At 39.4% G+C, this 72,089-nt stretch overlaps 2 protein-coding genes across 2 annotated transcripts; one reads left to right on the top strand and one right to left on the bottom strand.

Annotated features, from left to right (window-relative positions):
- The first annotated feature begins 27,901 nt into the window (after window positions 1-27,901).
- Window positions 27,902-39,397, top strand: LOC133824159 (uncharacterized). Its single transcript, XM_062257034.1, has 14 exons — window positions 27,902-28,197; window positions 28,815-29,345; window positions 29,426-30,646; window positions 30,736-31,063; window positions 31,311-31,566; window positions 31,657-31,873; window positions 32,043-32,404; window positions 32,526-33,041; window positions 33,252-34,434; window positions 34,648-34,995; window positions 35,237-35,450; window positions 35,734-38,363; window positions 38,457-38,605; window positions 38,717-39,397. Exons 1-14 carry the CDS (start codon window positions 28,057-28,059, stop codon window positions 39,063-39,065), a joined length of 8,445 nt encoding a protein of 2,814 aa, XP_062113018.1. The 5' UTR covers window positions 27,902-28,056; the 3' UTR covers window positions 39,066-39,397.
- Window positions 39,398-40,483: 1,086 nt separating this feature from the next.
- Window positions 40,484-41,826, bottom strand: LOC133824160 (protein SLOW GREEN 1, chloroplastic). The gene has a single exon (XM_062257035.1). The coding sequence runs from the start codon at window positions 41,696-41,698 to the stop codon at window positions 40,736-40,738; it is 963 nt and encodes a 320-aa protein (XP_062113019.1). The 5' UTR covers window positions 41,699-41,826; the 3' UTR covers window positions 40,484-40,735.
- Window positions 41,827-72,089: the final 30,263 nt, after the last annotated feature.

The raw sequence follows: 72,089 nt of genomic DNA, 5'->3' as shown, positions 1-72,089 counted from the left end.
GCCAATCCAGAGCGCAACCAGTCAACCAGAGGAGGATTCATTGTTCAGCCAAGGAGCAAGCATCAACCTGAAGAAATCCTGGCGGAAAGAACGGTCACCACTGGCCGCAAAAAGCATAAAGAATATCTGGTAAAATGGAAGGGGCTCGCTGATGACGAAATCAGCTGGGAGAGGGCGGAAGACTTGAAGAAGCTCACACAGAAGATTGAAGATCTACAAGCTACTTCGTCGAGGGCGCCGAAAGATTAAGTGGGGGAGAGTGTGGCGTGCTGCCCTTTGGCATACCCACATGGGGCCATTTTGTTAATGAGCATGCCTTGGTGCTTGATCATTAGTCAAGTCTTGCACCAAGCAACCTCATGGGATAGGGTAGTGGCAGTTTTGTAATATTGCATATGTCTCCCAGACAAAAATCATATATGTTCCTGGGAAGACTTTATTTCCCTAGAAGGCTCCTTAGGGGGAGGTGACCTGGTGACTTAGGGAAGCACCATGGCCATCAGCAGATAGGGGCCAAAGCTGTGTACTCCCTTGCCCTATCAAGGCTATATATTATTGAAATAACATTTATCCATACTTTCCCCTGTGTGCTTCCTTGTTACTTATGTGTTGCTTGTTTGTTAGCTTCATTGGGCCACTGCGTGCCATTTGCCTTGTTGTGTGCTTTTTGTTGTGTGGACGTTCCTAGGAATGATTTGTTGTGTGCATGCTCATACTTCGTTATTGCCCGTTGCATGTCCGAGATGTGTATGTGGCTAACCGCTGAGTTTGTTTGCATGTAGGTGTGTGTTGTAGGCTGACTTGCTAGCTTGAAAAGTCTGCAAGTGCCGCACGTTCCGTCTAGTTGGAGTACCCAAATAGCCGGCCCGTGACACCTAGGACCCCATTGTTGAGCAAGTTGCGTCGGGGGCAGCAGCCGGCCCCTTCGGCCAAGGTAACCCATATCCCTTTAGGGATTTAGATAGGGATGTTGCTGACCTTAGGCTAGTCAGGTTTAACCCAAACCAACTCATACACCGTCACCCTAATGACCCGGACCGTAACATAATCTTGCTCTAGTGTGTGGACCATTTAGTGCTGCATCATGACATGGGTCATCCTAGGGGGACCGTAGTAGTAGACAATACCCTGTCCTTTAGGTCGGCCTTCTTCGAAGAGTATGGAACCAACCTTAGGTCTTGGCCTTCCCTTCTCTAAGGTGTTGTTGCTCCTGGACTTAGGAAATATGTAGAGGAGTCCAGTCCTGAGGTAGAACCTAACCCAGAATTTCCCCTAATCCAAGAAGTGGTTGACTTAGGATCTCCCTCCCCTATAGTAGTTCAGAGGCTGGAGGTTGTGGAAATAGACTCCTCCTCTAGCTCGGAGGGTAGGATTTTTTGTTACTTTGTACATATTTTCTTTGTAAACTGATGAATGAATATGCATACTTAACACATTTCCCATTCTTTTTCAGGTGAGGAGATGGCACAGCGAGGGGAACCTGACATCCGCTTGATGTTCCAGGAAGGGAGATCCAGCGAGGGTCCCCTTGTGAAGAAACTTCGGCCCACATAAAAAAAACGCCTCCCCCAGCCACAACTACCTACAAATCCCCGGCCAAGGGGAAAGGCTCGGGCTCGGGAACTCCGCCCGCCGCAGCCCCGGAGAAGAGGGGTCCGGCTGCACCCCCTCCTCACTTTCCCCTAGCCCCTGCTCAGGACCCGGTAGCGCCAGTTGGTCCCTCAGCTTCGATAGTCCTCGCCACCACTGTTCGCATCCACGTCAACACCCAGGACCTGGAGCAAATTCCAGACACTTTTCGGGGGACTGTCTACGAGATGGCGAACCACATGGTGGAGCACTTTTATAAGGCCAAGCCCAACGACCTGAGGGCGATCAAGAAGAGGAGCCTGGAGAACGTTATGGAATCGGCCCTGGGAATGAACCTCACAGTAAGCATTTTTCCTAACCTGACTTTTATTATTTTTCCTTGGTATGTGCCTAACTGTTTCCTTGCTTTTTGCAGGTGGCCTTGGCTCACCATCGCAGCATATCTCGGGCCAGGGCCAGGAATGATGAACTCAAGGCCGAGCTCCAAACTGCTCAGGCCACCCTGACTGCGGCCCAAGCTGCTCTCGCCACCTCTCAACAAAGTGAAAAAAGTGCCAAGGTTGCTTTGGCGACGGCCCAAGCAGGCAAACAGGCGGCAAAGGCTACCTTAACCACAACTCAAGAGGGCGAGCAGGCAGCAAAGGTTGCCTCGGCTGCCCTTCAGGTCGAGCTCGAGGGGGCCAAGGCCAAACAGCTGGAGGTCGAGGCGGCTATTCAGGAGGAAAAGAAGGCATCGACATCCTCCATGGAGAGAATGTTGTACCACTGCTGGGCCTTCCATCAGGATGGAAACTTCTCCTTCATGGCCTCCGAAGTGTGGGGGCACTACCTCGAGAAGTTCAAGGCTCGACTTCAATAAGAGCTGCAGTTTGAGACCGGGGAGGCCTCTGTCACTGGCGAACAAGAGGTCGAGGAGGTGACGTCCTCAGAGCGGCCTGGAGGGTCTTAGATTTTATTTTCCTTCATTTATGTTATATATTTTTTTTTTTGTAAACGTTAAGCACGAGGTTATTCTCCTCGAGACAATTTATCTATAATTCCAGTATCTAAGTTTTATTTATTCCTTGATTTCTTTCTCATGCCTCATGGCGTGCACATTTAAAGCCTTAGGAAATGACCCTTAGGTAGATAGATACTTATGGCCGTAACCAAAAATGACAATTTATATCCTACCTATTAAGTATCAGGCCTTGGACCCGGTTGTATCCGGGATTTTTAATTAAAAACCTAGTTCGCGTTAGTTTTATCGACACCTCGCTTTTTCTTTAGAAAAAACATTGGTTAATCAATTTTACCAACTTCTAAGTTTCGGAACCTAGTCGTGTCCAGGATATTTAATTAAAAACTTAGATCACGTTAGTTTTATTGACACCTCGCATTTTTTAGAAAAACACGGGTTAATCAATTTTACCAACTTCTAAGTTTTGGAACCTGGTCGTGTCCAGGATATTTAATTAAAAACTTAGTTCGCGTTAGTTTTATTGACACCTCACATTTTTTAGAAAAACACTGGTTAATCAATTTACCAACTTCTAAGTTTCGGAACCTGGTCGTGTCCAGGATATTTAATTAAAAACTTAGTTCGCGTTAGTTTTATTGACACCTCGCGTTTTTTAGAAAAACACCGGTTAATCAATTTTACCAACTTCTAAGTTTTGGAACCTGGTACTCGGGTTATCTGTCCCCCAAGTAATCAGGAAGTGGACTTTCTGGGTTACTTTGGATCAACGTTACCATGCGAACTAACACGCAGATGAAACCATACAAAGATACAAATATAACAAAATTTTTTGTTTATATTTCTAAAATTAAATGGCTTTTATATTCGAGCCTTACATAGACATGTGGTTTGATCATTGATAGTACTTTTTCAAATGCATAGCATTCCAGGTCCGTGGCACCATTTCTCCACTAAGTCGGGCCAATTTAAAAGTACCCTCATGTATGATTTCCACTATCTGATAGGGCCTTTCCCAGCTCGGACCTAAGGCACCATCTTTGGGGTCCTTGCCCGCTAAAAATACCCTTCGGAGTACCAGGTCTCCTAAACCAAAGACACGCTTCTTGACCTTTGAATTAAAATAACGAGTGATTTTTTGTTGATAATGCGTGAGTCGTAGTTATGAATTTTCTCGCTTTTCATCAATCAGGTCGAGGGACGCACTGAGTAGTTCGTCATTTTTCTCTGGGCTAAAGGTCTAGAGCCTATGTGTGGTTATCTTTGTTTTGATAGGGACAGCGACCTCACTTCCGAAAGTTAAGGAGAAAGGGGTGTGCCCCGTGGAAGTTCGGTGGGAGGTCCGGTATGCCCACAGAACCTGCGGGAGCTGTTCGGGCCATATTCCCTTGGCCTCGTCCAACCTCTTCTTAAGGCTTGCTTTGAGGGTTTTATTCACAGCCTCGACCTGCCTGTTGGTCTGTGGGTAGGCCATCGAGGAGAAGCTTTTGATTATGCCGTGTCTTTCACAAAATTCAGTGAAGAGATCGTTATCGAACTATTTCCCATTGTCTGATACAATCTTTCTTGGCAATCCGAACCGGCAAAAAATATTCTTGACCACGAAGTCGATGACTCTTTTTGCGGTGATTGTCACCAGGGGCTCCTCTTCCGCCCACTTCGTAAAATAATTGATGGCCACTACTGCATAGCGAACTCCTCCCTTCCCCAGGGGCAGGGCTCCAATTAAATCGATTCCCCATACCGCGAATGGCCAGGGGGATGATATCATTTTTAGCTCGACTGGCGGAGCTCAGGTGACGGTGGCAAACCACTGGCACTTATTACACTTTTGGACATAGGATATGGAGTCCTTTGATAACGTGGGCCAAAAGTATCCCTGCCTTAGTATTTTCAGGGCCAGGTTTTGCCCCCCAGCGTGATCCCCACAGAAGCCTTCGTGCACCTCCTGCAAAATAGTCTTGGCTTCCTCTGGCAGAACACACCGTAATAGAGATTAGGAATGGCCGCGTCGGTATAGTCTCCTATCTATGATTGTATACCTTGGAGCTTGATAGAGTATTCTTCTCGCGTCTTTCCGCTCGCCAGGCAATTTTCCTGTCGAAAGATATTCTATTATGGGGGTCATCCAAGTCGGTCTAGCATCGATCATCTCGACCTCCATCGCACTTCCCGCTACGCTCAGACTTTCCAAGAATTCTACTGGTACTATGCTCAGAGTCTCGGCTTCTTTGGAGGTAGCGAGTCTAGCCAGAGCGTCGACATTGGCGTTCTGCTCGTCAGGGATCTGCTCGACTAGGCTATATTCAAACTCGGATAGCTCCTTCTTGACCTTGGCCAGGTAAGCCGCCATTTGGGCCCCCCGTGCTTGGTATTCCCCAGACACTTGGTTTACCACGAGCTGGGAATCGCTGTAGCAGTGGACGACCCTGGCTTTCAACTCCTTCACCACTCTAAGCCCAGCCAATAGGGCTTCGTATTCGGCTTCGTTGTTGGACGTCGTGAACCTGAACCACAACGTGGAGTGGAAATGATGCCCTTCAGGGGATATTAAGTTGATCCCAGCTCTCGACCCGTTCTCATTAGATGACCCGTCTACAAAGATCCTCCATAATTCTTGCACTGGTTCTCTCAAGGGCTCTTCCTGGAATCCAGTGCATTCAGCCATGAAATTAGTCAGGGCTTGGCTTTTGATCGTAGTTTGGGGTATATACAGTATCTCGAACTGGCTGAGCTCGATCGCCCATTTCAATAGTCGTCCCGATGTCTCAAGTTTCTGCAGCACCTACCTTAAAGGCTGATCGGTCATGACGTGGATTGAATGGGATTGGAAATATGGCCTAAGCTTCCTGGAAGCCGTAATAAGGCAGAACGCCATCTTTTCCATTAGAGGATACCGATATTCTACTCTGATAAGTCTTTTTCTTATATAATATACTGGCTTTTGAACTCGGTCCTCCTCCCGGATCAACACGGCGCTGGCCGCATTCTCTGTCACGGCTAAATAGAGAAAAAGGGGGCTCTCCTACTATTGGTTTAGATAACACTGGTGGCTCGGCCAAATGTGTCTTCTGGTCGATGAAAGCCTGCTCGCACTCCTTAGTCCATTCGAACGTTTTGTTCCCCCGAAGCAGGTTGTAGAATGGCAAACATTTTTCGGTGGATTTAGAAATTAACCGATTGAGGGCCACCACCCTTCCTGTTAGACTCTGGACATCTTTATGTGACCTGGGCAAAGGCATCGCTAGCAGCGATCTGATTTTTTCAGGGTTCACCTCTATCCCCCTGGTGTTGACTATGAATCCCAGGAATTTTCCCGACGCCACTCCAAAAGTACATTACTGGGGGTTTAGCCTCATACTATACTTCCTTAGAATTCCACCTTAGAATTCCAAAACATTCCTTCAGATCGGAGACATGGTTATCGGTAGTCTTTGACTTGACCAGGATATCATCAACATACACTTCCATGTTTTTCCCGATCTGACCAGCGAACATTCTGTTGACCAACCTCTGGTAGGTCGCCCCAGCGTTTTTCAGCTCGAAGAGCATGACTTTATAGCAGTACACGTTGGTTGGAGTCATGAAGCTAGTATGCTCCTGGTCCACAAGGTTCATGGAGATCTGGTTATATCCAAAGTATGCATCCATGAAGGACATGAGCTCATGCCCTACGGTGGCGTCCACCAACTGGTCGATCCTTAGGAAGGGGAAGCAATCCTTGGGACAGGCTTTGTTTAGATCGGAGAAATCAATGCACGTCCACCATTTCCCATTTGGCTTTGGGACTAGGACAGGATTGGCGACCCAGACCAGATACTTAGCCTCACGGATAAAGCCGCACTTCAAAAGCCTAGCTACTTCTTCCTCTAGTGCTTCAGCTCGGGTCGTACCCAGACGCCTCTGCTTTTGGGATTTCGCAGGCATGCTTTTGTCCAAATTTAGTGTATGCATGATGACACTCGGGTTGATTCCTATCATGTCTTCATGGGACCAAGCGAAAACATCTAGATTTTCTTGTAAAAATGTTACCAGCTCTGCCTTTCTTTCGGCATCAAGATTTTTCCCGAGCTTAACGACCCTCAAAGCATCTTTGGGATCAATGTTTAATTCTTCGAGGTCTTCAATAGCCTGGAGCTCGGATCTATCTTCACCCATTCGGGGATCAATATCCTCACTCTGGGTGGTTCCCCTGCAACTGACTTGCTGAGGTTCTTCCATCCCAGGATTAGCTTTGAGTTCCTCGGATTCCTTCCATCGTCAGCTGCCCAGGTTGTGATTTTCCCTTCATGGAAATACTATTGCATTCCCTAGTAGCGAGCTGATCGCCTCGGACAGTACATATTCCCGTGGATGAAGGGAATTTTATCACGAGGTGGCAGACGGAAGTTATGGCTTCGAATGCCATCAGCGTGGGCCTTCCCAAGATTGCATTGTATGCAGTCGGACAATCCACGACCACAAACTCGAGCAACTTGGAAACAATCCAATCCACGATCACCAACTCGATCGTTCTGATAGCTGTCGAACCTTCTCCGGAATACCCATACAACATCATGGAGGTTTCCTTTAGTTCGGCCACAGAATATCCCATTTTCTCCAGTGTGGACCTAAATAAGAGGTTCACAGAACTCCCGTTATCGACCAAGGTCTGCCTAACTCTCTAATTGGTGAGATGGACGGTTATGACTAGAGGGTCGTTATGCGAGAACTGGACATGACTAGTGTCTTCTTCAATAAAACTAATCGGTTGTTTCTCCAATCGTTGCTGTTTAGACAAACGCTGCTCTGAGACGAACTCAACTCCATTGTGAGACCTCAGCTCATTGACATACCTTTTCTGGGCATTTCTGCTCGTGCCTGCCAGATGAGGACCTCCAGAGATGGTGGTTATTTATTCTCCTACTATCGGAGGAGGGGTGTCCTGACTCACCTAGGCTCCGGTCTGATTTGCGAGGGCTTCCGGAGATGATTGACTGTTTTTCCCAGCGAGCTGATTAGGAGTGATTCAAATTCTGGGCATAATGAAACAAGGGCCCGGCCCTGATAAACGTCTTGATATCATCCTTCAGATACCTACAGTCATCGGTGTTGTGACCAATGCCATTGTGGAATCGACAAAATTTTGAAGGGTCTCTCTTCACCCTTTGATGTTTTAAAGGCTCCGGCTTCTTCCACGGAAGGCGGGCAGAGTTCACCAAGAAGATGCGCTCTCTCGTATCCGTGAGGTAGGCGTAATTCGTGTAGATTGGTTTGAATTTCTCCATGGGCTTATTTTTCTTTGAACCATTCTGGCCGCCTTCGCCATTTCCCTTCCTCTTGCTTCCTCCCCCTTGGTTATTCTGGGTAATGGTTTGAGTCGTAGCTGCAACGTCCATTACCGCTCCAACAGGTTGGGCAGGGACTTGGCTGGTTCCTGAGACTGAAGCTCGTGCCTCTTGCAGGTTGATCCATCTCTGAGCCCTGTTTAGGAACTCATCCACTGTGTTGACGCCCTTTCTCTAGATTTCTTTCCACAGGTCGCCCCCAACAAGGATTCCTGTTCAGAACTAGAAAACTGACTTGTCACCCCCAAGGAACTAGTCTCTGTCTCTGACTGCTCTGAAACAAACACTTGAGTTGGAATCAAGCTGTCTATCCCCTTTAGCTCAAGTTCCCTTAGCCTTGGACAATCCTTCTTAAAATGCCCTACCATTCTACATATGAAACATGCCTTCACTCGGCATTCTCCCAGATGATGCCTCTTGCACCGAGCGCACTCTGGGTAAGGCTTCCAGCTCTTCTTCTTGCTTGCTCCAATAAGTGGAGGTACCACTATCTGGGCTCCATGCTCTCCAGCACTCTGCTGCCCAACTACTATACTCTCAACAGCAAGAGCCTTCTCTACCACCTGAGCATAGGTAGAGACTTCATGCACTGGGGCAACTCTAATGCCCTGAGCTATTTCAGAGTTCAACCCCTGAATAAACCTTTCCTTCCGAGCCACATCTGTGGGTACCATGTCTAAGGCAAACTTGGCCAACTCATCAAACTTAGTAACATACTCGATCACTAACGCATAACCCTGAGCAAGACTCAGAAACTCATTCACCTTGGCAGTCTTGGCTGCATCACAATAATACATCTCATTAAACAGCTGCCTAAATTCTTTCCAGTCCATCACCGCTGTGTCTCGTGTCTGGGATACTACCTCCCACCATGTCCGGGCATCATCCCGCAGTACACATGTAGCACAGGTCACTCTATTGTGACCTACCAGTCCCATACTATCAAGAATGGAGCTGATCATGCCCATCCATTGCTCAGCTCTCAATGGATCTAGGCCTCCCTCAAAGATTGGAGGATAAAACTTCAGGAATCTTCCACAGAGAAATTCCCATCTGTTCTCAACCCTAGGCTGAGCTGAAACTAATGCCACCCCTGGCATAGAAAAGGAAGGGGTACCACCCAACAAACTCCGTTGTTGCTTCAAATACCTAATCTCTTCTTCCTGCCTCTGCAATCTTAATTGAAAATCTGTAAGTGTCTGCTGAACATTCAGAGATGCAGACAAAGAACTGATACCCTGGCTGTAACTCCCAGCCCCTGTATAACTATCACCAGGCCTCATAATCTGCCTTGAATAAACCTACTGATTCAATCTGCAGTCAATAACTTGATCCATTAATCACAATAAGCATATCAAGGACTTTCTCCCACGGGATAAATCTTACCACACCACAAATCATAAACCACTTGCAGTGCTGCAAACATGCCCATGGCATTCATACATACTCATAATCCCTGCTCTTCCAAAACTCAAACCATGCTTCCAACCCCAGCATGCAAATAACACAATTGTATATATATTCACAGAGCAGGTAACCACATGATCACAGTCATATATACATATATATTCACGGAGCATATAATCATATAGTCAAGAGCCAGGCTCTATCAGAATCTCATGCTCCCTAATACAATATGCAGGTAAAGCATTCACATTTTTATTCAAACGGCTATGCACATAGCTACAGAAATAGTTACCATTCCTTGAGTGAAGCTATCTTCAGTGATGAGTGTACATGCCCAGCTTGTCTTCAGGAACCATAAACCTTGGCTCGCTCTGATACCAAGTTGTAACGCCCCAAACTCCAGGGACCGTTACGGTGTGCCTTGTAAACAGTGCTAAACTCGCTAATCGAGTCATTTGGCCAAAAGCGTGTAACTAAGTATGATTAGCGGTTTAGGGATTAAACGTTTTGGTTAGGGTGTAACGTCTCACTAGAACGTTTAACATATACATTGGGATCCCAAAAATATAATTTCAGAGTCTATTACAGAAAATATTTACAACAGGCCATTCTAAGCGACAAACAGGGTTCAACCCTAGTTCCACTTTAAACCTCGGCCGTGGCGGACGAGCAGCTGCATATGTACACATCATCACCTAAGCTCTCCAACTCAAGGATGGTCCAGCTTCCTCTTGCCTTTACCTGCACCACGTAGCACCCGTGAGCCAAAGCCCAGCAAGAAAACACAATAGAGCATGATATAATATCAACAACGATCATAATGATAACCATTCAGGACTATCAGTCCAAGAAAATAGGTGACAATAGCCAAAAGTCACAATAATGAGCATTGCTCCTTCTAGCCATGTGACGATAGGGTCACCAGGGCTTAACTGACAAGTGATCCTTTCATAAGTTTGATTAGGACAGGTGCATGGTGAATGGTCACCAACATAACCTTCCTCCCGACCCTAGAGTCGTGCTATGGACAGCGTCCCTTGGCCATGTGACAAACAATCACCGGGGTCATATACCTTGGCCATAAACATCTGGTCATAGACCAAGCAAGCGCTTATAGTTCTCATTGACCTTCTGGTCGGTCCAGCATTAATACCCCATATGAGTCATTCAATGCCTACCTCGATTAGATCTAATCTTTATTTAGCCCGGCGTTCACAACGCACTGCCACCTCTGACCCTTGGGTCGGTAAAACATGACCAGTGCTCAGCCCATGGTGAACTTAACTAATAAGTCACAGCTTCACAGACGGATCTGACACCATTGTCGATTCTGACTAATAAGTCAGCGCCATACACAGTTAAGTCATGCCACCAAACATATATCACATGTCCAATATCCATAAACAAGGTATTCAGCATGCTTACTTAACAAATATTAGTACAATTAGGACTATGCACTAACACAGAGGCTCAAGCTCTGAACGATATCACACCCAGTATACAAAGCATGTCCTAATCACATGTTTCTTATGCATCATATGCAATATATTCAACAATCCAACATGCACCAATAACAGCCATGCATGTCACGTTTAATAGTCAACCAACATGCATCAAGAATAGCCATGCATGTCATACATAATAATCAACCGACATGCATCATTAATAACCACACATGTCATACTCATTAATCAACCAACATGCATCATAATAACCATGCATGTCTCATATACACAGGGTGCAGTTTTCTTACCTCAAAGTCGAGCTAGAATGATTAAGAGAACGACCCTTGAGAACGATAAACTTTTAGGCCTTTAGCGGTCACCTAGTCACAACCAAATATAAGGTATCATCAATAAAAATGATCACTGAGGGTTCCCAAACCAAATCCCAGCCCCCGAGACATCAAATACTACTCAACCGGGTACTAGGTCCAACCCCGAGGCCTATGGTTTGAATCCCCAAGCTAAAAACCAAATTTTTAGCAAAATTGGCCTTAAGGGCCGCGGCCCTCCCCTGCTGCACCGTGGCGCGCCCTCAAACAGAGAGGGCTCTCCCTCTGCCAGACGCCAAGGGCCGCGGCGCCCAGCCCAGACCAGCAACCGACCATACACGAACCAGTTTTTTTCCCCTGTGTTCTTTCCTCTCAAACCAGTCCCTCAAACCTTCATAAAACCTCTTCTTAACATACAATTAAACCCCTTGACAACACCCATAACCTCCCCTCATCAAAACCCAATCTTATCATCCATCAAAACCCCTTTGAATCCAAACTTTTAGTAAGAGATCAAAGCTGAAAAAAAAACAAAGAAGAAAACAGAGTTTCACCTGAGTTCAAAGGCTAAAACTCACCTCTAACATAGCTTTGAATCCCCTTTGATGTTTGTTACAGGTTCCCTAGTTGCCACCTTTAATCCCCTAGCTCAACACCTCCATTTGAGCTCTCAAAATTCCAAAGAAAGGTGAGGGAGGAAGCTTGTACGGAATGGAAGGGAGGAAGAGAGGATAGGCTCTGTTTTAGTAGCAATCTACAGCCTTTATTTCATATATATCCCTAGGGTCAAAAGACCAAAATACCCCTAGGTCTTCTAAAGCTTCTAAAGCCACTTCAAGGGTAATTTTGGCACATTCCACTAATCCCGTTAATCATAATTAACGCTTCCCAGTTCCCGCTAATCTCAATATTCCCAAATACCAATAAATCATATCCCATTACCCTTTAATTCCCGGTAATGCTCTAATCATCAAATTCACCCCGAGACTCATCCCGAGCCTCGAACTTAAACCCGTTATGACTAGACCGAACACTTACATCTCATGATTGTCTCATGTCGAATAACTCGAACCAATCCACCTTATAATGTGGCTATATTAATTAATCACAATCATGCACCTAAAATATACAATTACGCCCACAGTGGCCAAATTACCAAAATACCCTCACAATAATAAATTCTCCCATATGCATGCATTCACCATCATATACTAATATAATTCACGTAAACATGCATATAATCATTAAATATCATAATAAATCAATTATGGCCCTCCTGGCCTCCTAATCAAGGTCCTAAACCTTATTAGGAAATTTGGGGCATTACATTATCGGCAATGGAGGATGCCTGATCGGTGAGGCAATCCTCGTCCCATCAGGCCGGACCAAGTTAGCATGCGATTGCCCTGCTCCACTGTTCCTGGTTCTTTGAGCTTGGAAATCTTATCGCGGTACAGGGAAGTTGGTTGGGACATGTCGTCTTTGCGAGTTTGTCCTTGACCGTCTTTGTGGGTGGCCATGGGCATTTGACGGTAACGTCGAACTCGGAGTCAAGGTTCTGACCGACCTGATGGCTCGTTGATGATCTCTAGGAAAACCACCAAACGGGGTTTCTTGGTGATTGTGTGAAACGGGCGTAGAACTTGGAGTTGAGGTTCTAACTGACCGACTGGGCCTGGGTCGGCTATCCTTGCGGGACTTACGAGTTTCGCTTTGCCTCTTTCCGACGTTAACGTCGGTTGCAAGAGGGGGTAACCGAGCCAAGACTTCCTCAATTTGCTTTTTTGCTTTTGCTAGATGGCTCCTCAACTGCAAGTTCTCCAACTCCACCATAGTCAAGTAACCTGGGTTCGGATTCGGCGGTAGAGGTGCTAAACTTCCGGTGTCGCCGTGGCCCATCGGTTGCTTTCCTGATCGCTGCTGGATCTTCGAGCTTTGTTCGTCAGAAACAGCGGTATGGTGAGCCTCTTGGCCACCATGCTGATCTGTTTCATTACCGTGCCTTGAACAAGTGACCACCATGATGAACTTTAACCTGAATCTTTTTCAACAGCACTAATTCGCAGCGCTCAACGAAAGTACCAAACTGTTGACGCGGTTTTTCGCCAACAATGTATTACGAAAATTAGCTGGAATGAACTAGTGCTTAAGGGTAAACCGTAACAAGAATAATAACTCTTAAAGATGCTTAGAATGATATAGTAAGAACACTCGTTCCTTTTTACGTGGTTCAGAGGTTAAAATCCCCCTAGTCCACGAGTCGATATTATTGTTGTATGTCTCTCTATATTTTGACAGAATATTTGCATTACATAGAGAAAACCCAACCCTTTTTCTATCCAAGGTCTTGGTATTTATAGAATAACCATCCCATGATAGGTTTTGGGGTTGTCACGTGAATATACATCCCTTTTTGTGACCTGTCTTCTACAAATGATGAATATTACGATATATCATAAGGTAAGGTCTAATCATTACGTAAAAATGATCATGAGTCGCCTGGCATAATCAGACACGTGATGTCTGATTACGCATGTTTATATTACGTGTCTGAGAATTTAGGGATAAATGGACATGCGATGTCTGATCACGCACGTTTATATATAACGTATCCAGCTTAATAAACTCGTGGACATGGCAGGTTGTCAGAGGACTCCGACCTGAGCATAATGCCAGTCCGGGTCCATGAGGCTGTAAGTTATATCCATCTCTAGCTCGTACTTTAATATTTCGTGCTCCTCAGCTCGTGTTATTATCTGGGGGGTCGCACTGCCTCCGCCGAGGAGATATCAACTTGTGGGTCCCTTATAATTGTTCTTAGATAGCCAGCTGTACTCGAGCTGCATAAAAGACCCGGGCTGAATATCAGGGCTTACAAACATCCTTACCCTTGACAGTGTAGGACAGAGGTGATCTGGGGACCATGGACCTATAATACGAAGCTCCAATAAACTAGATTATTAATTAAGTTCTTTAATCTAATAATCTTATTTATTAATTCCATAATTACTCCACTATAAATATGGAATTACACTCTAAGTATTTATAGAGTTTTCTCTAGTAGTCCATTGATATAATCAATATATGTAGTTATGTCCTCCATTATTGGTTCGTTAATTAGAGCTGGTCAAAATTACATTTTTACCCTTCTAAATACCTCTTGATCCTTAAGTTACATTAATTCACTAGCGAATAATTAATCTATAATCTAATTATAGATTTGAACTCAATAACTATTCAGTTCGAGAATCAACCCTTAAGGGAACCAATATTCGATCCCTTAGGAAAGCATGGATTCCAATATTATAATTCATGTTCCCAGTCACCCATGATATTGAATCTCCAAAACAAAAGTAATTAGCCTCATTATTCTAAGAGACATTAACGAGTGAATCAAAAGATCCAATAAACATAAACAGTAGTTCATGAATACTCAGGATTTAGACTGATCTACAAATGATCATCTATTATGATAAGAATTAAATCTTTACGTCAAACAGTAAGTATATAAAGATAATTAATTCTCATCGGTCCTGTCATATATAATCTCTATTATATACAACAATTTTACTAAGATGTCTATCCACATCAGTAATCTGAATCTAGATTACTTGCATCTCGTATGCTTAACAAACTGTACTAGTAACCATTCATTAAAGATTCCTTAGTTTAATATGTTACTGACTATTTTATTCATTATATATGATCTTAATTCTCTCGTACTAATACAAGATCATATTCCCATGAATGAATAGAGAATTTTCTTGATATTATTATATAATTAATTCAAACAATAATTATAACATTCAAATATAATAAAACTGTACTTTTATTTAAAAACCAATAAAAATGTCTTTACATGCTTTTAGGGCATTAATCCTAACACCTAAGGGTTGCGACATTCCTCCCAGGACAGAACCACCTCTGTGCCCTGAGTTCACATGGGTCGCAGCATGACCCCACGAACCCAGAAATCCCTGTTTTTCCTCAGCCAAAACCTTACCAAAAATCCCTTCCAAGCAATCCCAAAATCACACCTCAATCCTAGCATAGTATTAACACTAATTCAGCAGAAAATCCCAACTTAAACACATTCAAAACACTACCAAAACTCAATCCAAAACCTTGAACTTTCGAGCTCAAGAACAACTAAAACCACAGCAAAAATACCAATTAAAACAGAGCTACAACCCATACCTCAACTATGATTTCAATCCCCTTGGCTGTAGCTAATCACTCTTAAGCCTCAAACATTAAATTCCCCAAACCTTAGCCTTAATGATTCTTTGCTTTTCTCTCAAAATTAGCTCAAGAGAGCAAGAGAAGAAGAACAATCGAGAGGGAGAAAGAAGAAGCTGGAGATTCTAAGTATTTCTGTAATGACCCAAATTTTCTAATAAGGTTTAGGACCTTGATTAGGAGGTCGGGAGGGCCATAATTGATTTATTATTATGCCATTATGCCATTATATGATTATATGCATGTTTATGCGGATCATATTATTATATGATGATAAATGCATGCATATGTGTATATATGTTGTTATGAGGGCATTTTGGTAATTTGGCCCATTCGGAGCGTAATTGTATATTTTTATGCATATTGGTAAACTATTGTTGAGGCCACATTATAATGTGGATTTGTTCGAGCTATTCGGCATGAGACGATCTTTGAGTATAAGCTAGCGGTTTGGTCATAACGAGATTGAGTTCGGGGCTCGGGGTGAGTTCTGGGGTAATTTGGTGATTAGAGCGATGTCGGGAGTTAAAGGGTAACAAGATATGAATTATTGGTATTCGATAATATTGAGAATAACGGGAATTTAAGGGTGTTAATTACGGTTAACAAGATAGGTGCGGAAGGACAATTTTTCCCTTGGTGGCTGTTAAGGATTTTAATTAGACTTGATGGCATTTAGGTCTTTTAACCTTAAAGATATATCAGAGTCAAAGAAGGCTGTAGAAAATAGGAAGCAAAACAGAGCACTTCAACCTCTTCTCCCGTACATCATTTTCTTTTCTATTGGATTTTTGGAGCTTTTCTTGAGGATTCAAGCTAGGGAAGTGGATCTTTAGGGCTTAGGATTGTGTTCCACCATTGAAGAGGAGTTCATACTGAGCTTGAGGTAAGATTCTAACCATTAGAACTCTGGTTTTCTGCTCTGTTTTTCTTATTGAGTTCAGTTGAGATTTTGGGTTTGAAAGTTGAGAATTCAATGGGGTTTTTGGAAAATCTTGGTTAGGTTATGATGCTTAGGACTTGTGTATATGGTATTTGGGTTCAATTGGGACTTAAAATAAGGTTTGGAAGCTTTTGTTTCAGGATTGGGAATGGTGGAGTCAAAGGGGGAAAATTTATGGGCAAAGCTGGCTGTGTGTAGCGCTACAGCGCTACTCAGGGATGGAATTTTTCTGACTTGAGCGCTGGAGCGATGGAATTTTGGTTTTGGGCATTTTTAAGGGTTTTTGGCACAGGGTTTCAATTCCTAAGGCTCGGGATCGAATCTACTCACCGTTTGAGTACAATTCGGGGTCTTGGGAGTGAGGTTTAGGTTAAGACCCTTTTATTGTTGTTTTCATTAATTGGATTCCATATATGGTTATAACTAGGTGAGCGCTGAGGGATCAAAGGATCGATCATTCTCATGGGTCGGTTATCTGCTATTACTCGCTCGAACCAGAGGTAAGAAATCTACCCCCGATTAGGTGGATAAGTTGGGACTAAGTGTTCCCTATATTTGTATGCACTATTATATGATTGTGATAACCATGTGAATATAAAATAAACGGCCTAAGAGTGCCGAAACTAATATTTGCGCACAGGGCGCGTGTAACGCCCTGGTTACCCCAGAACAGTTACGGTGAACCGGAAATTTAACTCGCTTCTCGAGTCCTTTGGTTAAAAACGTTCTTCTAGTGTTATTAACAGGCTAAGGTGAAAAACCAATCAAAATGAAATGATATATTTTATTTAAAACATAAAATTGTTCATGGGCCCTTCAAAACATTTACAAGTTATTTGCAACTCAAAATGGTCATTACTGTTTCAAATTTACAAACCCGCCGACCTAAGCGGAAAAAATAGGGTTAACCCCCTAGTTCCTCTGAGAACTCCTTGGCCGTGGTGGTCAAGCGGCCGTATATGTACACATCACCACCTAAGCTCTTCACTCAAGGCTGGGTGAGCTTTTCTTTCCCTTTACCTGCACCACATAGCACCCATGAGCCAAAGCCTAGCCACTCCAGGAGCAAGGGTCGCGGCGCCCTACACCTAAGGCCGCGGTGCACAGCAAGGCAAAATCACTCTACCAGCTTCTTCGAGCTAGGGTCGCGGCCCCCAACCCAGAACCATCCCCAAACTCGTTTTCCTTCATCCCAAACCCTCCAACAACATACCTAAACACTTCCAAATCATCATATCAAAGCTCCCAAGCTTCCCAATGATCCAAAACCATCAAATCCCGAGACTCAAACGAACCAAAAACTCAACGGTTCACAAAAACAAATTCTAAGCTTAGAAACTCTAAAAACTCAAAACTTAAAACTTAGATTACCTTCGATTGGGTTGTTTCTCGTCAAATCCTTCGGTCAAGAAGCTTCTAATCTTTCCTAGGATCACTATGCCTTGATCCTCGCTTGATTCCGACTCCTAGAACTCGAGATTTCTTCAAAAATGCCTCAAACGGTAAAACGAACTAACGGGAAGAGAACGAGAGGTTTTCTAACGTACAGTTCTATCTGACAAGCTACTTCAAGCTTAAGTAACCTCAAATAAAACCTAGTGCTCGGGATTCCAAAAGCCTCCCTGGGAACATTATAGTCAAAACTTCCAGAATTTCCTCCTGATCTCAATAACTCCCAATTAATCATCAAATAACATCCTCATAACTCAATATCCCAATAAAATACCCCCGTTATGACAAAACCGCTAATTCACAATATAAGACCGTCTCATGCCGAATAGCTCGAATATATCTCCACAATAATGGGATCTCATTCACAGATCACAATATGCACCCAAATATACAAATATACCCTCAACATGCCAAATTACCAAAACACCCTAATAATCAAATGTGGACCCACATGCATGCTTATAACATCATATTATAATATAATTCACATAAACATGCATATTATCAATTAATGGCATAATTAAACAATTATGGCCCTCTAGGCCTACTAATCCAGCCATTAAACCGCATTAAGGATTCTGGGGCATTACAGCGCAGCTCAGCCACTAGTAGCTAAGGAAAGCTTAATAATCACTGAGCTCGGTTAAGCTGGCCGGAGTCAGTGGGTATAACACTGGGGGCGACCTAAGTGAGCCGAAGACAGTGGGTTAAACAGAGGGTGCGGCCTAAGGGCGCCGACCCTGAATATTGTGTAATGGTTTCGATAAATCGTTGATTATGAACGTGATTATTGTTGTTAATTTGATGAATGTGATATGTTGATTATCTGGATGACAAATTGTTGATTTGTTGATTGTTATCATTGAATAGGCAAATGTTATGAATTGTGGAATGCTTGGTTATGTTTTGTGGAATATTTGGTTATTGATAATGAACATGCTATGATATTACGGTTTTCTTGCTGGGCCTCGGTTCACAGGTGCTACGTGGTACAGGTAAAGGCAAGGGTATGTTGGATCAACCGTGAGTTGGAGAGCAATGGGGGCGAGGTGTACATTGTCAGCTGCTCGGCCTCCACGGTTGAGGGATTGTACAAGGACGGAAACCTAAATTGTGTATTTTGCCATTAGAGTGGCCTTGGTTATTTATTACTTCTGGAAATTTTGTAAATAAGTTCTCTAAACTCTGTTTTGGGATCCCATGTACTAAATTTTCATTTTAACGAAAATAACTTGTTTAAGACCAAAATCTTTTATTCCTAATCCGTTGATGATGTTAGATTCACATTTTTATTTAAATGACTTGATTAGCAAGTCTTACACTATTTTAAACACACAGTGTAACGGTCTTGGTTACCCAGGGCGTTACAGTTTCATTCCACTAGGTTATGAGTATATCCCCATTTAGGCTAGGAAATGACCATTATAACCCTTAATCAAGCCTAGGTCCTTTAATGCCCTCAAGGGCATAGTAGTCATTTGTCTCACACCCCACTAATCATAATTAACGTCTTACAATTTCTGTTACTTCCAATATCCTCAAATAATTACCAAATAATTTATCATTACTCACTCAATCCCGGTAATGTACTAAGTACCAAATTACCCATAGGCTCACCCAGAGCCCGGTATTTGACCCTGTTATGACTAAACTGCTAACTTGCTCCCTAGGATCGCCTCGTGCCGAGTAACTCAAATATATCCATATAATAATATGGTCTCACACATATATCATATATATGCTCAAATATACAAATATGCCCTCAACGGGCCAAAATTACGCATATGCCCTTTTAATAAGAAACGGGCCAACATGCATGCAAATACAACCATATAATAATTCAACTCACATACTCATGCATATAATCATATAATAATACAATTAACCAGTTATTGCCCTCCTGACCCCCTAATCAAGGAATTAAGCCACATTAGAGAATTTGAGACGTTACACCAACTCTCTACAATCCTCCTCATCCGCCCAAGCCAATTCAAAGTGGAATTTGGACGTAGAACTCTGAACTTCCCTATAGTCATCCCTCCTTAATATTCTTGTATGGAGAAGGCAATGATCCAAGCCTCAAAGTTTAAGATGAGACACAAAAGTTTTAGGGAACAAATTGGACAACTCATTATTACATAGCATCATGTCCAATCTCTCGTGGGTGAACGTTCCATCCACATGTCTACTGTACCAAGTGTGTCTACCTCCCTCATGCCCCATATCATAGAGGTCTGTGTGATCAAGAGCTTGTCAAAAATTCTCCATTAAATATCGACTTCGGGGTGGTCCACTACTCTTCTCATGATTAAACAAAATTTCATTAAGATCCCCATCCCCCCACGTCAACCATGGGCCATAATATTCATCACCCAATCGTCAGAGCAACTTCCAAAAATGGTGTCTCAAACTACAGTCAGGTTCCCCATATAATCCAGTGTATCTCCACTTAATTGTATCATGAGACATTACCAAAACATCGATATAATTAGGAGTGCTCTACCAAGTCAACTATTACTTTATCGGTCCAAAGTAAACATATGCCATCACTTCTCCCCACCTTGTCGACAACCAATTTTCCATAGAAATCAATACGTACACGGACCAATTCAAGTGTCGAGTGAGACAAAAGCGTTTCCGAAAGAAAACCGATATTGGGAGCGTACTCCCTCACGTGAGAATGCAATATTTGGAACGCCTGGTCATTCCCTAGGCCTTGGACATTCCAAGATAAACAATTTATATTTGTAACGCCCTGGATAGCCAAGACCGTTACACTGTGTGTTTATTAAAGAGCTAGACTAGCTAATCAAGTCATTTAATTAAAAACGTGTTACTGAAACTATAATGGAACTAGAGTTAAAATATTTTGGTCTCAAAAGCTGCATTTCTTATAAAGAAACATTTCTTATTTACACGGGATCCCAAAAATATTAAGATTAAAACCATTTACAAAAGATTCAAGAATTAAATACAATATTAGCCATATTAAGGCAAAACAGACAATTAGGCAATCTCTGTCCTGATCCACTCCTCGGCCATGGCGACCGAACAGCTGGCTATGTACATTCAGCCTCGCAGCTCTCCATCTCATGACTGGTTTAACTTTCCTTTGCCTTTACCTGCACCACGTAGCACCCGTGAGCCAAGGCCCAGCAAGAAAATACAATAACAGAGCATAAGCAATCAACAGACAATCCAATATTTCATATTGCATAGACATGTTCTCAATCATATAAACATTCAGAATAACCAAGTCTTCAGTATACTAAACATATCAATTCATATCATACACCACTTCACAAATGATAACTAAGGTTAGCGCCCTCATGCCGCACCCTTCGTTATCCCACTAACTCCGGCCCGCTTAAACCGAGCTCAGTGAATATAAAGCTGTCCTCAGCTACCAGTGGCCAAGTCGCGCCCTGTGCGCAAATATTGTGTACGACACCCTTAGGCCGCAATCACATGTCCCATGGCATAATACCATCATTGACATTATACAGATATCGGGAGCTCTTAGTCCCATCACAAACATATAATCGGGTGCAGTTTTCTTACCTTTGGATTTGCTAGCTTTGTTCACTGTGATCCTCAAGCACGATCCTTCCCGAGCACTAGCGCGAACCTAGCCACAAGCATAGACAAAAGTCATTACCAACCCTCAAGTCCATAACCTAACCTTGGAACCTATCCCAAGCCCTCAGGAAGTCCTAGTTCCACCAAACAAGGTGGTGGAATCGAACCCCAAACCCTTGGTCAAAAACCCTTAAAAATAACCCTAAAATCTCTTTCTGAACACAGGGTAGCGCTACAACGCTCATTGGAGGGCGCTACAGCACTACAAACAAAACCAAAATGCCCTCAACAAACTTGGCCTAGCGCTACATCGCCCAAAGGCTAGTGCTGTAGCGCTAGTCACAGACTGCCAAACTGCTCAATTTCTTCCTGCGATTTCTCCCGAGCCAAACTTAACCAAAACTTCCCCAAACTTTCGCCAAACTCAAAATCAAGCTCACTAACATGTCTCCCAAGCATCATAACCATACAAAATCTAACCACATGCACCCCTAATCCCAAAATTCACCATAGCTGCTCCTGGACTTCAGAATTCAGCAAAACACAATCAAAACTTCAAAGTTTAAAGCTTAGAAGTTTATACCTTTGATGGAAATTCGACCTTGAGTTAGTCTCTAAACCTCCTTAGCTTGCTCTTCCTCAATCCTTGGCTTGAATTTCCCCTAAAGTTCCCATCAACTCAGCTTAGACCCCATAGCATAAACAAGTCAAACCAGAAACTAAAAACTCCAAAGTCTTACCTTAGGTATTAGTGTGTTCCTGCTAATCCTTTGCCAACCCTCAAGCTTAGCTCAGAATTCTTGTTGCTCAGCCTAACCTAGCTCCCCTCTGACTTTTTGCTCCAAGAAAACACAAGGAAATGGTGAAGGAGATCACCAACCGACCCTTAGGAAAACATCTCTGTTTTTCTTCCCTTTCTTTTTCTTTCTTTCCTCAGACTTCTATATTATTCTACCATTTCCACTAAGTATAAAGCCTCAGCATACTTATCTCTTACAAACCAAATGACCATAATGCCCTCCCTTTTAATCCTAAATCCTTTAATCCACTTAGGGCCATTTTGGTCATTTTACCCAATTCCCGCTAATTTCCTCGAGTGTCTCTAATATTTCCCCCTTACTTCCCAATACCTAGTTAATCACCAATTATATTCCTCATTATCAAAATTAACCCCAATATATTCTCTATATTCCCATTTATACCCCCAGGCTCGCCCCGAGCCGGGTATAAATCCTCGCCGAGACTTTTCTGCTAACTCGCTCACTAGGATCGTCTTGACTCACAGATTACAGATATATCCACATAATAATGTGGTCTCAACAATTATCGCATATATATACAGTTATGCCCTCAATGGGCCAACATTACAATTATACAATTTTCTGCCCTAATCAGGGCCTACATGCATACTAATACACATAGTTATGCATCTCAAATATTCAAATAGTCATACAACATGCTTTAAATATTTAAATCACATATATTCCAATTATGTCCTTTCAGCACGCTAATCAAGACCTTCAAGCCTCATTAGTAAATTTGGGTCGTTACAATATTGGTCCTCCACATCACAAACTTCATCTTCTTCCTCATCTTCCAATGCCAGTGATTCCTACATCGCTACTAGATCATCATTATTCATGTTGGAAACCTTGTTCAGGAAAATAAAACAATGATCGATGAGCAATATGTCACATCTACACCAGGACCTCTAGAGAGAAAAACATGGACAGAAAATTGTTCCTTCATATAAAATTTTCAATTTCTCCCTTTTAAATGTATCGCTTTAAAATTCTTTAGTGCATATATAATTAATGTACAAAAAATTATTAAATGTTCGATATAATTTTTTTTAAGATGGACTGATAATTTCAATCAAATAATATTTATGTTTATTTATTTTGTAGTTAGTTTTTATTATTTTATTTGGCTAATAAGTCTACCTTTAATTTTGATTAATGATTATATATAGTCATATCTTTCCTCCTAATTTCTTTTAGCTCCGCCCTGGTTCTAAAGAGCACGAGTAAAAAAAAAAGATATCCCAAAATTATATAAATATATACAATATATATTTATTTTAAAAACATGATATTACAATGGCAGCATATATTCTAGGTAAAAAAACAGCATAAATCCATGTCATGTCCAAGTATAAGCTGTCTTACTTCAGAAAGAGTATAAATTCTTTATTTAAATTCTAACGCTTCTTACTTTATGATGCTGCTCCTGCTTTGTGGAATTTTTTTCCACATCCTTGGCCAAACTACATAGAAATATGTAGGCTAATAATGTATGAGTATTGCTACGTGATACCAAAATAAAGTCTACTACCGTTTTATATGATATATTGAAATTTTGTTTTTTACTATTACCAACTGAATTTATCAAACAAATTAATTAATGCGGAATAGTTATACAATTATTCGATAAAACATATATTTTGATGTATCAAGATAGTTTGCTGATGAATCAAAATAAACGAATAGAAAGTAAATAAACTGAAAGTAACGTGACACAATAAGTTTTTTATGTGGTTCGGAAAACATAGTCCACAGGGTCATGCCCAGAGATAAAATTAATTAGTCAAGTCTCAATAATACAATAAGCAATTGATTTATACAAGTTTAGACTCCATTTAAATCATTGTTGAAACATTGAAGTACTCCACTTTAATAATCTGATTTTAATAAACACCAAGAGCGTGAAATCTCTTCTGATCTTGATGAGTGTTTGCTTTCTCCTGAAGTGAGACTTATAGAAATCTTCTCCCGAAAATTATATGTCAGGTTCACATGCTTTATGACATGTTTAAGAATAAACAACATAAATCAAAACAAACAAACAAAGTGATAGTTGAACAAAGACTACTCTTTACATATAAAATAACTCTTCAAAATATGAAATGTTAGAATGGGGAAGAGTTAAGACTAGTTGCTGCTTATGTCTGGTATTTATAGAGTTTATGAAACCCTAAGCTAAGTCAATCTAGTTTTTTATCTCAATCAAATCAAGAGAGTTTCTAAAAATAACTCTCAATTACCTTTAGTACAAAGAAATCTGGATAACAGAATATCATTCTGTATCATCAAATTGACGAACCTGAACTTAATTTCAAACTAGATTCATTTCGGAATTGATCTTACTTGGGCACAAAGATATTTCAAGATACTCAATTTAAATCAAATAAAATCAAGAAATACACTCACTGATCAATTATATATTAAACATATTTGTTATAGACAAAGTTGGCATAAATAAATATGGAAAGTTGACTATAGATAATTCATTTAATATAAAATCCATACTTACCTAAAAGTGTCAAAATCCACCAATTACCATATATAAAATTTCGAAATTAACACATAATTGGAAAAATATTTTCATTTAAAAAGTCAGCCAACTTTTGAATTTTACATATATTATAATTTGTGTAATTTAATATTAAATTTTACATAATTTATTGGGGATCTCGATAAAATAGTCTCCACTTTATAATCATTTTGTATTTTATAGCATGGTTTTGCGATATTTTGTAGGGAATATAACTATTTGGTACCGTGCGTTTTGTCGAAATACAAACTTAGTACCCTATGTTTTTAATAATACGTATTTGGTACTCTGTAATTTGAAATTGTACATATTCGATATCCTAGACTCAAATTTAAATAATAAAATTTTATCAATATGACTAAACTGTCATCAATTATATGTCATTAAGTAATTAAATTTGAATTTGAAATTCATATAATTGATGACAATTTTGTCATATTGATAAAGTTTGAGTCCAGGGTACCAAATATGTATACTTTCAAATTACATGGTACCCGATGAGTATTATTAAAATCATAGGATACCAAGTATGTATTTCGATAAAACATAAGATACTAAATGAGTATTTACCCTATCTTGTTAGATGATCTTTAACACTCCCGATACTTTTGTTGTGATTTTAAGACAATCGATCGGGATTTCTAGATAGCCAATTGAGAATTTTAAAATATAAATTAAACTTTACCAATCATATTAAGAGCATGTTTGGTTTGCATAAATGGAGATTGGAAAACGAAGATTTCTATTTCTATGTTTGGTTTGGAGTTTGGAATATAGTAATGAAATTCCATAAAAATAATAATTCATATGTTCAGTGGTATTTTCATTCCGCTCTAAAACTATTAGAAACCATTGGAAATGAATCATTTCCAAAATAACATTAGAAAAATAAAAGTGAAATGCAAATCTTTTTATTGAATATTTAAAAAAAAACAAAATATGGATTTTTTTGTCTATATACCATTTATTTTATTCCATTCATGCACTAAACCAAATAAAAGAATTATAATTATATTATTCGTTCCAAAACTAAACCAAACGTCATAACACTATTCGTAATACCATTTTTATTCCATTATTTTATTATTCTAATTTTTTTCTATTCAACCAAACATCACCTAGCACCATAGTTCCCTATAAGATATAGATATCAAGAAATAGGTGTGTACGAAGAAGAAAATGATTAAGGAAATAGAAAAGAAAGTGTGTGTGCGTGTGGAAGAAGTGTCTGGTTTATCTTATTTAATGCATTAAAATGATAACATCACATAAGAAAGCTAGGAACAATAATGTTCGCTGTGTTGACCCACTACTACCGACAATACAATACTATATCCCAGAAGAAAAAAAATATACAATTACTATATTCACTTTAACCCACGTCATCCTATGACGAATTTGATGACTCATAATTTCATATATCGTCAACTCCCAAAACTACCCTCCTTTTTATTCTTTGCTTTCATAATCAATGATATCAAATTATTAGGGAAATTTGAGTTTATATGCTTGATAGGGATCATAATTAAAAAAAAAATACTAGGGATTTTAAACATTTCACAATGACATCAATCGTTGCTACTATACCCAAATGTTTTTGGCATAATTCCTACCATTTTTCTTTCTCTAAACTCATTCCTCTCAACTCTCTTTCTCTCTGGAAAAAATTTATGGGTAATGTAAAATATAAGAGAACATAATGTAATGACAAATATTTCCCACTTAAGACACTAAAATATTGCATTTCAAGCAGACTTGGCTATGATTTTTGAGTTTTTTTGTAATTTTTTTTAGATTTAAAACTCTAAAATCTACAAAAAATCGACCTTGCTCGGTGGTGCTCGATGCCAGCTCGATGGGGCCTTCAAAATCAAGATTTTCATGAAAAAATCGACGTTGCTCGGTGGTAGTTCGATGAGGCTCGATGCGATTATTGTAAGATGCATAATTTTTCACCCAGGTGTCCGTTTGTGGTGATTTTTTTTGGGCATTTTCTCAAGTTCTACACATTTTAAATGTGTATATATATACATATTTGGGAAGTGTAAATCTTGAAAAAAAAATACAAAATGCAAAACATACCTTATGTTAAAGACATGTTTTTGTATGTTTTCAAGTTCTAAACTTTGAAAATGTGTATATGTAAATCTCAAACGTGTAGATCTCAAAAAAATACAAAAAAAAAAAAAAAATTACCCAAAACAGACACCCGAATGAAAAGTTATGTCTATTGAAATAATCGCATCAAGCATCATCGAGCCACCATCGAACCACCATTAAGCAAAGTAGTATACACATTTAATACGTGTAGATCTTGAAAAAATACCCAAAAAAATTTATCCCAAACGGACACTTGAGTGAAAAATTATGTCTCTTGCAAGAATCGCATTGAAACATTATCAAACCATCGTCGAGCAACGTCAATTTTTTCATGAAAATCTTGATTTTGAAGGACCCATCAGGTTAACATCGAGCAACTATCGAGTAAAATCGATTTTCTACAAATTTCAAAGTCAGATCTGAAAAAAAAATAACAAAAAAAACTAAAAAATTATGCCCAGATTTGTTCGAAATATAGTATTTTAATATTTTAAGTGAGAAATATTTGTCATTACATTGAGTTCTCTTATATTTTACGTTACCCATGAATTTTTTTTCAAGAGAGAATTGAGAGTAATGGGTTAAGGGAGAGAGAAATGGTAGAAATTATACCAATGGCATTTTGGGTATAGTAGCAACAATTGACATCATTTTGAAATGTTGAAAACCCCTAGTATTTTTTTTTAATTAGGACCCCAATTAAGCATAGAAACTCAAATTTCTCAATTATTATTATAGTCAATCTAAAAATATTACTTTACACAATTATTATTTTAACGTTTGAATAGTATCCAACTACTACTACAACTTGATATTTTAATAGTTTCTTAAATATTAAGACTAAAAAGTGAGAAGAAGAATATCATTACCCTTTTTTTTTTCTTTTTCTTTTTTTAATAATATTAGTACTAGTAGAGTGCTTAAGAGTGAAGAAATCTTTATGTATGTACACTTTCTTTTAATTTCTTTATTTATAAAATGTGAGCCTCGTACGTACGGAATATATATTATATGCTCAACATCTTTTGTCTGAATCTTTTAACAATGTAGAGAAAGTTCGAAGCAAATGGTAAAGTAGTTGGAAATAATATAAATAATAATAAATTATTTGCATTGTTCACACTTGACTACCAATATCCACCTTATTTCTTGGAAATACAATTGCATTGAATTGAATTGAATTATAAAGTTAATGCCTTAAATTATAAAGCATGCAAGGCCTTATCGTATTCTCCCTTTTGTCTCTTTCTCCAGTGGGAAGTTAATATGAGAAAGTGATCATATCAGAGTACTTGTAATGGAGAGTTGAGGTTTGAATTATTATTGTTCAGGGAAGAAGAGAGTGAATGAGTTGATGATGATGATGATGAAGGGAGAAGCTTCGCAGTCTAAGAAAAATAAGAATAAGAAATCATCTGCTGCAGATCGTTTGACTGACACTATCTTTTCTTGGTCTCTTCAAGATGTTTTCAATGAAAATCTTTTCATCAACAAGGTGATTTGCTTTTCTTTTGGTTGAGTTTATTTTGTATATTATGCTTTAATCACTTGCATTTGTATGGTTGTGATTATTATCTGAATGATGATGATGATGATCTATGTTCTATTTTTCTTTCTCTTTTGCTTTTTAGGTGTTTGTGAAAACACAATGTATGATCAGAGCTCTCTAGTTCTATCCAAGGGTCCCACACTCATATATTTTTCTTTTCATTTCTTTAAGAGCGTTTTGATTAATGATTTGTATATGATTTTCCATACATCAAATATTTTCATTTTCGTAAAGAGAAATCAAATGACTATATTATATATGACTAAACTCAACCGTCATTAAGCCATTGTTTTTTGCTATTATGATTCATTTTTCTTGAATAATTTTTATCAAGTTCTCATTTTTCTTTGACTGTTCGTTAAGTTTTGATTTTTGCCTATATTAAACAAAAACTCAATGTATGCAATTTGACTGCATTTGAAAACTTTTTGCTCACTCAACTCCTTTTTCAGTATTTCCGGTGTTCATACGCAACATGATTCTTATGATATATCCTCATATTTGTACACTTCCAAGACACTTTTTTATTCATAAAACATTCATTTTATTTTTGTCTTTTGTAGATTGGAAAGATTCCGGACTCATTTCTTTCAGTTGAGCATTATTTGGGGTCTTATATCAACCCTTTATTGGAAGAAACTCGAGCTGAATTGCACTCAAGCATGGAAATCCTATATGGAGCGCCTTTTGCTGACGTAATCGCTTTCGAAGAAGCTAAACCACATGGGAAAAAAAACTATAAATTTCGAGTTAATGATTGGAGAAACAAACACAGTAAAGGTGGCAAGGAGCCTTACAAAACTTTGCCTGGAGATATTTTTGTTTTGGCAAATGGTAAACCTGAAACTGTTGGTGATCTCCAAAGGGTAGGCAGGTCTTGGGCTTTTCTATCACTCACTAAACTCAATGGAAATGGTGGTACTACATTCACAGTTAAGGCATCAAAAGAGATTAAACATGACTTTCAAAAGGCGCAGACATCGCTGTGCATCGTTTTCTTGGCAAATTTTATCCCTATCAGAAGGATATGGGAAGCATTGCATATGTCATGCAATGTGGAGTTTCTGAATAAAGCTCTATGCATTGATTCTGAGGTAAGTTTAATATATTGTTCATTATAGGAGGTAGAATTGTATACTTTTGACTGAAATTTCTTTACCCTTTATAATAACAGGCTAAGAGATGGTGTGATGGCTGTTTCAAAATAAATAATGGAATATGGGATGAAAAATTGGTGAGGAACTTATCTTCTGAACTGAATGAATCTCAGACCAAAGCTGTTCTTTCATGTCTTCATATGATGGACTGCAAGAGAAAATCTTCTTTGGAACTTATATGGGGTCCCCCAGGAACAGGGAAAACTAAAACTACGAGTACTCTTCTTGTCACCCTGTTGAGAATGAACTATAAAACTCTTGTTTGTGCTCCAACGAATGTTGCAATTACTGGAGTGGCTTCTCGTGTTCTGAAGATGGTGTTAGGTACACATGGTGATGATTTGTTCTGTTCATTGGGGAATATTCTTCTTTTTGGCACTAAGGAGAGACTCAACGTTGGTGAAGATCTTGAAGACATATATCTAGATGCTCGAGTTGAAAAGCTTGAAAAGTGCTTCAGATCATATGGTTGGAGACATAGCTTGAGTTCCATGATAGATCTTCTTGAAAATTCTGTTTCTAAGTACAATGACATGTTGGAAATTGATTCAACCAAAGAGAAAGAAGAAAGCAGTATAAGTATAAATGAAGAGAAGAGAAACAGAAACAGAAACAGAAACAAAAATGATTGCAAAGTTGGCAAGAAAAAATTTCCAACATTTCTTGAGTATGTGAGAGAGAAATTTAACATGACTTTCTCAGAACTTAGAGAATACTTCTCTATCATCTGTACACATACAACAAAAAGTTACATTTCTGGAAAAATATTTCAAGATATGGTATCCCTTATTGGCTCACTTGCTTCTTTCCAATCATTGCTGTGCAACAAGAGTGTGGTTTCTGAAGTACTGGAAAAGCTATTTTCTTGTGCCGAAGTAAATGAATATCTTTCTTGTTCATTTGTAGATGATACATCCTTGGGGATCAATTTGAGGAGAAAGAAATGTGTTTCAAGTATGAGATCCCTTCGTGATTCCCTTAACAGACTCGACTTTTCTTGGATTAAGAGCCAAGAAACAATAGAGAAATTCTGTTGGGAAAGTGCTTCAGTAATTCTTTGTACTGTATCGAGTTCTTATAAGCTGCATAGATTGAAGATTAAGCCAACCATTTTGATTATTGATGAAGCTGCACAACTGAAAGAGTGTGAATCAACCATACCTCTTCAACTTCCAGGTGTACAGCATGCTATTTTTGTTGGTGATGAGTGGCAATTACCAGCAACTGTCAAAAGCAAAGTATGTTAGAGACTTAATTTTTCTTTTTATCTACACAAATCCTACTCTTGTGTTGTAAGTTTTGGAACTCTTTTTTGTTTGTTTTATAGGTTTCCGAGAAAGCTGGCTTCGGAAGAAGTTTGTTTGAAAGGCTGAGCTCACAAAATCATCCGAAGCATCTCCTTAATGTGCAATACAGGATGCATCCATCAATAAGCATTTTCCCAAATTCACAATTCTATCATAACCAGATATTGGATGCTGCTATCGTTAAAATGAAAAGCTATAAAAGAAAATATCTTCCAGGTCCAATGTTTGGTCCATATTCCTTTATTAATATAATTGGTGGAATAGAGCAAAAAGATGGAGATGGACGCAGTCGAAAAAATATGGTTGAGGTAGCTGTTATCATGAGAATACTGCAGAAGTTATACAAAGGTATCCACATGCTCACAATTCCATTACAAGTTTTTTTACTTGGGGGAACAAACTCTACGTTCTCAATGTGCAATTTTTTTGTAGAAGCATGTAGTTTTGGCACATGGAATGAACTGGAACTGGAATGTTATAAGAGAGATGTAATGAATTCGATAGTTACTTGTTTAGAGCATGAAGCTTGATATAATGAATTTCTATTTTAAAAGTACAATAGACTAAATTTTTCATTGCTTTGTATATTATTCAGCCTGGGTTAAGTCAAAATGTGAGCTTAGTGTTGGTATTGTGTCTCCATATGCTGCCCAAGTGGTTGCAATTCAAGACCAACTTTGGAATAAGTACAATGAAAGGGATGGCTTCCAAGTAAAGGTAAAGACAGTTGATGGCTTCCAGGGTGGGGAAGAGGACATAATAATAATGTCCACGGTACGTTGCAGTGGTTGGCATTCTCTGGATTTCATATCCAAACCACAAAGAACTAATGTTGCTCTAACAAGGGCTAGGTATGACACTATAAAAATTATGTTGAGTAAATTCTTCAATTGTTTCCATTAAGTTTGGCAAATGACAATTAACCCTTTTCATGTCTCCAGGCACTGTCTCTGGATTTTGGGTGAGGAAAGAACTCTAGTCAATAGTCAAACTGTTTGGACTTCTATTGTCACTGATGCAAAAAATAGAAAATGCTTCTCTAATGCCGACAGTGATGAGGATTTGGCCAAGGCTATAACAGAGGTCAAGAAAGAGTCTGGTCAATTTGATGATATGATCGATAAAGATAGTATACTTTTCAAGCGTTCTAAGTGGAAGGTACAGTTTTCAGTAGTCAAAACTCAAATGGCTAATCATAGACATTAGTTTGTTTGCACATTTACTGCTAATCTGGCTCTTTTTGAATCAATACTCAATAGTTTAATACAGTATTTAGTCTATTTGTTTTCTTCATACTAAACGAGCTTTTGTACTCCAAATATTGTAGGTTTTTTTCAGTGAAAACTTTCTAATGTCATTCAACAAACTTGAAGTAGTTGAAGCAAAGAGACCAGTAATTAAACTTTTACTTAAGCTTTCTGATGGCTGGAGACCAAGGGGGCCTAGTGTAGTGTCTAGTGTGTCACTATGTGAAAACTCTTTGCAAATTATGAGTTTCAAGGTTGAAGGCCTTTGTATCCTCAGCACAGTTGACATAGTAAAAGAGTATTCGGGTTACAAACAAGTTTTGAAGATTTGGGATTTGTTGCCCCATGAGGAAATTCCAAGATTGAAAAACAAGCTCGACATTATTTTTGAGAAGTACACTGAGGAATTTATCAACAATTGCAATGAAAAGTGCTTCGAAGGGTATGTTCCTTTGTGTTTAATTAATACTTTGCTGTACTTTAAGTTTGCACAAATAAATAAGCTTGATTTTGGCTGCTTTCCTAACATGATTTGGATTGTTTTGTCTGCTTTTGGGCCCTAGAAAATTGGAAATACCAAAGAGCTGGCCGCTCTCTTCAAACATTGTCTGTTTTGAGGATCTTTCCCTGCACCAAGTTGGGAATGACTATAGAAGTTATTTTCAAAATTCAAGGATTAATGAGAGTCCATTGCCGATGAAATTCTACTCCCTATCAAATTGTGTAGTGAATCACATGCTATCTGACCGTGATGGTAGAGAATTGGATCTCCCTTTCGAAGTACCAGACCAAGAAAGAGAGATCATCCTTTTCAATAAAAGTACTTTCGTATTGGGACGGTCAGGTACTGGGAAAACTACTGTCTTATCCACGAAGTTGTTCCAAAAAGAATATATGCACCGCCTAACAATGGAAGGACTTTATGGAGCCAAGAGCAATGGGAGTGGAAATGTCAATAAAAAAAATGTCGTCACAAGAAACTCAGGAAAGACTACGGGAAATGTTTTACGACAACTTTTTGTGACAGCATCTCCTAAGCTTTGCGATACTGTCAAGCACAGCATTTCATTCTTGAGAAGGTGCGTAGAAACATTCATGAACATGCTAGTTTTTGGTATTACGTTTTGTCGTCTTTGATTCTTTGTGGTGAGGTAGTTACTTGCCTCCTAATGAAATCAATATTTATCTATTCATCTTTTACTTGAAAAGCAGCATATTATGAATAAAAGATGTTATGATGTGATATACTTGAGTTTCATTTTCTTACCTTTCCACAAATTTTCTTGCAGTGGTAGTCATTCAGCTGAAAGCGGTATGATAGACAAAGATAATATTGATAATGAAGATTCAGAATTCAAGAACATCCCAGACTCCTTTCATGACATCCCCCTTAATTCATACCCTCTTGTCATAACATTCCATAAGTTCTTGATGATGCTTGACGGAACACTGAGTAAATCTTATTTCCAAAGATTTCTTGATATGGATGAAGATTCTCAAAGTCAAATACCCAGTTCAAGATCACATACATTTCATTCCTTCTTCAGGAGCAAGGAAGTCAATTATGAAAGATTTTGTTCACAGTATTGGCCTTGTTTTGATTCCCAATTCACGAAAAAGCTTGATCCTTCCTGTGTCTTTACTCAGATAGTTTCTCACATCAAAGGCAGCCTACAAGCCTTGGAAACAAATGATGGTAAACTCACAAGGAAGAATTATGTTATGCTGTCAAAGGAATGCGGCTCTACTTTAAGGAGGAAGAAAAGAGAGATGATATATGACATATTTCAGACTTATGAAAAACTGAAGTTGGAAAATGGTGAATTTGATTTGGCTGACTTTGTAAGTGATCTTCATTTTCGACTTAGACAAGAAGGATATGGCAGTGACAAAATGGATTTTGTATATATTGATGAGGTGCAAGACCTTACAATGAGTCAAATTGCTTTGTTTAAACATGTAAGCAGTAACTTGGAAGAGGGTTTTGTTTTTTCTGGAGATGTTGTAAAACCAACTATTGGGGGCATTGATTGCAGGATTCAAGACATACGATGTGTTTTTGATAAGAAGTTTGCTCTGAAACCCATGATGAACAAGAATGGAAAAGGGGGACACATCACTCACATGTTCTGTTTGACTCAAAACTTTCGTAGCCATGCTGATATTCTAAAACTATCCGGGAGTATTATTGAACTGTTGTATCATTTCTTCCCTCAATCTATTGATATTATTGAACCTGAAACTCATATGGTCCCTGGTGAAGCTCCAATTTTACTTCAAGCTGAGAAGAATGAAAATGCAATCATAAAACTTTTTGGGAAAGGTGACAACTTAAGCAAAAATGCCATTGGTTTTGGTGCGGAGCAGGTAATTTTGGTCAGAGATGAAACGACTCGACAAAGTATAAAGGACATTGTTGGAAAGAAAGCTCTTATCGTAACCATACTTGAGTGCAAGGACTTGGAGTTTCAGGTAACTACAATATTTAATGTCATTTTATTATCTCTGAAATTTTGATTTTCTGGCACTATTTTTTCTCCGTTGTCCAACAAAAAAAGATTGTGAGATGTCAGTCTTTGTGTAATTGTTAAATTTGCAGCAGCCTTTATCTTAACATGTAGGTAATAACAAATTATATCCTTCTTCTTTTTTATGTTGATGGAATAATGTTATGGCCTTTTGTAGGATGTATTGTTGTACAACTTTTTTGGATCTTCACCACTGAGAAATCAATGGAGGCTTATATATAAATACATGAATGAGCAAGATATGTTGGACTCCACGTCACCGCATTTTCCTCTTTTCAACGAGTGCAAGCATAGGATTTTGTTGGCTGAGCTAAAGAAACTATATGTTGCCATTGCATGTACAAAGAAGAGGTTGTGGATTTGTGATGACACTGAATTCTCCAAACCTATGTTTGACTATTGGATGAAGGGGTGTCTTGTGCAAGTTCAAAAACTGGACGATTCACTTGCTCTGTCAATGCAAGTCTCAAGCAGTCCACAAGAGTGGAAATCGAGGGGTGTCAAGGTTGGTTTGTTTTGTTGCTGTTTCTTTTTCCTTTCCTTCATTCTTAATGTCAGACAGCAAGAATAATCTTTGAAAATGATGGTGATAATTCTAAAATGAACAATGATGCTAAATAGTGTCTTCGATGATATGCTTCTCTTTGATTGTTATTCTTATCTTATCATATCATCCTCATCCTTGCTTTTCATACACAACCATTTTTTCAATAATTTAAATTGAACAATTGTTTGCTTTTGAACAGCTATATTATGTGCACAACTATGAAATGGCCACAGTTTGCTTTGAAAAGGCTCATGACACACTTTGGGAAACGAAGTCTAAAGTTGCTGGCCTTCAAGCTATGGCTGACAGAATGCGTACTTCCAATCCTGAAGCAGCTAATGTATTCAAAACTATGGGAAAGTTTGATTCTGCAGCAAGTTGTTATAGAAATTCGGGAGACTACGAACAAGCAGGTATGAAATTCTGGATTTAACAATACGTCCTTTCCATGCTTATTCTATATGAAATTGTAAGAGTTAAGTGTTTCTACTTTATCATTGTTCGTTATGAAGTTTATTTTATTTTTTGTGCACGAAACATTGTTCAACATGTTTAATCTCCAACAATTTCCCATGCTCTTGCTTAATTTTCATAATTCAAATTCATCTTTTTCTCTCTTAAACTCATAGAGTACTTGAAATGTTATTTTTACTATGAAATTCAGTAATTTATGTAAATCACCTATTACTGGTGCAGGTAGGATTTATCTGGACAAATTTGGTGAGTCCGGGCTACAGAGAGCTGGGGAGTGCTTCTTCCTGGCAGGTCATTATGAACAATCTGCTAATGCCTATGCCAGAGACAATTTGTTCTCAGAGTGTCTGAATGTATGTGCCAAAGGACTCTTATTTGACAAGGGTTTGGCATACATACAATCCTGGAAACAGCAAGCTAAACAAAACTCTGATGTGACTAGCAGAGGCACAGAAATAGAAAAAATTGGTCAGGAATTCTTGGAGAGCTGTGCTCTACATTATTATAAGCTTGAAAACAAAAATTCTATGATGAGAATTGTTGAAGCTTTTGATTCCATGAATTCAATCCGTAAGTTTTTGCGGTCGTTGGGCTGTTTTGATGAGCTCATGTCATTGGAAGAAAAATCAGGAAATTTTGTGGAAGCTGCAGAAATTGCAAAGCTAAGAGGAGATATACTAGTTGTGATAGATCTTCTTGAGAAGGCTGGGAAATTTAAAGAAGCAGCAACACTTGTTCTTTCCTATGTTCTTGCCAACTCACTCTGGTCATCTGGTAAAAAAGGCTGGCCCTTACAGTTGTTTAAACAAAAGGATAATCTTTTAACAAAAGCCAAGTCATTTGCCAAGAACGAGAGCCAAGAATTCTATGATTTTGTTTGCACAGAAGCTGATATTATGACAAATAAGAAGTGTGACCTGACAATGAGCAAAAATCAAATGATTGCTTCTCAGAGACATAAGAGTGTTAGAGGGGAAATCCTATCTGTTCGGAGAGTTCTTGAAGCTCATCTTGATTCAAAGCTCACAAACTATTTCTGGGAAGAATACTTAGGGCATGATCATCTGATGCATTCAGAAGAAATGACTTCTGAAATTCATGTTTCAGTTGAGTCACTAGTCTATTTCTGGAATATTTGGAAGGATAAAATTCTTAGAATTTTTGAATATCTTGGACATCTACAAACTCGGGATGTCGATGAATTCACGAGTTATGAAGAGTTCTGTTTGGACTATTTAGGTGTTTTGAGGCTGTCTCACAATTTGGGCACAAACTATGTCTTGCTCCACCCTGATGCTGATTGGGCTAAAAATGTGGAGCAAATATATGTTGGGAGTAATGGAAAGTTATTACTTTCTACTGATGTTGGCGAATTTGTATCTGCTGCTCAAATTTATTGGTCTTCCGAAGTACTCACTGCTGGTTTCAAGGTTCTGCACAAGCTAGAAGCCATCTGTAGTACCTTTGTGACTGATAAATCTGATTCTCTTTCAAGGAAATGCAGGACTCTTACTCTTATCTATGAGGTTGCACAATTTCTTTTAGAGTCCCAAAACCTGAAGAGAACATGTCAAAATTCAGATGATCTCAAGAAGTTGATAAGACTATCAACTGATTTTTCAGGAAACATATTCCCTTTAGATTGCCAGAAATCATTGGTAGAGGACCTTGTTTTTTTCAGAGGAACAGACTTTTGTAATAATTTTCTGAGACAAGTGATTGTTGAGCAATGCAACTCGAGTAATAATCTGTCTTACAGGCAAATTGGAACTGTAGCCGTGTTTGTACTCGGGTCTAGTAAGCTCAATGATGAACTATTTGAGAAGATTATTAAAAGGATGGATCAGAACCTTTCATGGAAGGCATTCTTTGAGCTTCTGCATAGGTCTAGAGGATCATACTTTTCAAACTCATCTCTTATTTGTAGGTTTCATGGAGTTTTGGTAGATGCGTACAATGCAAATCGCAGGGGAGAATGTGACCCCATATCTCCTGGTTTTTTCTTGTATCTTGTTGAGCGCCTTGTGATTTGGTCATCTTCATATAAGGGCTACTTCTATACAACAAAGTCAGCATTTGTTGAATGGCTCATCTATGAAGAGATTCATCCCCAGGCCAAGTCAAGTTCCAATACCTCAGTTGGCTTTCAACTCTCTCTTCTAGAACTACTTCAATTTGTGATCCATGTTATCAAGGAATGCCTCTACAACGAGCAGTACATGATTGATTGGATCAACACATCTCCCTCAAGAGATGGAAAGTCCTATTCATTACTTGTGTCTAGGATGGTTTTCATAATTTGTTTGCTTCATGCAAATTTCGGGATGTGTTCAGATTTACTCTTTGATGTGCTGGCAAGGACTAGAATCACCAAACACTTGCCATCAAAATTTTGTGATACCCTCAAGTCACATTTTCTTAATTTAAATCTGAATGTGCTTGCTAAAGCATTTAAGCAGATTGACAATTCTCTGGTCGTTGCAAGTTTTGGGACATATTTCTCAAATCCTTTGTTTCCGGATGCTATGCTTGTGGATTTGGGGGCCAATTGTTGCAAGAATGACATAATAAGAATATTGTTTCCGAAAAGATTTGAAGCTTCAACAGGTTTAAGTCAAGCTTCTGCAATGGAAGCCTGTGATTCTAGCAGAGGAATAGTTTCTACAAGCGGTTCCACAGCAGGGACGAGTTCTGAGCTTAATTTGGTGAGAGAGCAGAACAGCAGCATTCTGAACAAAGACGAGACAAATCCACCAATGAATTTGTGCTTCTGGGAAATATTTGAAGCCATTAACTCTGAAAGAAATGGAAGAGAGCATGGGAAGCTTACATCAAATGCTCAAACAATTAAGGTAAACCTACACTTGTTTCACATGAGCATGTGAAGAAATTATTAAATGATCATGTCAATATTTTTTTTTCTTATTTCCTTCCATCATTTTTAGGTGGATTTGGAAAAATACATAGGCCTATTAACTGCAGCAGTGACTGGAAGTCTTGAGAAACCTCTTGGCCGCGAGGAAAAGATCTCGTCTAGCGAAATGGTGGACATGTTGTATGAACTGAAGCAACTTTCTGCTGCACTGGATGCTAGGTTAGTTTTGGTTTATACATTTGTGTTTGTGATTAGTTTGTACTAGAGAGAATAGTACTGATTAAGTTTCATTTTCTCTAACGTATTTCCTCTGGCCTATTTCTACTTTAGGGAGATATTTCTAGTGAAAGAACTTTCTAAGAGGCTGCAATCAAGAAAACCAAGAATGGAGGGCATCTTGAATCAGTTTTTTCACAAACACACCACAGATTCTGGCGATACAACTTTACAGGCTACTGTCAAAACCAGCAACCAGTGTGATGATGATGAAAAAACCACACCTGAGAAAATTAGCAAATCGGACAAGGGTGAGTCAAAGGTTTCTGAAGTCAGTAATGTGTCAACAGTTTCTGAAGCTAGAACAAATTCAGAGGTTTCTGAACCTGATACGGTTAAGGAAAACAAAGGAAAAGTTGCAGAAACCAAACCAAAAAAAAAGGAAGGTTGTCACATTCTCTGATGCATGATACATGATACATGTTGAGTATATATACGAACTCTGTAATAGTATCTTTGTTTTAAAAAAACAAAATGGGAAACAAATTGTGTGGACAGGTTTCCCTTTTGAAGAGAGTTTGAGGGTCTTGCTGATCTTTTTGAATCTCAGCTGAAGCTAACTTGGAATTCGGAATCCAAGTGGTAGAACGTACTTAAAGAATAGATATTAGTAGCTTTTGTGTGTACTCATTTTCCTAGACTGGTTGTATATAGCGTTTCACTTCAAAATTCATGTCGAATCCTTGAGACCATCAACTGTGTGTTCCTCAATACAATCGATGCTTTAAGGACTCTGCTTTTAGCTTAAAAAAAACGTTAAATTCATTCCATATTACACTCTTAAATCAATGAAAAATTAAATAATATCGGAGAGCAAGAGAGGATTTTTTTTATTATTATTATCTCAACAGTACAACAATCAATATCCGATTCCAATCACTATCATAAATTATAATTAGCAAGTGGAGTTGAGAGCTAATAGTTATAAATTTAATTATATTTGTCGTGACTCCTTTTATGTATATTCTCCTGTGTTTCACGACTGACACTATTAACTTCCCCAACGTGATCTTTATTATATATCATTGCTTTGGAAATATATCTCCTCGGCTGCCAAATTTTACAAGTTTAATTCGAGTATATTATTCTTCAACTAAAAAGAACATATTCAGTTTGACTTGGGGCCAAACTGAGAGACTAATCCACCAATGGATGAGTACAGGAGAAGTTTACATAAAATGCTCGAACCATTAAGGTAACCTACATTTGTATCACTATCACATGAGAATGTGGATTGGATTTTGTCATTGACTGCTGCAGTGTCTCTAAGTCATTACAAAACTCTCCAATGGTGAAAAAAAGACTCATCTGTCAAATTGGTCCATATGATAGGCGAAATAAGCCTATTTCTCCCTTTGTTGCCTTGTTAAGTGTCTGCAATTAAAAAAAACTGCATTTGGCAACATACCACCGATTTTTGACAATATGCCGTTAAATGTGAATTGTCGAATATAGTGACCAAACATAATTTGATGAATGACGACGACCGTCATTCTTAGCACCACATCCGACAAAATTTGCAATTCTATGAAGGGTTAAGTCAAAGGTTTCTGAACCTAGTGCAGCTCCAGGAAACAAAAGCAAAGCAAAAGAAAGGGTTTGCTAAGTAATTACATTCTCTGATCCGATACAAGTCAGAGTATATGTGAACTCTATAAAACTCTGTTTCAAAAGCCAAATGTTCTAAATCCTCTTAAGTCTAAATGATGGTAGAGAGTAGTAAATTATAGTGGATGCGCTTCACTAAATTTCTCATTCTCCTCAGAGCCCAAAACTCACAATTCGAGCAATTTTGATTTTTCAAATGGACTCAACTAAAAATAACATAATGGGTCTTTATGTGAGAAAAATTACAGAGACAAGAATCTCAGCAGTCTGCAACTCTCACATATAGAATTATTGACATGGATTTAGACAAAATTTCTCATCTTATTGAACAAAAATTCCGTAATTCCTCTCTATTTCTAGTAATCTATTACCAATACATTTATTTTTTTTGTTCAATTCATTTAGAACTATAAAACAAAAATGAGCTTTAAGCAAAGAACCTTATTCTGCTGAAAATTTCAAACACTAATTCTCATCGGTTCCAAATAGCTTCATCCTCGACAATGGAGTCCTCAAGTAGCCTTCCACTTCAAATTTCTTTGGAGAAAGCTCACGGTACTTGGCGAACTGCTCTTTCGCCTCAGAATTCCTGTCGAGCAAGCTGTAAATCATGCCTCTGCAAAAATAAGGCCGAAAATCATTGGGGTCCTCGTTAGTCAATTCCTGGTACAGCTCCAAAGCCTCATCCAATTTCTTCTGCAAGAACTGTATCTGCGCCATTATCAATTTCACATCCCGGGCTTCCTTGGGTTTGTTCTCCTCCTCAGCGATCCTCAAGGCTTCCCCCAATCGCCTGATCACTACATCACCTTCGCCATTTTTGTCCATCAACAAAGCATTCTCAAACAACGCCTCAAAAGACAAAGGATTCGTAGCCAGAATTTCTTCGAACACCTGGCGCGCACTATCAATTTTTCCCATTTCGCCAAGCAACCTCGCCATCAGAAACTTCCACTCGTTCTCCCCCGGCTGCGCCGAAACCAACCGCTCCAAAATCCTCAAAGCCTCGTCATCCTCACCGGCCTCGAGCTTTTCCTGGAGAAGCGACTTAAGAGCATCAATGGCTTCCGAGTTGGCGCCGAGGAACTCGGAGAGCGGAGAAGACGATGCCGGAATGGCCTCCGATTCATCTGTCTGTTCGGCGACGGTGGCCGGAGTTTCTGCTCTGGCGGGAAACTGAGTGGACTTGCCAAACATGGAAGCTGTGGCGCCGATGAGTATGGCAGCTTTGGCAAAGCTTTTAAGGGTTTTGGCAATGGGGTTTTGGGGATTATGGGGTGAGGATGATTGAGCAGAAGCAGTGAGCTTTAGGGTGGGAATATGGAGATGGGGAGAAGGGAGGGGTTTTGAGGAGGTGAAAGGAATGGAGTTGAGACGGAAAAGAGAAGAGGAAGAAGAAGAGAATGTAGCTAAGGTGGAAGAAGCCATTGTTGAGATTGAGAGAGTTGAGAAAAAAGGCGGAAGTTTTAAGGAGAGAGAGAGGGTTTGGTTTTAGGTAGAAAAGAAGAGAGTTTGGTATATGGAGCAAGATCACAAGAGTGGTAGTGGGAGAAAAAATATTGTAAAGTGAAGTATGGTTGGTGGGGGAAGAAAATCTTTTTTCTTCTCAAAAAATAATAACAACAAAAAAAATTCTTTTCAAAAAGCAAAAAAAAAAAAAAAACTACAAAACATGTGCAGCTTATTTTAATAAAACATGGCTATACAATATTGTAAAGGGAAAATATCATGATAGCCAACCAAGTCATAAAGAACATAAACACTCAAATAGTTATCGTAAACTCTTAAAAAGAAAAGTTTATACATTTTTAGACCATGTGTTTTTTTTTATTATTGGTTTGAACTATGTGTTTTGACAAATTATTTTTTTGACCCTGTATTTTGTAAAATTATTCAAATAGGCCTCTTAAACCTGATTTTGATGAACAAAAAATTGAATATAACAACACAGTTCTTAGGCAGAATGACTGTATTTTTGTTCTGAGTTGTTAGTTTGATGAATTATTTGTGATTTTAATTCAAAAAACTTTGATCAAAATCGGGTTTAGGGATCTATTTGAACTATTTTAGAAAACACATGGTCCAAAAAATAATTTATTAAAATACAGAGTCCAAACAAGAAATAAGATAAAATGCAGGGTCTAAAAATGTATAAATCCTTAAAAGAATAATTGTCATAATGCCCAAACTTTTTGTATTGAATTTTTATGAACATCCATTTAGATAAAACCAAACAAAAGCAGATAGTCAAAGAATCAAGAGATGGTCAAAATATTGATGGTTTGTTTGGATCTTGTATTTTAGCATGGAAAAATTTAATAAGAAAGCAGAAGAGAAAAATATTTTTCATAAATTTGATAAGAAACTTTTTTTTAATATTTTCTTTTTTTGTATGTATTTATAATTGTTTGTGAATTTTATAAAATTATACTACATTTAAGTTTTTATTTTTTTTAGAAAAGAATTATTAATTTATTGACTAAATTCAAAGTCCATACAAGACATAATAGTTATGGATAAACTCTTAAAGAAGAAAAATTAAATAAGGCTCAAACTTCTTGTATTGACTTTTTATGAATAATCATTTTGTTATACCCGCAAAAAGGTTTAAGAGATCCCTTCGCTAATTTTAGGATCACTAATGTTAAGACCACCTGAGCACTGCCGCCAAGGGCCAAGGTTATTGAAGTCCAATACGTTACCCGAGGTCCAAGGTTGCCTAACTTTGTAAAGTTACCCTCGTCATAATTAACGGAAATGGTGATGACCAGGAACAAAACGGGCTTAGTGAAACTTAAGCATTATACTCTAGTCGCCCACCTCAAGGGACAAGGTCCTAGTCGCATACCTCACTTAACCAGGTTCCAATCATCTACTCCAAACACGAGACTAGTAGTGAGGTCCTCCCAAACTAGCCTAATCACCATTCATGATAAATTTCCTGAAGGAAGAATCATGCATCATGGCGAGGCTTCGGTCGTTGATGGCCTATAATGGACCATGGTCGCTAGTTCTAAAGGAGCAAAAAGACATCACTCATAACTCTTCACCGACCTTATGCGAATCACTTACCAAAATACTTAGAGTTGGTTGCAAGAAGCATAGAACCAGCTCAATAGAGACATGTAACCTCGTTAGTCTAATGATGAGTGCAGATTTTATGCACTCAAATATTGCTTTTGTACCTAAAATGGTTTGTTTTCTTTAAGTTTTTGTATAGATTTGATGAGTTTCCCTTAAGTGTGCAGGAATTGATTAATTTAGTGTTTTGTACATTATTTCGAGTGTTTAAGTCAAAGAAGGATGTGTTACGTCGCTTTCTGAGAGGCGACAAGTCGCCAAAAGACGGGAAAAAAACGCACCTGGGCAGAGAGCCAGGCGATGCATCGCCTGTCGCACCACAAAGATCGGGAAACTTGATTTTTTACAAGTTGTTATTTCTAATTCGAAGGGAAGTAGGCCAAGGACATTTCTAGAGGCTAGGGCACAACCAAAACACAGATAAAAAGGAAGAGAAACACATTTGGAAGGGGAGAGACTCATTTGTGGAAGATCTGAAAAGTGAATCAAGCCATATCAATGAAGTTCTTTAGTTTTCTTTATTTCTTTGATTTTTCTAGTTAATTACAATATTTTGAGATTATGAACCACATTATGTGTGGCTAGTTTTCTTGTCTTTTAGGGCGTAGACGGATCTCTTGATATGATTATATTTTTATGATTTAATGCAAAGTTTAATATTGTCCAATATTGTTCTTGTGTTCTACTTTGAATCATTATTGTTGTACTTGTGATGTTTATATTGTTTTATAGTATATTATTATAATTAGGGTATTATTTAGATTGTGAAAATTATTACTCAAGAAGGGAACATTCAAAAAATCCAGCAGCGGGTAGAATAACATAGATTATGTGAGATCGAGAGATAAGCATAGATCTAGGTAGCCGAAATAATTCTAGATAGTGAAATCGAGAGGTGGAATATTTAGGATTGTTTCTAGAGTGGAACTTAATGAAGGTAGGGATATATGGTTGTATAAAGATATAGGCTAGTTGTCATTTACACAATCTTTATGCGGCACTCGAGAGAGGGTATAGAGATAAAATATGCTCTAGGTGTAGTGTCTCGAAATTTTACTTAGCTAGATAGTAGTAGTAGTAGTAGTAGTAGTAGTAGTAGTAGTAGCTAGTAGTATGTTAGTTTCCGTGGATTTTGGTTCAAGCCGGGATTTAGTTGGAAACTCATAGCAATAATTATGGATTTTATAAGTTTAGCCTATAGTTTAGAAATATTAATTATAACTTAAGGTTTGATTATTATTGTTGGTCCTAAAAATATTGTTTATTGTAACCTAAGGTTTAGATAGAATTAATAAGAATGCAACACTTGTCACAAGCATCTTTATGAAGGATTTAAGTATTTTTTTTTATGAATAGTTTAATTAAAAGAAAGATCTAGAAGCTCTAGAACCTTCCAGCAGCTATTAAGATCACATTTTTACTCACTTAAAGTTGTTTAATCAATTCAAAATATGCTGAAAGAGTGCAAACACGTGTTTGATATATCAATGTATGCCGATATATCGCAGCTATAGGGGCTGATATATCGCCTACGGGAGATACGACAAACATGTCAACTTCGCACGAACGAAAGCACGAAGGCTCGGGGTATAGGTCCAGGCGCTATATCGCCCAGGGTAGGCGATATATCGCCTCTGGGAGACATTTTTGAAACTTGAGGATTTAAATTTAAAAACAGCCTTAACCACTTGGACTTGCTCTTGAACGATTTTGACCGAGTTCTGGGCATCTGTTGAACGAAAAATTCAAATCTTTTTCATTTTTTATTCATTTTAAAAGGGGTTAGTTTCACTCCTTGAACTCTATAAATAGGACCTAGTACTCAAAAATTTCACTCATCATTCAAGCATTGTTCAGAGCCCCTAAGCTGCTAATGTTACTATAGAGAGAAACACTTGGGTTTTGGGTTAAAAGCTTTTCCAATCTAAGATTTTCTAAACACTTGGGAAGTAAGATAGAGTGTTATTTTGATATCGAGGTGTAGATCAAAGTCATAGTTCATCCAAGGTATTCTTATCCTTAAGTTCAGTTCTTCATGGTTCTTTAGTTTTCTTTTGTTTTCATTCAAATCCTAACTCTTTATTATGATTCTTGGTTAGGTGTTTAAGTTCTTTGAAACTTAAGGTTTTTCAGTAAGTTTTTATCTTGATGGTTTAGTTTTCTTTTTCATCTCCATTTCTTTAGAAAACTCATGGTTTTTACTGTTGGTTTTAGGAGTGTTTCAATCCCGTTCTTGTCTCCATATCCCGATTTTTGGTAAGGAAAATAAGTTAGATTATATGTGTTTATATGTTTATGTTATGATATGTTTTATACTATGATATGATTTATGATATGATATATGTTTTGTAGTCACTTGGGCATATGACTTGCTTAGATAGCAATCCCCAAGATTTTTTTATCATTTTCGTGGTTTAGAGTTATGATTTACCCTACCTCGATTAGTAGACAGAGGACCTAGATGGGTTATCATATACTATAATTGTGATCTAACCTACCTCGATTAGTAGTCTGAGGACCTAGATGGTTATATCACATACCACGTTAATGATTTAATGGCCATTAATATTGTAGTCCTATATGATATACATTTTTATAGTCATATGTTTTATGATATAATCTTATGTTTTATGATTTATGACATATATGTTTTTTTTAGTAGATTTTCCTTGCTTGGCATTAGGCTCATTCCTTTCTTTTTAGATTATGCAGGAAAATGAGCATGGAAGGCGAGAAGGATTCGTGGCAACTTGGCATGTGTGCTGAGGATGAATGGATTGAATGGACTGCTGGAAGATCGAGGATGACGTTGTTTTTAAGTCTTTTGATATTATGTTTTTATGTATTTCCGCACTTAGCTTTTTTTAACAATTTATTAAAGTTGTGTTTTTATGTTTTATGTACTAAACAATGGGTACCCATACCGTATTTTGTATTTCGTACGATATTTCTGGTTTTAAATAAAGTTATGTTATTTTTCTTATGTATGTATTCCAAAATAGTAGCTATGTTTAGTAGTTTTTAATGGTCTGAGATCTAATATTAGTTGGGGCATTACACTAGGTTCTTGAAAATATTGGATTGAATTAGACGCATTAATGAATAGAGTTAAAATTGTTAGAGAGTGAAGTTGAAACCTTAACAATTGTTCTTATGTTGAGTTTATTCACATTTAACTATTTGTTCTTTAAAATTCGTATTTTCGGACTACTTTACTACTTGTTCGATTTGTGCACTTGCAAGCATTGTAATTATTTTTCGCGACATTTAATCACACTTGTATTTAACATCTTTGGGCCAAATCTAGTAGCTTAGGCCCACAAGCCAAATGAAACTCAAACTCCTCTATATAAATAAGAGGAAAAGGAATATAAAGGACAAAACTCTAAGAGAGAAAGAGGCACCTCTTAGTGCTAAACACTTAAGAGATCCATACTAAAGCATTCATGTCATCAAATGTAACAAAAGCTTGCAAGCTCATACATCAATAACAATGACTAAGTCGACATAGGTCTCATTAATGGGCGAACCACTATAAATCATCTCTTCATTTTATTACCCTTGATAGTAATTATTTAGCATTAATTATGTAACGCCCTACTACTCAGGGACCGTTACGTTGTGCATTTAAAATAGTGCTAAACTCGCTAACCGAGCCATTTGGTCATAATCGTGTAACTAAGTGTGATTAAAGATTTAGGGTTAAAAATTTTGGTCAAAGATAAAACGTTTACTGTATACATTAGGATCCTAAAATATAATTTAAAAGGTTAATTACAATAAAAGATTTACAACCAGCCGACCTAAGCAGAAAAATAGTGTTTAACCCTAGTTCCTCTTTAAACCCTCGGCCGTGGTGGTCGAGCAACCGCATATGTACACATCATCACCTAAGCTCTCCAACTCAAGGATGGTCTAGCTTTCTTTTGCCTTTACCTGCACCACATAGCACCCATGAGCCGAAGCTCAGCAAGAAAACTCAATATGCTCATGAGCAGGTAATAACATGTCACTAAATCATAATAGGCATGCCTAGCATTAATAACCCTACTCATGCATGCAAGCAGGTACAAATAAATGTTTGTAGAGTCCTGTGCTCTGAGTAGATGACTAATAAGTCTCTCGCTCTGAGGTAGACGACTAATAAGTCTCTCTCTGAATAGACGAATAATAAGTCATACTCTGAATAGACGACTAATAAGTCATACTCTGTATAGATGACTAATAAGTCTATCCCTGTGTAGATGATTGATAAGTTTATCTTTATTTAGCTGACTAATAAGTCTATCGCTGTGTAGATGACTGATAAGTCTATCTCTGTATAGATGACTGATAAGTCCATCTCTGTATAGATGACTAATAAGTCTATCTTTGTTTAGATGACTGATAAGTATATCTCCGTATAGATGACTAATAATTCTATCTCTGAGTAAATGACTAATAAGTCTATCTCTGAGGTCCCACACCCTCCTAGCCATGTGACGTATCAATCACCTAAGCTTATAGCCCTGGCTCTATGTAACTAGCCTTTAGACTAGCAAGCACTTTTGTTTTCATCGAACTTAGGGTCGGTCAAGCATTTCATACTTATTGATAATGCTTAAGTCGATTAGATTTAATCTTTTTGGCTTGCGTTAAACATGCTAATACCGTTCTTGACTCATAAGTCAATACCATACGACTAGTGCTTAGTACTACTGTCGAACTTGACTAATGAGTCACAACTTCACAGTCAATACTAACATCATTGCCGATTCTGATTAATAATTCAGTACCACTCACAAGTAAGCAATGCACCCATGCATATATCATATGTCAAATATCCAATTATAAGGCATTCTGCATGCTTACTCATCATTCACTAGCATAAATATAATCATGCACATTTACAGAGACTCATGCTCTGATCAATTCCATATTTCACATTCATGTCTTGCCATAATCACATGTGTTTATCCAAAAAATAGATGTTGATGATGTGGCAAGAATTTTTGACACATGGCAGAGATGCTGCTCGCCTATCGACCAGAGATATTTCCATATGCGAAGTTCAAGTTTTACATACGACCAGCCTGGCCGTATACTCCGTTTATTTATGAATAAATATGTACAGTTGTAATGATATCCAAGAATATCTCTTCATTATAACTTGAAGATCCGTTTATTAAGGAAAGATATGACTAATTGATTCATGTAACCCTCCTTGAGCCTATAAATATACAAGAAATAGCTCAAGGGGGGTCTTTTGATCTTTTTCCTAATTGCATTACTATTATCCATCGTTTGTATTGTTTTCTCCTTCTAAGGTCTGTGAAACTCTGGAACCCTAGTTCTTTGATCACACCTTTGAAGCTCAATATTAATAATAATATCAAATGGACGTAGGTCATTACCAATCATTGGGGCCGAACCACTATAATTCTTTGTGTTCTTTATTTTCCATTAGATTATTTTCTCAAGCTTTGTACTATTTTCCTGTCGTTTATCTGACTGCGTGTCATTGACCAAAATGAGGGTCAACATTTTGGTGCTTTCATTGAGAGATTGAAAAAGAATCTAATGGCAAAAACTACCAAGAAGACTAAACAGGCTGCCGCTGCACTATCCCAGCCTTCTCCCCCAAATGTGGCTGAAGATGAACCTCATTTGGAGTTTGATGGGGAGGAGTTGGATTCTGAGTCCCTGAAGGCAACACTGGGGGTGTTGCAAGATGAGTTGGCCAATCTGAGGGCCAATCAAGAGAATGCTGCCGAGATAATGGCGTCGCAGCAGAGGGAGATAGAGCGCCAGCGCCAGGAGATGAGCTATCGGCAGGCGGACATGGACCGTCGACAGAGGGATGCCATGGCAGCCCTTGAAGCAGCCATCCAGCTGGCTAGGAATGAGGCTGCGCCAGCCTCCCAGCCAGATCAGCCACCAAACGGGCCACCTCAAAGGGGTCCCAATCCTAGTCCTCTGCCCCAGCCAGTAAGCCCTTAGAGGCCGGAGCAGCCACCTATGCCTCAAGATGATGTCCCACCTAAAGATCTTGAGCCGCAGCCTCCGTCTCAGGCTGGTCGAGACAATCCCCCGCGCCCAAGGCAGAATAGGGCTGGGCAACAGCCCCGCAGCCCTAGATACCTAGGGGGTGAAGAGCCACATCCACTGAGCAGGGGGCAGCGTCCTTCTGCCAACAGGAGGAACTCAGAGACAGGCTCTGTGGTTAGGGGCCCCCCACGACATGACAATGCACGGGGACCCACCGACCAGCGCAGGCCTCCCCCTAACGCTCGAGAAATGCCAGCCCAAGGAGGCAACAGAGAGAATAGTCGGTCGCACCATAGCCAACCAACCACGGTTCAGAGATGGCCACGACTACAATGAAGTCGAATCAGGCAGAGGAAATGCTGGCCGAAGGAACAAAGAGAAAGATGGAGGCAGGAGCCCCCCACCTAGAGAAGACCAACCAGCAGGTCATAACGCTGGGGGGCAGCCCAGGAAAAATAACATCTTTAGTCGGCTTGGATCCAGCGAGCAGCGACGAAGAGACGATGATTTGAGGGATGTACTCAACGACCGCAGAGAAAGGCACGATGAGTACATTCCCCCGGCACCAGAGGCCCCAGCAATCCCAGAAGCTGTTCAGGCTCAAATCGATGCCCTGAACTAGGATGTGCAACAGCTGGTCAGGAGGTGAACATCACACATTGAGTACGATCGGAGGAGAGGCACCCCTTTCGTACAGAGGATTGTTGTGGCAGAAACCCCCAGTAAGTTCAAGATGCCGACACTGCCAAATTTCGATGGGTATGGAGACCCAGTATCTCATGTCAACAAGTTTGAGATACAAATGGACATTCAGAAAGTCTCTGAAGATGCTCGCTGCAGGATCTTCCCAGCGACACTTTCTGATGTCGCCCAGGAGTGGTTCTTTAAGTTCCCTCCTGCAAGTATAGTATCCTGGGAGATGTTCGTGAAGGAATTCTACGGACAATTCTATGCGGGTCGTGTGCACCCCACTGAGGCGAACCAACTGGTCGAGATACGCCAGAAAGAGGGGGAGCCCTTGAAGGAATACGTTCAACGCTTCATGCGAGCTGCAGCTGAAGCCAATACTGTGGGCGATGAAGGCAAGATGATGGCCTTAACTGCTGGGGTTAGGCGTCATTCTCCCCTCTGGAGTAGCCTCAGAAAGCATGGGGTTAAAAGTACCCAGGAGTTTTTAGATCGAGCTGATCGGTACATCAAGCTTGAGGATGCAATTGCCAATGAAGGGAAATCGCCAGCAAAAGACAAGGGGCCCAAGGAAGAAGCCGCCAACAGGTCGAAGCCCAATGGCAACGGGAATGGCAATGGTAAGAATGGTGGAAAGCGGGCAAGCAATGAACCCTCAACCTCCGAGAGTAAGCACCCCAAAGGTAATCAGTATGAACCGAGATTCACCAATTACACTGCCCTTGTTGAAAGCCGAGCCGAGGTCTACCAGGCGACCAGCTCGAGCGTTCCCTAAAAATGACCCGCACCAATAAGGAAAGATATCTCCAAGAGAGATTCAACAAAGTTCTGCCGTTTTCATAACGACTACGGGCACGACACTAATTAGTGTAATCAACTGAAGGACAAAATTGAGTTCCTGATAAGACAGTGACATTTAAGAAGATATGTACGAGCCGCGGGAGGTTCTCAGCGAGAGGCTCAAGGTGGCAACGATTTGGCGCCTGCACGCCAAAGCTCGCCACCTTTACAGCCAGCTCCCATGGCAGGTACCCTACTCACCATCTGCGGAGGCCCACATCTTGCAGGAGATAGTGGGAAAGCGAGGGAACGATATGCTTGAACCCTGCGCCACGACCAGGACATCGAGATGATGAGGGTTGAGGATCGAGCACCAAAAAAGGCTAGAACAGAGGAGGAACTGATCACCTTCTCTGACGACGACGTCCAGCACGTGCGATTCCCACACTCCAATCCGCTGGTCGTGGACGTACAGATCGTGAACATGATGGTGAAAAGGGTGTTGGTCGATACAGGAAGTTCGGTCAACATCCTATACAAGTCATTGCTGGAAAGGATGAAGTTGTCTGTGAAAGACCTAGAGCCATGCAACCAAATCATTTATGGTTTTTCCGGAAAAGGGCTCGCCCTAGTAGGGACGATTAGACTCCCAGTCACAGCAGGCACTGCACCTGCTAACAGGACATTTCTCACTACTTTTATAGTAGTTGATTGTCCTTCAGCGTACAACACTGTGATAGGGAGACAAATTCTGGTCGACCTGCGAGCCGTCACTTCTATATGGCACCTCGCAATGAAATTCTCAATGGACGCAGGGGTAGGATGCCTGTTGGGAAACCAGAGGGAAGCGAGGGAGTGCTACAACACCTCGGTCACCAAGGCAAAGAAGGGTGTATCGAGAGATGCCACCGGAAAGGAGTTGCAAATGGCAACTGATGTTCAAGCCCGCTCAGGTGATAATCTCACCAAATAGGGTGTTGCCCAAAGTGAGGATAGATACTTAGATCCTCGCTTTGGGGATTTTGAAGAAGAAGTGGGACCCATCGAGGACCTTGAAGAGGTCCAACTCGATGAGGAAAATCCGACCAGAGTTGTGAAAGTCGATAAAAACTTAGAGACAACAACAAAACAAGCACTGGTGGAGTTCTTAAGGAGGAACCAGGACGTCTTTGCCTGGTTGCACAAAGATATGGTCGGAATAGATCCTGCAGTCATCATCCATGTCCTAAACGTCAACAAAAACTTTCCACCAGTGCAACAAAAAAGAAGGTTGCTCGACAAAGATAGATCAAAGGCCTTGAAAGAGGAAGTTGAGAAGCTGAAGGAGAATGGGTTCATCAGGGTGGCGTTTTATCCATCATGGGTCTCTAATCCCGTACTAGTGCCCAAGCTGAATGGCAAGTGGCATACGTGCGTGGATTTTACAAACCTAAATAAAGCCTGCCCTAAAGACTGTTTCCCACTCCCAAGGATCAACCAGCTAGTCGATGCCCTTGCAGGGCATGAGATCCTCACATTCATGGATGCATACTCCAGGTATAATCAAATCAGCATGCATCCCTCTGATGAGGATCACACTAGCTTTCGAACTGATACAGGGCTCTACTGTTACAAGGTGATGCCCTTCGGTTTGAAAAACGCTGGTGCGACTTACTAGAGACTCGTCAACCACATGTTTAAGGAGCTGATCGGCACAAACATGGAGGTTTACGTCAACGACATGCTGGTTAAGTCGAAGAAAGCATAAGGGCATGTAATGGATTTGCAGGAATGCTTCAACGTCCTGAATAAATATAGGATGAAGTTAAATCCCCTTAAATGCTCCTTCAGAGTAGGATCGGGAAAGTTCTTTGGATTTATAGTTAACTTGAGAGGAATTGAAGCTAATCCCGAGAAAATAAAGGCCCTGATCGAGATGAAGTCGCCAGTGAAGATTAAGGATGTCCAAATCCTAACCAGGAGGATTGCTGCTCTCAGTAGATTCATTTCGAAATCGACAGACAAGTGCATCCCATTTTTTAATCTACTCAGAGGCAATAAGAAATATGAATGGACAGATGAGTGCGAACAGGCCTTTCAAGCACTAAAAACGCATATGGCGCAACCACCCATCATGTCAAAGCCAGTTGATAAAGAGACTTTGTTCATCTACCTGGCAATCACAGACCACACTGCTAGTGTTGTTCTAGTAAGAGAAGAAGAAGGTATGCAGAAGGCTGTCTATTAACTAAGAAAAAGGCTGATCGGAGCAGAGTTGAGGTATCCCCCTATTGAAAGGTTAGCCTATTGTTTGTTTTTGGCCTCTAGGAAGCTGGGGCCTTACTTCTAAGCTCATCCAATTACGGTCTTAACCGACCAGCCTCTTCGACAAGTCCTGCAAAAGCCAGAGGCTGCAGGAAGATTACTAAAGTGGGCAGTCGAACTAGGGCAGTTCGACATATCTTACTTTCCGCGAGCAGCGATAAAAGGACAAGCCTTGGCTGACTTCATCGCCGAATTGACAGAGCTCGTGGGTGGTGAGCAGACTGAAGAGCCCAGCGAGCATGAGTGTCAAATCCAAGTACCCTCGTGAAAATTGTTTACAGACGGTTCATCCAACGAATCCCACGCAGGAGCAGGAGTGATATTGATAACGCTGGAAGGGCATCAATTTCACTGTGAAATCAGATTTGACTTCACTGCTTCTAACAATGAAGCCGAATATGAAGCACTACTCGCTGGATTGCGGTTAGTCAAGGATATGAACATAAAAGTGCTTGACATCTATAGCGATTCACAACTCGTGGTGAATCAAGTCTTGGGAGAGTACCAGGCGTGAGGTTTGAAGATGGTCGCCTATCTAAACAAAGCAAAGGATCTGTTAGCCCAATTCGACAGATACACTCTCCAGCAAGTACCTCGCGATTAGAATTCTAACGCGGGCGCTTTGGCAAAGTTGGCAAGTGCAAAGGATGCTGAAACTCTGAACATAGTGCCAGTCGAGCGCCTATCGGCACCAAGCATCCAAGCAGAAAAAACCACTCTGGTCATCAAGATGGCAGATACATGGATGGCACCATATGTAGAGTATCTGTCAAGCGGCGTGCTAGGTATATCCTGGTCGATGGGATCTTGTACCGAAGGGGATACTCACTGCCACTTCATAGATGTATGACCAAGGAAAAAGCCAAAGAATTGATGAAAGAGGTGCACGAAGGTTTTTGCGGGGACCACGTTGGGGGGCAAAGTCTGTCAAAAAAGATCCTAACGCATGGTTATTTCTGGCCAACCGTGAATGAAGACTCAATGGAGTTTGTGCGGAGGTGTGACAAGTGTCAGATATTTTCTAAAATCCCACAAGCAGCTCCCAACGAGTTAAAGAAAATGCAAAGTCCATGGCCCTTCGCAGTTTGGGGAATAGATCTAATCGGATCTTTGCCAACAGGAAAAGGTGGTGTAAAGTATGCAGTGGTTACCGTCGACTACTTCACCAAATAGGTCGAGGGTGAGCCACTCACAACCATAACGACCAAGAAAGTGCTTGACTTCGTAATCAAGAACATCATTTGTTTCTATGGATTACCAAGGAAGATAGTCTCGGATAACGACACCCAGTTTGACAGTGATCTATTCATGGACTTCTGCAAACGGCATGATATTATCAAAAGCTTTTCTTCAGTCGTTCATCCCCAAGCGAATGGGCAAGTCGAAGCAGTTAACAAAACGCTGAAGGATACCTTGAAGAAAAGACTTGAAGAAGCTAAGGGAGTATGGCCAGAGCAGTTGCCTGAAGTTCTTTGTTCGTACAGAACTTCCCACTGAACAGTAACAGGTCATACCCTGTTTTCCTTGGCGTACGGGTATAAAGCGATGTTGCCTGTTGAGTTAGATCCACCTTCGCACCGCAAATTGACATACGACCAAGACTCTAACAGCCAGCTATTGATGGAATCCCTGGATTCAATTAATGTGAAGCGTGAACAAGCTCAGCTCCGAGTAGCTGCGTACCAACAAAAGGTCGCCCGGTATTTCAACTCTAAAGTGCGAGAAAGAAAATTCAGTGTTGGAGAACTCGTACTCCGAAGAGTTTTTCTAAACACCCGCGACCAAGTTGCTGGAGTACTCGGGCCTAATTGGGAAGGGCCATACCAGATTGATGAGGTCCTTCACCCAGGTACTTATAAACTTGCACGCTTAAATGGAGATCTTGTTCCTCGCTATTGGAATGGAGAACACCTGCGCAAGTATTACCAATGAACAATTCTTCTTAAAGAATTGGCTTGTATAAATTTTACTTTTTACAAGTTTTGAAAAAGTGTAAGATCTTATTGATCACTCGTACAGACATGTTTAGTCCATTTATTATGAGAAATAAAAGGGATTGTGCTCAGCTAGTCATTTTTTGCCAACTATTGAATTTATTACAAGTATTTTCTCATTACGTGTGTTGTTTTGCTGTATTATAATTCTAATCTTATTGCTGCGAGCAGTAATGTTCGAGCAGGTTCTGGTCAAGGCAAGTGACCAAAGACCTAAAGCTCCTCGATCACTTGGGGGCATATAAGGTACAAGTAAGCAAAGCATATCGTTAAAAGGTATGTAAACACATGAGCAAAATAAGTGAAAGCATGCTAGGGCACTTAGAGTTATTTTTCAAAATTTTGTTATTTTGTTAAATCAAACCAAAGTGCTATGATAAGTTTGGTCATGCGAACAGATGTTATAATAATATGCAAATATATTATAATATCAAAACGAATCCTTTTACACCGCGAGCAGTCGCTGCTCAGATGTAATTGTTCAAATAAAAGTAAAAGCTGCCCATGCAGCAACAAAAAATTATATTGTCTTTACATCACGACCCGTAGGTCGTGTAGTTAAAAAGATAAAATATAAATAGAAAAAGCTTAAGCAGCCGGAGGATCTTGAGGAGGGCCTTGATCGACGACGCCTGCAACCTCGTTGTCTGCCACATCCATCCCAGCAGCCAGCGAGATTTCAAGGGAAGCAGGAACCCTTGACCTTTCTTCCTCGGCCAGCTGAGCAGCGCAGCGAGCAAGCTCGGCGTCTCTCGCATTCTCGGGAAGGTAGTCGAAGTTAGCACCCTAGTTATGCTTCCAGAAATCATAGAAGCATCAAAGAGTGGCACTCTTGTACCTTTCCAAGTTGCTGGTGTTGGCATTCTCCAACTCCTCAATCCGGCCCTCCAGGGTAGTATTCTCCTGCCTGCTCGCAACCAAGTCCACCTCAAGCTGTTGGGCCGCGCGAAAATTGAAGCGGTTAGACTCCTTAAATTGGTCCCTCTGCTCACAAGCTTTGTCCAGAGACCTCTGTTTCTCCTCCAATTCCTTAGCCAGTTTAGCCTTTTCCTCAAGCACCACTGCCAGTTATTCAGCATATTTTTCCTTGGCAGCTTTAAGTTCATCCTCGTGTCGTTGCTCCAAAGTTCTGGCCTGCTCGGTGACAGCACCCGAGCGGATACGGCCGGCAGTGAGGGTCAGCATGGCCTGCAGTCAGAGTAGAAGTTAGAATAACTATAAAATAAAGAAGACATGTTTCCGTAGAAAAAGATGACTTACACTGATGAACTCGTTCAGGGCGCAGTTCAGGATCAGGTCAACATCCATCGCCTCTATTGCAGCCATTGCCTCTCGGCAGCGGTCATGCTTCACAATCTTAGAGACCCTCTCCTTAACCAATTTAAGGGCGTGACCAGTTATGTCGCCCCCAGTTGAAGCAGGATCGGCCTGCTGGGTTTGGTCGGTCGGGGCCGCGGGAGGTGGAGTCGATCCGGCTGGAGCAGGAGGAATCTGTTATATTATTTTATAATATAATATAATGTAATATTATATTATTTTATAATATAATGTTTTAGATTAAATAAATGTGACATGGAGTGTCACATATTGTAACATATAATAGAGAGTTAGATTATTTGGATATATGTGAAATATCCAAACATGTAACATATTTGGTGTTACAAATTCATCACAAATTTGTAACTCCTAAATATCACCCATTATTGTGTAGATTTGTTGTCACACAATATTGAGATGAATTTCTTAAAGTCATTTGAGAAATGGCTGATAGAGATGTGATTTTAACTCCCATATTGTGTATGGAAGTTACAAAATCAAGTGGGAATAAATTGGAACGTTTTGGAAAAAACTGAAAAAAAATGTCTTGCTGAAATTGACTGAGGGCCGCGGCGCCTGGAACTAGCGCCGCGGCCCTAATGGCTGACAGCTTCTATAATTTCGGTTTTTTATCTAACTTTGAACGATTCCAACAGCTAAGTAACTCCCAAATCTCTATTTTAATTCCATAAAACACCAAATTAATCATTGGTAACAGCCATGGGGGTTGGTGGAATTTGAAATTCAAAGGGTGTCTCTAAACTCTATAAATAGGAGCCTAATGCTCACTTGTAAGACACACCATTTCTATCCACTAAAGCACTTGGCTAGAAACACCTTGAGGCTTGATAATTCCATAAAGCATTTCCAAAATCTGAGAGAGATCCCTTAGTGCTTGAGTTAGGGGGAAATAAGCTTTTGGACAAAGGTTTTAAACCTTTTTCAAGTTGGTGATCCCCAATCCTCTTCACTTAGGTTGTGTAAGTGAGAGTTTGTTTGTGGTTTATGTTTTTCCTTTTGTTTTATTGTTCTTCTTCTTATTCTCTTGTTTTATTTACTTGTATATTTTGTTTAAGAGTTGTAATCTCTTCATTTGGTCCAAACACTTTATTTTATTTGTAACTTTTGTTTTGAGTTGTATTTTACTATTCACTTCTTCTTCATCATCTTCTTCATTTCCTTTGTTTTATTTGTATTTTCAGTTATAGAGTTGTAACACTTTATTTAATCAATCTTGTCCATTGTAATATTTTGCATAGAGTTGTAACATTATCTTACCATTTCCATTGAGGCAATATTATTTTTCCTAACAGAATCTGCTGCTCGCGAGGAGGGGATGGATTTGTGGTGGCGGAGGGCCTGCATTGCGAGGCTTCTTCACTTGAGGCGCTTTGCTGCTTTCCCCGTGGTGCCTCTTGCTTTTCTTCTTTTTGCTCAGGGGAGCCGCGGCAGCCTCAGGAGTGTTGTAAATATCGAACACATTTACGGAGTCCATGTCTGAAAAAGAAGCAAAATATCTAACAGTGAGATAGCATAAATGACTAAGTATATAACATCAGGAAAAGAAATAAAGAAAGATTGCAAATTCAAATACCCGAGCTATTATTACTGGTCGATATCCTATAGACTCTATTAGTCTTATACTCACTCTCTGACATGAAGAAGTCTGGGCCTAAATTTGGAGCATATTTAAAATTACCGTCCCCGTCAAATAGGTGACAGGGAATTGGCAAGCTATCTAAAAGTGAAATAACTGTACCATTCTCGTCTGAGGACTCGTCCGAGAGTTTGACAGGCTCGGTGGCCTTCTTCTTTCCCTTCCCCAGGGGAACAGAGGGCCTCTCTGCTGGAGGTGTGCCAACAGGTTCCCTGATCGTGACCCCGGTCGGCCTCCTTCGTGGAGGCGATGCTGGTGGTTGCTGCTCGGGTTTCTCTTCAGCTGTGGCACTCCCTGCAGTTGACTCCCTCATGTCCTGATGAGGGGCCAAAAGGCCAACCAACGTGAGATTTGCCTCTGTAACCAGATGCTTGACGCTTTTTTCTACGTCAGTCATGCTGGCTAGGAACGCCGATCTCAACTCCATGTCCGGACTTGGGTCTAGTCGCAGCCATGCGCCTGGAAGACATTAACAGTTTAAGAAAATGTGGAGGAGAACACTAAGTGAAGAAGTAACAGCCAGTGATACGAAAGTTTTACCTCCTTGAGCGAAGGCCAGGTTGTCTACGATCATGTCAGTTGTGAGGAAATACTCCTGGTAGTACCTCCCCACATTTGATATATGGGTGGTGTTAGTCAAGAAAGTGCGCCCGGTTTCCTGATGACAGAAGTGAAAAAACCCCGTGCCTTCTTGGTTGGGGTTAGACTTGAGGTCAAACAAGTAGTTGACCTCATGAGGAGTTGGCACGGGCCATTTCTTGTGGCTGTACAAGATATAGAGTGCAACGAGCATCCTATATCCATTTGGGGTTATCTGAAAAGGGGAAACTCCGAAATAGTTGGCCACCCCTTGGAAAAATGAGTGAAGAGGCAAGGTAGCCCCTGCCTCGATGTGAAACCTCGACCAGGCGCTGAAGGCGCCTCTGGGCAGGTTCGCCCTTTAGTCTTGGTTAGGTTGGGTTAAGGCCACCCTCGTGAGACCGTACTTCCTGATATAATTGGCGATCATCCTGATCGTCACTCTGCTCTCAGGAACTAAATGCCACTCAACATCTGGCTGAATGGCATGTCGGGGTCGAGCGTGTCTTTGGATGTTGGAATCAGGAGCATTTTTGGCTCGACCACTGGTCGAGGGAGTTTCAGCCCGAGGAGCAGGCTGATGTGAAGGAGTGGGGGTTTTCTTTTTCTGAGCTTTGGTTTTGGCACGAGCCATACTTTGAGTGAGGACGTGTGAAGTGTTTGGATTGGCACGAGAGAATGGAATGTCAGGAATCAGTGACGATGGATGATCTTCGTCCTCGACCAGTTGAGCCAATAGGTCGTCGTCTATAGGTCTTTCTCCTCCCCACGGATCTTGCATGTAAACTGCGAACAGAGAAAGGAGGATATAAGACACACAGCCTGGGAGCTTATGTTGAAAGTTAGAATAACGTTGCTCGCATCTACGACCAGCAGCATTCTAACGGAAACACTAAGTTCTATGCGAGCAGTTTGAAAAGCAGATCAAAAAGTGGAAATAAATTTTTGTTAAAAAAAAGCTTTTTCGACTCCGAAGGGGCGGGAAAAACCTAGTTTTTCAGCTAGCCTAAAAATCAAATTTTTGCTTCGATTTTACGCCCTAACTTACGATCTTGACTATCAAACTAGCTCCTAACTCCTACAGAGCAAAACTACACTACCCTATCAAGCATCAATCAACATTCCCACAATCCTCATGCATTTCTACCCAAGAACACAAAAATTTCAAAAATCAAAACATTCGTATAGCAGTATGCATGGTATGTCAAAGGGCTTGAAAGTTGAAGAAATTTACCTAGATGAAGGTTGGAGGTTCTGAAATGAAGCGACTTTGGACGTGCGAACAGAGGATCCTTAGAACAGCAACGGAAGATCTTCGAAACTTTTGAGCTCTGAGATGGAGTTCTTGAAGGTTCTTGGCAAGAAAATGGCTAGTAAAAAGTTAAAAGGTAAATTCGGGGATTATTTATAATGGCTGAGATATGTTGAAAATGGGTAATCATGAGTTTCCTTTTTTAAGGCATGGGGGAGTGTAATAGTCGTCAGAGGGATTACTTGGAAACCGAAAAGGCATGATTGGATTTGATTAGATCACAGTTTTTGAGAACGCACGAGGGACTCTGACAGATTTCGTGGGGCATACGAAAAGTTAGTTTCCTAAGTTTACTTATTGCTGGTCGCAATAAATAAACTTGGGGGGCAAATTTTTATCCAAAACATAGTTGTTGATGACGTGGCAAGAATTTTTGACACGTGGCCGACATGTGGCAGAGATGCTGCTCGCCTATCGACCAGAGATATTTCCATATGCGAAGTTCAAGTTTTACATACGACCAGCCTGGTCGTATACTCCGTTTATTTATGAATAAATCTGTACAGTAGTAATAATATCCGATAATATCTCTTCATTATAACCTGAAGATCCGTTTATTAAGGAAAGATATGACTAATTGATTCATGTAACCCCCTTGAGCCTATAAATATACAAGAAATAGCTCAAGGGGGGATCTTTTGATCTTTTTCCGAATTGCATTACTATTATCCATCGTTTGTATTGTTTTCTCCTTTTAAGGTATGTGAAACTCTGGAACCCTAGTTCTTTGATCACACCTTTGAAGCTCAATATTAATAATAGTATCAAGTGGACGTAGGTCATTACCAATCATTGGGGCCGAACCACTATAATTCTTTGTGTTCTTTATTTTCCATTAGATTGTTTTCTCAAGCTTTGTACTATTTTCCTGTCGTTTATCTGACTCTGTGTCGTTGGCCAAAACGAGGGTCAAAAACATGTATCGCATGCAACACATACTGGGTGCAGTTTTCTTACCTTTGGTCCAAGCACATGTTACCAATAAATGGGCCAGAAGCACGATCTTGATTCCAAGCCCCTAGCGTTAACCTAGTCACAACCATAAACGGTGTTTCAATGCGTTCAAGTACCAAAACCCAATCTCGGGATCAATCCCGCGCTCTCAAGACCTCCAATCCCACCAAACAGGGTGGTGGAATCATCCCCCGAGCCCTTAGGCCAAAACCCCAAAAAGTACCAAAAACCAAGTTCTGAAGACTGTGTAGCGCTAGCTATTAGGCGCTACAACGCTATAGTCAGCACTTCCTCCCCCAAGCAGAGAGCCAGTGCTGTAGCGCTACCAACCTAGCGCAACAGCACCCAAACTAGAATTCTGGGTTCTCAACTCATGTTCTTCGAGCTTCAAAGCTCCAAATCCGACCCCAATGGGTCCCTAGCCCCTCAAATCAACACTTTAATCCCCCCAAATAGTTCACCCAATAGCTTAGCAACATTAAAACAACAACAAATTCCCAAAACCCCCATACAGTTCACCCAATAGTTTGTAAAACTCAAGAACACCAAGAACAGAGAATAAACTCAGAAATTCAAAGCTTAAATTACCTCCAATTATGTCTTTTCTCGCTAAATCCTCCGGCTAATAAGCTTCTAATCTTCCCTAGAATTGCTATGCCTCGATCCTTGCCTGAATCCGAGTCCTAGAACTCAAGTTTCCTTAAAAAATGCTAACGGTGTCAAAAATGGAACGGGAGAGAGAGAGAACGTACTGAACGTTCTTTTTATGTTTCTGACAGGTTTCTTCGAGCTTAAGTAACCTCAAGCAAATCTTAATGCTCGGGGTCCCAAAAACGTCCCCGGGGTAAAATAGTCAAAATTCCTATAATTTCCCCCTGATCTCACTAACTCCTAATTTATCATCAAATATTTATTCCCATTACCCAATATCCCAGTAATGTGCTAAATACCCCTTGACTCACTCTGAGTCAAGTATGAATCTCGTTGTGACTTTCCCACTAGCTTGCTTCCTAGGATCGTCTCGTGTTGAGTAACCCTAGCATAACCAAATAATAATAAATCACCACACATATACCACATATATGCTAAATATACCTGAAATTGCCAAAATATGAAAATTGTCCAATTAAACAGAAATGGGCCCACATGCATATTTAATACACCTAAACATGCATATATAGTGATCGTGATACACATAAATATCACATAATCATATAATTCCAAGATTTTCCATCCCGACCCCTGATGGACCCAAAACGGGTATGTTTTAAATATTTATAAATCGCAAGCGCACGAATCATTCATATAGAATAGTGATCGTGTAAGCAAGGATGTCGAATCCAAAGGAGTTGTCTAAAATCGAAAAGAAAACTATTTTAAACCAAAATTAATAAATTCTAACCTAGCTCCAAAGATTGATGAGATTTTTGTAGAATGAAAATAAAATAAAATATAATAATAAAGAAATTAAAGACAATGAATAAAAATAAATTAAGAGTAGAAATCAAGATGGTAAAAGAAGATTATTAAGGTATTAGAATCCACAAAATATAAGTTCATTAATATTTATAAGTACATTGATTCTCAAGTTTTAGTAATAGTTAAAATAAATCAAACTATCATTTTCCAAATAGATTTATAATTTTAAGCACAAATTACTTCTAAAAATATAGGATTTTTCTTCACTTTTCAAAAAGTATAATTTCAAAGTATTTAATGTGAATCAACCTAATGAAACAAAAAAAAAATCAAATAACATTATTTATAAGACAAAACATAATATTTTTGTTCTATGCATTGGATGTGTACAATTTAATGACACATCTTACACAAAGAATATTATATTTTTGCACTAATGAAGAACAAAGTGTAAATATGTGCTAACAATAAAAAAAATACATGATATTTAAGATGAAAGAAGATATTTGAAAAAGAAAAATTCATAAACTTTATAGCACAAAATGGGAAATCAACATACAAAATAAATACTATCTAGTTACATATTGTTTCATCATCACTTTAATAATCTTAAAAAGATTAGAAATACATAACTAAAATAGGAAATACAAACTAAAAATTACAAACATATATAGGAAAATTTGGAAGAGAAACTCCCAAATTTTTCCTCTAAAAACTCATAGGAAAAATGACCAAAAAGAATAAAAAGATGAAGATAATTGAGATGTTTTGAAAGTGTAGAACTTGTGGTATGGTAACCTCCCCCCTAAAATATGTACTCCCAAATGGTATTGAAAATTCCCTATTTATAGCCAAAATGAGAGTATTAAAATAATCAATTTAAATTAATTAAATTAATAGTAATATGGCAAATAGAGGGTAAATTATATGGTGTAATGATGATTTTTGGGTAAAATGTGCAGAAAAGTTTGGGTAAGAAATGATATTTTTGGACATAAGGGGACAATGGGACATTGGGCAATTTATGGGCTCAAGAAGCACAAAGGTAGCTGGGCTTTCGGTGTGGCAAGCAGTTGAATGGAGTGCCAGGCGGGCTGGTGTGGGGAGCATGCGTGGGCAGGAGGCTTGCTGCTGGAGAGCTTCGGCTGGCTGGAAAGGCAGGCATGAGGTGCCTGAAGTGTTTTGGGCCTGGGCCCGTGAAGGTGCTTGGAGTTGGCTGGAAGAGAGGCAGCAGGCGTGGGGGGCTTGCTGGTGGCGGGCCTGGGGAGGCAGGCTTGGGCCTGGCTGTCTTATGGCATTTTTTAAAAATACCATATTTCCTTTCTTTGTTAGCTTTCCATCATTGCCTTTCAAGCACAAAAATACACCAAATTCCCTAACAAAATAAACATAAAATAAATCATAATAAAATATTTTCAATTATAAACTAAATCAAGTTAATTCTTTGAAAATATTAATTATAACTTAATTTATATTTAATATTTAAGTTCAATAATACAACATTTTTTTACTTCAAATTAAACAAAAATAATTAATATAATTAACTACAACATTTTATAATAAAATAACTATAAAAATACACAAAAATATATAAAATCAAAATAAACCTAATAAATTAAAAATTATTTTAAAACTAAATAAATCAATTAAAAACTCAAGAATTAAGCAATAATTAGCACATAAAAAGTGGTAAAATAATTATATTTTGTAGAGTTATCAACCCCTAATTAATACACTAATCCTCATTAGGAAATTTGGGTCGTTACAAATTATACACTAAACACTTGAGTACGCTCTCACATAATTATTATTCTTTGGGTGTATGATGAGTTTGTCCAGAAAATGAGTCAACACATTTAGATAAAGCCAAACAAAGAAAAATAGCCATAGGACCAACATATGGTCAAAGGAAATATACACCATTACGTACAACAAAACTAAGCTAAAACAAAAGACATAAACTAACAATAACAAAGTAAAAAAGCAAAGCATATATGTCAACCAAGCCCACACAAGCAGCAGGCAAAATCTAGAAGCACCACTCAAGTCATTCCAACCCACCAAGCCACCACCATCTAAAAAACATGCCAACAATGGAAGAGACAACCAAAGGAAGCACACACAACAAGTGATTACGCAACCACAAAGGCATGGAGAGCATCACCAAAGAGACCCACAAGTACAAGAGCAACACCATAATGTTGAGCAACAATGGTAAAACTTTGAATGGCGATTAAGACAGAGAAGAAGGGTGGAAAAACCTTTTAGAGGCCTTTCAGTAATAAAGATAAAAGGCCACATGTCACACATAGACTTGTCTACTTGAACAACAAGTCGCGACCCTAAAAGCTGAGCAGGCACAATGTGAGACAATATTTGTTATTTGGATCATGAAGTATATGTAATATAATATAATTAATTTTAAATTATACTTTTGTCTTTTAAATAAAAATATCAATAATTTATTAGAGTCTATTGCACTCTCTTTTACACTTTTTTTCATCTATGAATGACATGTGGATATTATTCAAATATTTTATATTTTAATATTTTTTTCAAATCAATAGTGGAATACACGTGTCATTCATTAATTTAAGATAGTACAAAAAAAAGTGTAATATAGAGTGTATTTAGCATTTCTCTTTTTTTAATTAACTAAACGTGACACCATGAATATTCTTTTTCCCGACAAAGATTCCATACCTCACCCTCGCAAGGAATTAAACAAGGTCATGGGGGATATATAATGCATTCATCTCCCCAATTGACATCACTAAGAGCAGTTGTATGAAAGGGATGACCATTGTCCCAAATAGAGAGTAATCTAACATCTCTGTGCAAATCCTGTAAGAGGCTGGATTTTTTTTTTCTTCATAAATTTTATGCCATGAAATAGTTGTAATTTTTTTTAAATTAAGAAAATATTTCTTAATATTAATTAAATAAAAAAATTATATCTTTTTTTTAGCCATGTAATATGTTGTCCTTATTTTCACTTCCAGACACGTAGCAACTAGTAGTGGTTAGTAATGAGGTAAGTCATGAGATGCTCAGAGTGAGACCACTCAGGAAGCCTAGTTTGGACCATTGTGGAAATCTCTGAGGTAAGTCACGCTCCGAGGTCTCTCTTCGGGGTAAGGGTTCCTCCAGGTGAGGCCACCTTTTTGGGCCAGCTGTTAAGTCGTGAGTGTCTCCTAGTGACGTCACCCCTCAAGGTCCGTCCTTAGGGCCGAGGCCTCTCCAAGTGAGGCCACGTCGGTAATATTTCCCTTCCCTCACTCATCCACTAGGTCTAAGATTATGGTTCTCGAACCTAGGATAGCCACCAGATGTCAATCACTGCAATTGTGGGCCACCAGGCGATCATCTGACAACTTTATGCAATCTTCGATTAGTGGTGTCGAGTTCGTAGACTCGACAATCAGCATTCTCCACAACATCGCCTGTCATGGATAAACGTGCGCCACACCCTAATAGACGCATATATGTTCCCCATAAAGTTGGTGTGTGGTTTTCTGCAATAGGCCCCGTAGAATATGCGTGGACCATAGTCTTTATTGTAACAAAGCCTTTTGTGTATTAATTTAACATTAATGCCCTGATATTAATCAAAGATGATTAGCATTAATGATCACAACCTTTATAAATAGGACTAGGGTATCTCCTTATAAGGAATTGGATATTTTAGAGAGAGGGCATTGTACTTGTAGCATCCTAAATTTGCTAATAAGGCTTAGGGCCTTGATTAGCATGCCTTAAGGGCAATAAGTGATTTGTTATGCTAATATGAGAATTTGCTAAGTATGTGATTAGAAATGCATGTTTAGGTGAATTAAATATGCATGTGGGCCCATTTGGTTATTAGGGGCATATTTATAATTTTAGCCTGTTGGGGGCATAAATGTAATAATTGTGAATATTGTGATATATTCGTGTTGCACGATCCAAGACAGTCCTAGGGAGCGGTTTAGCTAGAAAGTCACAACGGGGTCGAATACTCGACTCGGGGCGAGTCAAGGGGTAGTCGAGCATTAGATATTTTATTGGGTTATCGGGTTAATGGAAATAAATATTTGAAGATATATTTGAAGTTAGAACGTATAGGAGAGAATATCGGGGAAATTTACCATTTTGCCCTCGGAGACGTTTTTGGTACCCCGAGCCTTGGAGGTAACTTAAATGACTTAGGATAAGTAAAAAAAAAAAACCAAGAAACATTCTGAACCTTGGAGAAACCGACTCTCTCTCTATCTTGGAGTTCTCTCTCTTTGGAAGCTTGGAGACTTTGATCTATAGGAGGATTTTGGCTTGCTTGTCAAGGGAATTGAAGCTGGCTGTGATTGAGGATTAGCTCAGGGCCAAGTTATCAGTTGAGGTAAGGAATCTAGCACCTAATTATCTGAATTATGTTTAATTAATGCTGGTGTTTCAAGGTTGTGCATATGAGCTAGGTGGAGAATCACTCTGGAGTTTTAGATGAGGTTTGGGGTTAATTCTTGTTAGGTTTCATTGCTAAGACTATAGTAGAACTTCTGTGGTGATTGACTTGAAACGTTGGGTTGATTTTGGGGTAAATTGGCTTTGATTTGGTGGAGAAAATGGAGGATTTTTCTGGGTTCGAAGGGTCAGGCTGCAGCATTGTTCTTGCTGAGCCATGACCCTCTAGAACACTTAGGAGGCCAGGAAGAAGGGCGGGCTGCGGCACGCATGCCCTGTTTTGGGGGTTGGGGTTTCTGGTTGAGGCGGGCCGCGGCATGGGTTCTTGGGGCTGCTGCACTTAGTTAGTTTTTGGACTCCAAGGAGGTTTTAGGCTCATAAATCCAAAAGTTAAGGCTCCGGATGGATTTTATGATCCGGATTGATAGAATTCAAGGTCTCAGAGACTAAAATTATGACCCAAAGTTATTTAATGGATTAGAACTTGATCGATGGTTGTTGTTGATATGTTGTGACAAGGTTTTCAGCGAGGCTCAGACTAGGGGACTGTGCTCGGGACATCGGTGCTTGGAAAGCTCGGGACACAGGTAAGAAAATTGTTGTACCCGTAGAGCAGGGCGGGGCCCTATAATTTGTGTTGCAGGGCACGAATCTATATGATTGTGTTGTAGGGCGTAGCCCCATTGATTATGTTTATATGTATTTAAGTATTTGTGTTAATTATGCTATGTGTGCATATATATGAATGAACGGCAAGAGCCGGGAACGGCGAAGGCCGAGAACGGCGAGAGTCGAGAACGAAGAGAGCCGAGAACGGCGAGAGCCGAGAATGGCAAGGCCGAGTACGGAAAGGGGCCGGGAGCAGCGTTAAGCACGCAGAGTGCGAGTTGCCAGGGTGAGACCCTATAGGATACCTGGGATATCCTCACGGTGTAGACCGCGAACCCAGTGCCTGGTAAAGCGCCTGGGATGGCATGGCCGTTATGTGTTTAGCCTGTTGGCGTTTTTGTTATGGGTTGAATGATGTTATGCATATGTTATTTGCTTGTGTGGAGTTTTCTTGCTGGACTTCAGTTCACGGGTGCTCTATGGTGCAGGTAAGGGCAAGGGGAAAGTCGACCAACCATGAGTACGGAGAGCGTGAAGCGACGTGTACATGTTTGGTCTGTCTGGTTGCCACAGCCAGGGGTATTTTTGGGAGATGTTTGTATTAAACCTAATTTTGTCGTTTAGTCGACTTTAATTATATTTTTGAGTTGTAAATATTTCTAAAACAATATCTTGGGATCCCAAATGTTTAACGCTTTTTATAATTTTCAATGGAAGATTACATTTTCAAATTGTATGACTTTTATTACAGTTTAGCTACACTTTTGAACCTAAAACCTCGATTAACGAGTTAATTGCACGTTTTAAACTCACTTAGTAACGACTCTAAGGAGGTAGGGAGTTACGGTACTTAGTGCAATATATACTCTGCCTGAGAAAACTCCATTGGAGCTTGCCCTAATAAGCTTCCAATCTCATTAATACCAAAAACTCGTGGACTAAGGTTTTTTAATTAGTTCTAAATTTCTTTCTTCCTATTCTAATAGCTAGCAGGTTAACATAAATCAATTCCTATTATTTTTCAAGATATGAGATCTCATCATATATGCAGGTTTTCTACATCTCTGTGATAAACTTAAACATATATCATGCATTAAGCATAGAAACCTAATTACTACACAAGCCATATAGGTACTTTCATCCAATATGCAACCATGTCTATATAATGATAGCATATTCAATTCTCATCTTTCACATTTTGAATCAAAATCATAAATCAAGCAAATATTGATCAGGTATTTACTAGTATTAAGCAAATATTATATAGATTAGAATAAAGAATAAGAATCAATAGAACATCATAATAACATTAAATAGAAATAGTGAGAGGTCAAGAAGAAAGAGAGTGAGAGATCTAAAATAGTCTAAAGCATTCTTTTTATAATGATAATGTAACGACCCCAAATTCACTAATTAAGGCTTAAGGGCCTTGAGTAGTGTGCCTGGAAGGCATAATGGGATTCTGTGTGTGTCTTTAATGAGTTTTATGCATGATTATGATTTAATGCACGTTATATGACTATTTGATTATTTGAGATGCATGACTATGTGAATTAGTATGCATGTAGACCTGATTGTCTTAAAAAGAGCATAATTGTAATCTGGCCATTTTAGGGCATAACTGTGATAATTGTATTATGTGATTTGTGCCATGTGAGTGTGGTGTTTTTATCAGGATGCACGCATCGAGACGGTCCTAGTGAGCCAATTAGTCTAAAAGTCACAACGGGATTTTATACCCGGCTCGGGAGGAGCCTAGGGGTACTTTAGGAATTTCATAAGTTGAAGTAAGAACTAATGGTTATAGTTTTGGCAATTAAGTAACCTGGGTAGCCATTTGTAACTGCTGTGAGTAACAAGTTTTAGATAGAAAATGGTAGAAATGAAATAGAAGTGAAAAGACTTAAGTGCCCTTGAAGGTTTAGTTAGGAAGGGTTATTAGGAAGGGGTAAATTGGTCTTTTGGCAAGGGTAATAGACAACTTTCAGCTGGGTTATAGTGGGGCATGGTTTGGGCATTGGGCATTTGGGTGTTTTGATAAAATTGGAAGAGAAGAAAAAGAAGAAGAAAGAAGGGTTAGGGCAAGAAGAAGAAGAGAAGGGGCTGAAGTGGGAGTCTAGGAGGAGATCAAGGAAGCCTTGGGTGGATTCTCCATTTGTGGTAAGGCTCTTTTACACATTTAAGTTTGGTTTCTGTTTTGATTTGAGGAATTTAAAGCATGAGTAAGCATTTTTTTAGTTTTGGTTTAGGTTGCTGAAATTAGAATCAAGGGGGTGGATTTTTGGGTGTGATGGTGTTTTGCTCTTGATTCTAGTATCTATAGGTTGTTAGATGGTTCATGTGAAGTTTGGAATTGAGTTTTGGGGTTGAGATATGTGTTTGGGCTGGTTTGGAGGTATTTTGGATGAAGGAATTGAAGGAGAGAAACCCAGAAACTTTGGGTTCGTAAGGGCGCGCCGCGGCTCTGTTCTTGGGCGTCGCGGCACGAGGCTGGTTTCAGTCAGGGGGCTTTCTGACTTCTCTGGGCGCCGCGGCCCTTGCGGGTAGCGCCGTGGCGCTACGCCTTTTTCAGGACTTGAAATTTTACAAATTTGAGCTTTTGCTCCGGGGGTTCGAGGGATGTTTCCAATGATCTGTTTTAGGAATTTGGGAGTCCCGAGAGTGCGGGATTGGTCCCGGGAAGTGGTTTTGGGTTTGGTTATTATTAAAAGTGTTTTATGTGTGTTGTGACTAGGATTTTGGAAAGGCTCGTGCTAGAGGACCGTGCTTGTGACCTTGGTGCATCAGGAAAGCTCGGGATACAGGTAAGAAAACCGTAACACCCGAGAACAGGGCATGGGCCCACTGTGTGATTGCAGGGCATGGCCCTAGATTATGTTATGTGCAATTGTTTAACCTTAGATGAATTATTATATGCTTGAATGATTATCTTGAAATGTATTATACGTGCGATTGTAATGAAATGAATGGCTAAGGCCGAGAGCGGCGAAGGCCGGGTACGGCCTTGGGGCCGGAAGTAACGCTCAGCACATGGGATGCTATAACCAGGGTGGGACCCAAGGGATACATGAGTTATCCTACGGTGAGGACCGAGACCCCAAGCTTTGGTAAGGCCTCTGGGGAGACATGGCCGTGCTTGTTTAATCTGATGGTTTTCTTATTTATCAGTGAATTATGCCAGCTATATTATTTGCATATGTTATGTACTGTTTGGGTTTTCTTGCTAGGCTTCGGCTCACGGGTGCTCCGTGTGGCAGGTAAAAGCAAGGATTCAGTCAACCGGCCATGAGTATGGAGAGCGTGGGGGCGGCGCGTACATGTTCGGCCTGCCCGACTGCTTTGGTTGGGGGCATTTTTGTATATGGCTGTATTTACCGTTCTTTTGATAGTTGATCAAGTGTAAATCTATTTTTGAATTGGAAATATTTTGTAAACCTTATTTTGGGATCCCAGATATTTGATACTTAACATTTTCAATGAAATTAAACATTTTCGAAGAGTACAGCCTTAAATTCTGATTTATTCACACTTTTGGTTTTAGAAACCACTTAGAGTCAGTCAAAAGCTTGATTTCTATTTTAAACTCACTAAGTAACGACTCTAAGGTAGTAGGGCGTTACAAATAAGGTTGTGAAAAGAGTTTTCTAGATGTTTCCATTTGTTACTTGATAATGCTCCAAAATATATTTATTTGAATTTCAAATCCTGTAACTCTAGCTTGCGTAATCTCGTAAGTCGAATATCACTACGTAAACATCTGAATTTAAATTTTCTTGTGAAACAAGCTTTCGTAGGTCTTTGAATAAGCTTTTCAACGCCACCAAGAACACGTAAATTAGATAAGTGAGTTGAGAGATATGTTCAAAGTACCAAAACTATCTCATATTCAAAATATCTCAAATTTTTCCAACAATTTAATTTTGAATTCTCTTTTATCTTCTCCAATCAATTCAAATAAATATCTTCTGTTGTTTTTTCTCTTGATTGAAGATAATATTTCAAATAAAGTTTGAAATATTTCTGATAACCTGAAAAATACAACAACCACATATAAAAAGAACTAAAAATATAAAATAATAATAATAAAACTAAAAAAAACTAAGACTAAAAAGTATTAAAAATATATCCAATCATATGTAGAATAATGTGGCCCATAATAATAAGAGTTCATTTATTTACATAGTTATTTTTGATGAAAAGACTAAAAATTAAATATAAAAAGACCAACCATCATATCCTTTTGCTAGTGTTTTTGAGTGGTGTTAAGTCAAAAATAAAGGGACAAAATAAAAAAAAATGACCGACTAAATCCACTAGTTTTTCCAATTATTAGTTCATAAGCCAAATGGATTGATTTTGCCATAATATCGTTCTATTTTCTGGTCGATTGTTTTTCAAGTTTCCCTTTCAAGCAATATAAAAATTGAAGAATGCAAATAGAGTCTAAACAAATAATTATCTTAAGATACCGATCAGTTATCTTCATAGACATGGTTTCTTTGTTAGGTTATATTATGGTATCTTATTATTTAAGATATCATTATGTTACATTCAAGTCTATTTTAGAAACTAACTAGTTACCATATAGTGTAACAAGCTGTCATATAGCTTATAAGAAATGTAACTATTTAGTATACTATATACTAATTTCTAAATGTAAAG

This window comes from Humulus lupulus, chromosome 3 (assembly GCF_963169125.1).
Source record: "Humulus lupulus chromosome 3, drHumLupu1.1, whole genome shotgun sequence".
Taxonomy (NCBI): Eukaryota; Viridiplantae; Streptophyta; class Magnoliopsida; order Rosales; family Cannabaceae; genus Humulus; species Humulus lupulus.
Note: the sequence above shows the minus strand (reverse complement) of the source record. Positions and strands in the feature narration are given on the sequence as shown.

Bases quoted from the DNA above. Each gene is read 5' to 3' on its own strand.
- LOC133824159 (XM_062257034.1), top strand. From the start codon at position 28,057: ATGATGATGATGATGAAGGGAGAAGCTTCGCAGTCTAAGAAAAATAAG. The intron at 31,064-31,310 runs GTATCCACATGC...TATATTATTCAG, and splicing joins ACTGCAGAAGTTATACAAAG to CCTGGGTTAAGTCAAAATGT. The intron at 31,567-31,656 runs GTATGACACTAT...TCATGTCTCCAG, and splicing joins GTTGCTCTAACAAGGGCTAG to GCACTGTCTCTGGATTTTGG.
- LOC133824160 (XM_062257035.1), bottom strand. From the start codon at position 41,698: ATGGCTTCTTCCACCTTAGCTACATTCTCTTCTTCTTCCTCTTCTCTT.